Source organism: Sinohyriopsis cumingii, chromosome 18, assembly GCF_028554795.1.
Source record: "Sinohyriopsis cumingii isolate HCF-2022 chromosome 18, ASM2855479v2, whole genome shotgun sequence".
Lineage (NCBI taxonomy): Eukaryota > Metazoa > Mollusca > Bivalvia > Unionida > Unionidae > Sinohyriopsis > Sinohyriopsis cumingii.
In genome coordinates this window covers 85,146,999-85,219,087 of record NC_142978.1, presented here as the reverse complement: position 1 = coordinate 85,219,087, position 72,089 = coordinate 85,146,999, and the positions used below count along the sequence as shown (strand labels likewise).

The following is a 72,089-nucleotide window of genomic DNA, read 5'->3' as shown; positions in this document are numbered from 1 at the left end:
TCTAGGGCAACGTTCAATTTGATGACTTAGTTGCCCGCTGTCTTCGATATGTAAATAGCGTATTTTACTAATGTGTGATTTATAAGTCCTGCACTGAATATGAAGTGTCGTATTGCCTCCAGAAACTGTAACATAATGTGTGACCTATTGGAACTTCTTTGGTTTTGTTCCTTGAGTCTCCATTGACAGCTTTCTATCACCTAAGGTATTTCATATTGAACAGATGTTGTGAAAACAAAAAGAGGAAACAACTGCAACAACAGCAACAAAAACAAAACAAAACAAATAGATCACATATTAAATACTTTCATCTTCAGCCTGAATGTTGCCAGAATTATAACAAATTCACCCGGTAAATTGACCAATATTCTATGGCAACAATTATTTCAAAAGTCTGCCTAAGTGCACGACAAACGTCTATGGAAAAACATACAGAAGCGATTATCCACGTTCACATTCCTATTTTGAATGTATTTTGAATGTATTATCTCTACATTTTTGTTCAGTACAATGTTTATCAATCCAGCGAGCACTGCGTGTTCGATTTGATACATCTTGCAAAATTAGATGTTAGAGAGAGAGAGAGAGAGAGAGAGAGAGAGAGAGAGAGAGAGGAATGATATTTCTACCGTTATGTAGCGTATGAGTATTATGAGTATATAAATATATACTATGAATGGCATATGCATTAATGGCTAGGTCTATACTAAGTACACGCGATCAATAGTGAAATATAGTTATCTTATTTATTTCTAGAGATTTATTATTGTTTTTATAACTATTTGCAATTATTGAATAGTTTGAAAATGTTTTAGTGAATGTCAAACATGTCAAAATTCAAATGAGATGATTAAGTGTGAATGTTATTTGAAATGAAATTGAAGAATTGTACGAGTGATAAAGACAGGCAAGTGTTGTTGTTATAAGAAAAATAACGTGTCAAGCGAAATTATGAATTTTTGCTTACACAAAAAGAATTAGTATACGATGAAATTCATTTATAGACCAAACGGATCACTCAAAAATCCAATATATCGGATAGTGTCGTGTGGAAATATAGCTTACAGCAGAGAGAATGAAGCGTGCAAAGTGTTCGAAATTCCTTTCTTTGTAAGAGATAAAACGCATCTGAAAAGATCTATGAAATCATTAATTCGTCAAAGACGGGGCTAAAGGATCGTAAGTTTACGTGATACCAACAGGGACGTTTGCAGCAAATGTGTATCTATCATATAAAAACGGAACGACTAAAATGACTAAATGACTGGGAAAAATGCAAAGGGATGAAAAACACAAAGGATATAAAAAGTGGAAAGGTGTAATCATTAGAGTTTGAAAACATAAAAAGACACAAGATATGAAAGCTTACGCGAAAACGGGACAGATATATGAAAGATAATTTGTGTCGACTACTACAATTGCTTTATACAGATTCTAACTTTACATGAAGCTACATCATCCAACGACTGAATAAATAGCATGAACCACAACCTAATAAACTATAGAAGCTATAAACAAAAAGGTCCTTCTCGTGTCCGCAAAAAGATGTCATGGATGATTGTGCACATATATGAGAACGCAGAATAAAGAGTTTTCCTGGCATCTTACCGTGTAATATGGGTTTTTGTTTTCTGTATTTCAGCGAGCTATGCGCAACTTGTCGCCAGTAGAGGTTCTATCAGATCGTTTGCTTTTGTTTCGAAGTTTCACGGGCAAACCTGTCCACTCGGTCTAGGGGAAGTAAGTGCGATTTCAGCATCTTAACTGAGGAATGAAACACAAACATCACAGGAAGGAATGAAAGGCGGACAGGTAAAGAGCACGGCACTGACCTCCTATATATGTCGGCAAAGTTTATTGAGTACCCCTACCCCCTTGTTCTATTATTACAGGCAATATTAAAAGCAATGAATTTCAAAATGTCTTCGAGGTTTGGATCGGTTTGGTTTTGTGGGTTTAACGTAATTTTCGAGTACACGAAATGCTAGCTATTCAAGGCGGCCAGCATATTTGGTGGAGAATAACCCACGAAAGATCAATCGACTAATTGGAAGCTTCTGGCAGGCTTTATCACATGTCCACGTTGGCCAAATCGAGACTCGAACCCACGAGATACATGTTTTCAAAGTTATGCATTTTACTTAATAATGCTAGTTTATCTGTAAAATTTATATAATTTCTTCGGTTGAAATATTTTAGTGAGTCATGCGAAAGTGTGGAGGAAATTTAAAGTAGTTTTTAAAATAATCTGAGAAATGCAGCGTATAATCCATAGTAATTTTTTTTCAGATGTTATTTTTTATTGTCCGAGACAGGTATAGAGCTGCCAGGGTTGGGGTCTCGGATTCACCTATTTATGATATTTATTTAACTGTAAAGAGAGAAAATAATCGTTTCTGACAAACGTATTATTATATAAGTACATAAAGAAAAAGAAGAAAAATGTTTATTATATTTCAGAAAATGGAGGACAGTAGAAATGTTGCTAAATTGCCAAACCTCGCATAAAAAGAATATGTATGGAAGATTGTAAAAAAAAGACGAGAAAGAGGAAAATGGAATAAATAGAAAAGAAGTCGTTATTGGAAGAAAAAAAAATCACCGTCGTTTAAAGAGCCAGATTAGTAATGATAGTCAAGTATTCACTGTCCTTGTTTGAAAAATCTCACTTATTATATTTATAGGTTGAATAGAAAAAAGACCAATCTAATATCAATGGATTATCCTGAATCGATGGAACTTTTCACGCGTTTTGTGTGTAATATACAAAAGCTACAAGACGGAGTCTGTGACATTTTGTGTACTATACATAAGCTACAAGATGGAGCCTGTCGCATTTTGTGTACTATACATAAGCTACAAGACGGAGCCTGTCACATTTTGTGTACTATACATAAGCTACAAGACGGAGCCTGTCACATTTTGTTTACCATACATAAGCTACAAGACGGAGCCTGTGACATTTTGTGTACTATACATAAGCTACAAGTATTCTAAAATCGACCTTTACGCTTTTTGTCCAACTTATTGGGTCCAAAATTAGCACATGTGGAACACAGAAATCTGTAATGCGCCGGTCGACATTTATTTATATTTATGTACAACCAGTACGCCTACACATACAAATATAAAACCTGTTTTTTTCAGACCTCACGTAGATATTATAATTGAAGTTCAAATCTAATATATGTTTTTACTTTCAGGTCATTCAAGCCATACATGTTATTGCCCTCCGACAATACTCCAAATTAAAGAATATTTAAAATGGCGCGTAATTTAACAAGTTTGCATGTTAACTTTTTCTCATTATATAAAAGTTGATAGCTGATGTTGCGCTAACATTTGTATCATATAATTTATGATGAATTACTTGCTCTTGTTTCCTGGACTATGTAAATGTACATACAATTGATAAAATGATGTTTGTAGCTAGTTATCAATTTTAATATGTATCATTCAATGTACTCCAACACTCACCCCTTTTGCCAAAGAAAGTATATGGCTGACTTTACAAGTCAGTCTTCAGATATTACAACAATCTGCTTTGACATCATGTTCTACTAGTTGTTATTAAAGGTCAGGGTCATATGACGAGTAGAGGATCTCACTAAAAATGGACACGAGTTTGCTGTTTTGAAAGATCGAAATGTATAGAAAGCTAAAACTATAAACTATGGATGGTAAAACTACACCTGCCTCGTTTAAGCAATCACAGCAACCAATATATATATATATATATATATATATATATATATATATATATATATATATATATATATATATATATATATATATATATATATATATATATATATATATATATATATATATATATATATATAATGACCATACCAGGATCTTTACATCACTCTACACTATAATACTAGCTCGACGACAATTGGCTAGCGAAGATGGAGCTATGCATGTAGTGACAAAAAGTGAATGCTTTGTTCATTTATCCGCTGATACGATGAGAGAAAGGAAGAAAATTTGAATTATATCGATCACATGATCATGATTGGGTATTTATCGATGTGGAAATTGTTACCTCATCTCTCACAAAGATAACATAAAATCCTTTAGACTTTATCAACTTTGTGAGTGGTTAGATAAAATGTATACATTGGTAAATACCTAACCATGATCATTTAATCCTATTATATAATGACAAAAAAATTAGAGCGGCGTGAATAAAATTAATGGCTAGACTACGTACCTCTTCGTCAGGGGAATAAATAGTTTTTGTGAACAAACAAACACTAAACACAAAATAAACAACATAATGATTTTAAAAAAAATACAAGAACTAAGGAAGATAGAATTAATAAACTGTATTAAAATGGGTAAACTAAATTCCTATTTTATGCTGCCATCAGCGAAACATAGCTGTATAACAAAATTCAGAATGATTAGACATGCTTGAATGACAGGGAAAAAAGCTATATTGTCCGCGTGATTTAACATTTCCACTAAACTCACATATCTTTCTTAGTCGGGAAATTTCTTCTTCCTACCAAATGGATATGCACTAGAAGAAAGTGCTTACAACTGTGACGATGTAAAATTTAAAGGTCATTATTAGAATAAGTTTCAAATCTATTCAATTCCAACCTGAAGTGGGTCTTTTTTATTATCTGAAAGGAGATGCTTACAAATGTCTTCTCACTCATTACATGATAGTGGGCGTCTGCTTAATTATATATGTGGTACATCTGTACCGTACGTACTCACGAAAAATATCGATCCCATATGCAAACAACACATATCTTGATATGCGGTTGCATAATGTGTTTGCAGATCAGGGTATATGTTGATTGTTTTTCTCATTAGTCCTAACAAACTTCACAGATCCAGATCTGTCGACACATTATGCGAAAAGAGATCTGGGTATATTCAGTTTACAGATGGATCCGACTTGTATATGGGTATATACTGTATAAATGATGCTCATCCATTACTTTGATAAATACTTCGGTTTTTGGCATCATCCTAGTATAAATTTGATTTATAAATTTATGAATTCCAATTGAGCCTTATGATATATTCAGAAGAGTTTGATATAGTAAACTTATGAACAATACATCATCGTTTACCTTCTGAAGAATATGCAACCCTTCTCCATTATGAATAATTTAAAAGGCGTACACCCACACCACTATGACAGTCAATACACAGATGTTATGTATATTTTATTTAATTTATATCTGATTTAATTGCTTGTAAGCTTATAAAAAATATTTTTTAATTTCATTATATGTCACAATATTGTAGTTCTGTTTACTAGGAACTCGATACTTTTCCAGAAAATAGTTTGACCTTGACTGTTCTTTTTAGTAAACACATAAGACTGACCTGGTTCCCGACCTTAATTCAAAATTAGTAATAGCCATGTGAACAAGTTATTTTCAGTTTTATTGTTGGAATAATAAAGTTGAGATTGAGGCTATGTTGGATACGTGACCCTCGACTTGTAAATAGTTTTTGGTGAAGTAAACAACATTTATTCCCGGAGTAAAATAATTGGTTCTTATCAAGGACATGCAGGGGCTACGTGATTTTTTAAATGTAAACATGATCACGTGACCTTATCCGGGCATCTATTTTGCGTAAAACTCTAGTTTTTAACCGTTGTTTAGAGAAATAATCTTTGTTTGGCTTCTGAACACTGAGACGTAAAAGTGTTTTAATTGTTGCGTCATTTTGGGAATTACATTTTAATGTTTATTCAAATTATTTGGATTCAGAATTATTAATTCGTTTCTCTGAAAATATTTTTGAGTGCTCATACAGAATTCTTCAACAAAGACATTTCTTAAAATTTTTATTCGGATTTCGAAAACCAGAGTGATATTTCTTGTTTCTACGAAGAACTGTAGACTTCAACACAGTAGAGGACACGGCATATGTCATCGCCTTCCATCTTGGATTCTTCGTCGAGATTCACACTTGAATTCATTAGAACATTTCAATATTAGAAATACTTAAATTTTATTCGTGGATTATTCTTGGATTAGTTTTGTATTTGATTCTTAAAACCGTAAGTTCTTATTTTTTGTTCATTTTTACAGTATTTTTCCAGGGAAATAAATAATTTGTTAAATATTTTCAAAACTTGTTGTTTTCACTATTTATTGTGTTGCTTTTTATTAGAGCCTAAATACGAAACACAGAAAACATTAAAATCGTTATTTTAGCCTTAACTGTGGGAAACGTATGACCCAAAAAAGTATCGTTAGCTGAAAAACTTTAACTTTTATGTTCTTAGCTTTCTTAAAATTATTTTGAAACTTTCTCTTTCTTAGGGCATCAACCTTATTGTGTATCCATAAACTTGAAAATGTATTATTATTTTTATTATTGTTATTATTATTATTATTATTATCATTATTATTATTATTATTATTATTATTATTATTGTATCGGGGAAATTGCATAAAATTTAACATCTGAGAAGCAAAAGGACATAAATAAAATGATTGGTTGTACTGGGTCTATGCATTTTGTCAGGAGTAATCGGTCGAATTATCAATTATCTACCCTGATCTGCCGGCCCATTATACGACGGCAAATCATTGTATATAGTGTTTGCATGTTGATTTTTCATACAAGTGAATATGTACGGTATGATAGGCACTATAGATAAATAACCTGCAAAATGTTAAAGTGTATTTGTCCTAGCATTTCATTTTGCTCGTCAAGATGTAGTTAAAATTTGAAAATTTCTAATAGACCCGCCTGACAAAAGATTTAGTTAAAATTTGAAATGTCTCATAGATCTGCCTGACAGAAATTGTAGTTAAAATCTGAAATGTCTAATAGATCTGCCTGAAAAAAGATTTAGTTAAAATTTGAAAAGTCTGATAGATCTGCTGGAAAAGATTTAGTTAAAATTTGAAAATGTCTAATAAATCTGCCTGACAAAAGATTTAGTTAAAATTTGAAAATGTCTAATAGATCTGACTGACAAAGAGTTAGTTAAAATTTGAAAATGTCTCATAGATCTGCCTGACAAAAGATATAGTTAAAATTTGAAAAGTCTGATAGATCCGCTGACAAAGATTTAGTTAAAATTTGAAAAGTCTGATAGATCTGCTGACAAAGATGTAGTTCAAATTTGAAAATGTCTAATAAATCTGCCTGACAAAAGATTTAGTTAAGATTTTAAAAGTCTGATAGATCTGCTGACATAATAATGAGACGACGCAATGTTTTTGTTTTAAAGGCCGCAGGCAGTCTATGACATTTGAGTGGCTTGATAAATTTAACAGCCCTGTCGGACAAAAAACCCTGGCAAAAGTGCAAGTTATAATAAACTATTTTATTGCGATGTACCAATTTTCATGGTGTGTGTGTGTGTGTGTGTGTGTGTGTGTGTGTGTTTAAGTATTTAAAAATAAAATACAAGTGTCGTACTTCAATATTTTAGATCAGTATAAGGTCTATGGCACATATTCTAATTCCAAAATTCTACACTGTAGCACAGCAAAGTTGCATGAATAATACTTAGAAACATTATTTTCTTGTTAAATATAAACTTTTTATCTCTGAATTAATAGCCACGTTACTTTTTGGAATGCAAATATTGTAAAATTATGTCATGTTTACTCAATGATATTGTATAAGTCAATCGCTCGGGTTAAAAGAAAGAGAATTACCAGTTTGGTCAAGGTTATAAACAATATAGGTCACCTGGTTAACCACCATTTCTAAGGAACTATCTCTCTCTCTCTCTCTCTCTCTCTCATATATATATATATATATATATATATATATATATATATATATATATATATATATATATATATAGTGTGTGTGTGTGTGTGTGTGAGTGCGTGTCAATTTTAGCGCTACATTTTAAGAAATAGTGGCATGCGGACGCAAAACTATGTCATAAATGATTTATTATCGATCACAAAACGATCAAAAGTAGTTTCACTTGTGCTTTTTGTATCATTTTGACGCTTCCTGAGTTATTAATTGTACAATATTGAACAGAGTCTGTCAGACATTCAGGTCACTACCTGTCCAGTTCTGTCTATCTTAGGTGAACCAAAGAAAAGAATAGACGCTTCGTGTTTCAATAATAGAGAAATGTTTGACTTACTCTTCAAGCGTACTTCTTTATTGTCATGAAACATGTGTAACAGATACATAACTAACAGCAAAGTGTAGAAAATAGATTTGGTTTATTTTTCTGGTAATATTTGACTACTTTATTCTAGTAAATAATGCACATATTTTAGGATTCTCGTAGATATGTCATTTCTGCACGCTTTAGTATCAAAAGGTTTGTTTGACCACCGAACCTGACAAGATTGTTTACATGAACAGTGAGACTGATGCTAACAGTGCAGAAATAACCACTCAGAAGTCATTAGTGTTAATACCTTTTGATCTTATTTAGGTATGATAGCAATTAGTAGTGTTGAAACCTTAAACGAAATATCAATATGAATTTATTGGCATACATAAACAGTTATCAATATGACGCTTATTGGTATATATTAACAGTTATCAATATGATGCTTACTGGTATATATTAACAGTTATCAATATGAATTTATTGGCATACATAAACAGTTATCAATATGACGCTTATTGGTATATATTAACAGTTATCAATATGACGCTTATTGGTATATATTAACAGTTATCAATATGACGCTTATTGGTATATATTAACAGTTATCAATATGACGCTTATTGGTATATATTAACAGTTAAATATTAGATCTGACTTGTATCAGTTACTGACTTTGTGCTTTAGGGAATTACCGATACATTTTTATTCGAAGATACTCTCTACCTTTATGATGGAAAACCAGGAAGTTGCAGCGTTTCCTGATGGACAGGTTTATGTTCGAAATTCTGTCATCGTTAGACTTTTATTGGAAGTAGATGTGTCAGTCAAGCGATATCTACATTAATGATATCAACCATTTTCCAAACAGAGACAGAAGGAGAATCCATAAAGTCGCTTACGTAGTTAAAATGACTAATCGTTCATTTATATTTTCTGTAAACGATAGTAAGCATGGATACAATCTGCTTTATAGTGATGATACCTGCTTCACAATTTCACACAGAAGTTCTTTTCCTTAATAAAGTTAATACGTGTAACTCCTTTTACATTCCTTGTTATGCATTGTCTCTTTACATGTATAGTATATAATGTGCTGAACAATGGCTTAAACCCACAACAACAGCAGAACTTAGAGTGATGCATATGTCTTTGATACCTAATATTTTATTAAACAGCCTCTGATCTTTCTAGGATGCTGTTTGGCACCCTAGACTCTCATTTGGAGCTGCACATAAAATGATCCGCCGTAATCAACATTGACCGAACACGTCTGTTGACAAAGAAATTATGTACAGCAGCTTAAGACAGCAGTGTACGTATAATGCTCAAAGAAATTCTTTGCTCAAGAACAACCTGACCAGAGACTGTTTTCATTTTATGGTATCGAAAGCTTCAGAGATTGACACGAACAGTATTTTGAAGTGATTTTTAAGAGTATCTAACATAGAAATTAAATTATGGTGTGTTTCTATCCTCACAGAAAAGATTAAATCACTATTTGGCCTAAAAACATCATACCGATGTGTTAAAGAGACTCAGAAGATGTTGAATTCCTTTTGAAATTCTTCTCGGGAGTATCTTGATAAATTAATCGAATTAGGTGTCGCCTTTTAGTAAATGCTAATGAAAAATATCGATACATATGACAAGAAGCGTGTGAAGTCATTGTTTGATATTGTCCAAGAACCCTTTAAATAGCCGATGGTATTTAAGTCACCATTAGCGAAGACAGCGACGAAGACATTGAAATGACCATGAAGACAGCAAAAGTAAAATTCAATTAGAAGGATGATATTGACAATAATGTAGTAATGGTCTTCACAACAGACTTTTATGAGGTATACAAATTGTTCTCCAAAAGCATTATCTACAAATCCATATTAACAGAACACAAATATATTGTACGTTGTTTGATGGATTTTGTGAAAATCTAACCTTCATTCTAGGTCTTGACCTCTATATCCACGCTAGGAGATAAAAAGAAGGCGTATAGAAAAGGCAACCAGTTAGACAACGCTGATTGTATATAGAATATATAGAAAGTTCAGTGGCATAAGGACCCAATCAATGCAGAGGTGTATGCCTTAGGAAACACGAATTCTGCAGCAGAACATGTCATTATAAATATTGTAAATCAAATTTGCTCGCGTTATGTGTTGGTTCTGGTGCTCGACCATACCCAAGATGTGGAATCAAAGTCAAGCTGTGCTACCAGCTTTGCCGACCATGCATATTTGTCACCCAGTATAATCGCGAGTGGCAGTGAAGGCCTGCCAAAACGAATGTAGAACCTGTCGTCGAGCAGAAATCCAATGAAAATGACAATTCAATGAAATAATAACCGGGATTGAAATGATTGCGATTTCTGATCCTGGTAAAGTAAAAATTCTACAAAAACCCATTGCTGTTAGATACAGCTATGCCGACACTCCAACAATCCACGCGTTCGACAGTGAGGCAGATTTGTGAAACAGGAGCGCAGTTATATATTAAGATTCCTTCATGAAACAAAGGCTTGTATGCGAAAGAAAAAAAAAGACTATCCACTGCGGCAAGCAGCGCTTCCACGCTCTTGCAGATTGAGGTTGACCTGCTACTGTTTTGCAGCGTGGACGGTCCAAAGGCCAGGCACTATTACTCATGGATTCGAATGGTTTTCCAGCACAAACTGTTGTTCCTGACTTCCGACATGGACATCTCGTCAACATCTTTACGGCGTCATCCTACGATCGATATATTATCACTTGTTAATATGCAGTTCTACCCATGCCTTTCCTATTTAACAATGAATCTAACCGCTCGAGTAAATGAGCGACGCAAAGACGTTTGTTTAAATTGTGATGCCGCCAATTGGGGTCTTTTATGTATCACTGTCTCGCGAAGGTATTTCCACCAGTGACTACGAGTTGTATCTGCGTACGGATGTGTTGCTAGTTGTGGATTTCTTTGAGGCGTTCATCGATACCGCCATGCGCTTGTACAAGCATGATGCCATGCATTACTTCTGGTGTCCGGAAATGGTTTGTGATACGTTGATATACAAAATCAAGGTAGAGTTGGAATTGTTTACTTCATATTACTAAATATTAACAACTTGTAAGGCAGGGCGATGATGCAGGGCATATCTGTTTGTAATTTTACGATTACTACAGAAGCAGCGACCATAGATAGGTCTTTGAAATTGGCTTGGATTGGAAAACTTAGTTATGTGGTCCACGTACGCAATTTAAAGTTGTATTTGCAGTTGGGAATGCGTGTGTGTAAAGTCCACCGTGTGCTACGGTTACGCCAGCGTACCTTATTGGCGTCGTAGATACAATTGAACACCGGCATGAGAACAGTTGAAACTAACGAGTTTGATAAAGACTTTCTAAAACCCATGCAAACTCAACAGGCTGATTGCTGACCAGAGTTCGAATCCCTGAAGATATTTGACAGTGGTCTCAGCACACAGTAAAACTCCATGTTGAAATTGTGAAATTCAATTCACTGTTGTATTCGCTTTCTTGGATTTAAAGACCGAAGGAAAAATTAGTCACAAATGATTAAGAGGAATTTCACTTTTGTGCTGTGGCTTCTTCCAAAACATCGCAAAGCCATTTAATGAGTGAATTCACTTCTTTAATCTGGTAATAAACATAAGCTTTCGCATGTGTTCATTTTACTTCAACCCTTATTTTAAAGAAAAGATTTATACCGTAATCATTTTAGGTAAATGCACTCGTATCTATAATATATCGGGTAGCTTTCAACTTATCGCCCCAAACCTATATGTTGTAGCATAAGTAAGGATAGCTTGAAACGAGAAAACACATAGGATATTCAACACTGTTATTGCTGAAAATAAATGAAAGAATAATAAATGATACCAATATATGAATATATGAAAATGATGAAATATGTTAAGTTGGTTTAAGCATTGAGTCACACAAAAATCTCTTTAAAGACAAACTATATGTTAATAAACAATTGGTTTTACTATGCCCACTGAATTTCTCGTTATAGTCGATTCAGAACGAGACTCTGGTCAAACGTGACAAATATCAATATTGGCCACTCGTCGCAACGTAACTTTAGATTGACGTATATCAGAGAGAAAAAGATATCAAATCTTAAAACTCATATAGTGCTGATAGCTATGGACAAGTGAAACCATTTTAGAGCTGCATTGTCCCCCAAAACCAATTGTAAGTTAATAGAATGAGCTTGTTCTTTCATCGTATTCATTCAGATGGTATTCTCAAAAATCTGCGGAGCAGGAAACTCCAAATGAACTTGAAACCCCATAAATCAGAAAATCTATTTATTTATGCATGCTTGTTGTGCAACAAACGTTGCGAATGTTCTAGAAGTCTGGCTTTTTTCTAATCCACGTTACATAATAATTTTGAAACTCTGAACTTAAGGTAGATTAACTATCGTGTTCAAAAAAAAATCGAGAATACGGGACATATTTAGTTTATTTAAATATGTGGCCTATTCAGTTTGTAAGGGTACTGAACCTACTCGGCTTGTTAATTGTTTGGCAACATCTTTGTGCGTCAGAGTGTTAATGCTATTGACTACACTCAATGACTTTCGGATGTTATTTTTATTTTTATTTTGTTGGAAAAGTGACTATACCTCCCTACATTGTATATATTTACGTCTAGTAGTAACATAACCATCAGACAAATCCCGGTAGCAATAGTAAGGAAGTTTATTCCCGACATCAAAATGATCTTTCCCAAATTCATCTGTTTTTATATATGAGACTACTAAGAGTGAATGTTCCATCTATTCAAAGAACAAGCCATGGGGGGGGGGGGGTCAATATTCTCGAGAGAAAAAGAGGTAGATAGACCGAGATTCAGAATGTTCTTTTCGCGAAGCGCACAATACGCGCTGAAGGAACATTGGAAAGGGTGTTAAAAGGTAGACCCCACCCACAGGAGAGGACTGGGGTCCTTCAACAGGAAAATTAAAGAAAATATGACATGATGGTATCCAATCTGCAGTCGGATAAGATCATGAGGTTTTTATTTTTTTTAAAAACACAAACATTACAAATTTACAGTGATACAAGGGGCATGTTTTACAGTGATACAAGGGGCGTGTTAAACTGGCTAAATGTAAGATTGCAGCACACGTAAAATCTTCTGCTTACTGAGCTATCGCAAACATATCACAAACTATGGTTTTATACCGGACCGTCCAGTTTTCAGCGGGTCTTTTCTGTTTTTAACATGATCGTGTGTGTGTGTGTGTGTGTGTGTGTGTGTGTGTGTGTGAAAAGAAGTGTAGTCAGTGCCGATTCTTCGTAAACATCAGCTCAGTAAACGAAAAATCATTTTGATTTTAAAAACGGTATAACAATTCTAAAAAACATATGGTACAAAGACCCAACAGTTAATAACCTTCCGCACGAATCGCCGATACTGTTAAGTCTGACAAACTTTGTATTTGTCTGAAATGGAGCAAATTTCACGAAATTTCAATGTATATGAACTTCAAAAATAAGATTAGTTACTAACATAAACACAAGGGACCAGTGGAATAAAACAACGCTTTAAATGTACATCGATAAGCAGACCAAATACACATATATCTGTCACTGCACAGATTACTAATTCCTTGATATATTTGAAAGCTTTTGATCCTTGCATTAACGACCATCTCTCTTACAATATTAAAATGCGATTTCTCTGTACGGTGTGATACGTACACTACCATAAAACCATGATTTAAAATTTGAATATGCTTTAGCACGTTTTCATACAGTGATCTAAAGCTAAATATAACTTGTTGGAACCTTGTTTAAATTGTCTACTTACTTATATTTTTCATTCCCCTTAAGCGTAAATACACAAGAACAAAAAGAAAATACACCCTTAAACATACCTAAGAAAATAATTAAAAAAATTAATTAAGAACAATGCGGTTTTATTAATTCTAGAAAGAAGGAAGTAAATTATTTTCCTCTGCAGGCAATACAGGCCTGTGTAGACAAGTTCCGCAGTTTTATACCTCTGATTATAATCAAATGAGTCCTTCCCTCGCAGAGTTGACGGCCAGCTATGGTCTACAATTTTTTTAAATTAGTTTCATGAATATTGTCTTTAATATTATTTTCTTACCTGGAGTGGTATTATTTATAATATTATTTTCTAAGTTGGACGGGTACTGTCTGTAATATTATATTCTTAGTTGAACGGGTATTGTTTGTAGCATTTTTTTTTTTAGTTGGACGGGTACTGTCTGCAAAATAATTGGTTGGTATTGCCTGTAAAATTAATTTTGAGGAGGTCAAGGTTAAGCTGCGGGATTCTAAATTCTAGTGCATAAATAAAATCGATAACTGAGCATGTAGCCATAATTTTTCTTCGCTCGAAGTAATAATGACGTTGATATTTGTTTAAAGGAGGGGTGATAAGATTACGTGGTCAGGTATTTCTATAATTTTAAGTTCTTGGAGATGGTAGCGGATAAGTGGTTTCGTACGGCCAGTGAAAATTTTTTTTTCGAGCTAGGGTTAAGTGGGTGGATATGGTTTTTACATTGTACGACTTGAAAAAACATTAGCATATTATTTTATAGTACTCATCCTGTCAGAAGCAATACATTATGTTTGACATGCTCTTTGTCTGAGACTAAAAATAAAAAAGAATAACAGTCACATTTAAATTTGACAACATCTATTTACAATTTTGTTTTCTTTGTGATTGACTGATAGCATGAGAGAGAGAGAGAGAGAGAGAGAGAGAGTAAACACACAACAGACTTACTCAACAAACGAGAAAATATTTTGTTGGCATGAGAAATTGCGTAAAGTTCGTACAAAAAACACGTGGACTCCTGAAAATCGTAGGAAGGTTCAAAGTCTTTCAAAGGACTTGCATTTATATATGCTAGTAAATAAAATGAGTTGTTTTTTCTTTATTGTCTTTTTCTTTCTTTTTTTCTTTTGTTTAATCCGGAATTAGGCTCATAGTATGTTTCACCACATTCCATTTGACCATCGCGCGTTGGCATACGTGACATGTGTCAGACATCTAATTAAAGGATCATAAATATGATTAAATTCGTAATATCACCATTAATTTGTGACAGATACAACCAGTTTGAGAAAAAAAAAGATAATTTTTCGTCCAATCATTTTTTCATGAATAATGATATCAGTAGAGTCGTAAGAAGATTTACCGTGAATTTCCGTACATTCCTTTCTGACGGAAACTACTAACGTACCAGTACAGTTTAAAAATTATCGTGGTACCTACCTCGTTAAACCGGCATGTCGGTTAAACCGGGCACTTCTACAGTCTATATAGTCCGATGAGCACAAATAATATGCTCCTGTGTAGTCTATCAATGACCATAAATAACATCCTAGGTGTCCTAACGATAATGCCAGTCTATATACCTATGACTATAAATAACATCCTAGGTGTCCTAACGATGATGTCAGTCTATCAATGACCATAAATAACATCCTAGGTGTCCTAACAATAATGCCAGTCTATATACCTATGACTATAAATAACATCCTAGGTGTCCTAACGATGATGTCAGTCTATATACCTATGACTATAAATAACATCCTAGGTGTCCTAACGATGATGTCAGTCTATCAATGACCATAAATAACATCCTAGGTGTCCTAACGATGATGCCAGTCTATATACCTATGACTATAAATAACATCCTAGGTGTCCTAACGGTGATGTCAGTCTATCAATGACCATAAATAACATCCTAGGTGTCCTAACGATGATGTCAGTCTATATACCTATGACTATAAATAACATCCTAGGTGTCCTAACGATGATGTCAGTCTATCAATGACCATAAATAACATCCTAGGTGTCCTAACGATGATGCCAGTCTATATACCTATGACTATAAATAACATCCTAGGTGTCCTAACGATAATGCCAGTCTATATACCTATGACTATAAATAACATCCTAGGTGTACTAACGGTGATGTCAGTCTATCAATGACCATAAATAACATCCTAGGTGTCCTAACGATGATGTCAGTCTATATACCTATGACTATAAATAACATCCTAGGTGTCCTAAATATGATGCCAGTCTATCAATGACCATAAATAACATCTTAGGTGTCATAACGATGATGTCAGTCTATCAATAGCCATAAATAACATCCTAGTTGTCCTAACGATGATGTCAGTCTGTATACCTATGACTATAAATAACATCCTAGGTGTCCTAAATATGACGCCAGTTTATCAATGACCATAAATAACATCCTAGTTGTCCTAACGATGATGTCAGTCTATATACCTGTGACTATAAATAACATCCTAGGTGTCCTGAAGATGATGCCAGTCTATCAATGGCCATAAATAACATCTTAGGCGTCATAACGATGATATCAGTCTATCAATAGCGATAAATAGCATTCTAAGTGTCCTAACGATGATGTCAGTCTATATACCTATGACTATAAATAACATCCTAGGTGTCCTAAAGATGATGCCAGTCTATCAATGACCACAAATAACATCCTAGGTGTCCTAACGATGATGTCAGTCTATATACCTATGACTATATATAACATCCTAGGAGTCCTAAAGATGATGCCAGTCTATAAATGACCACAAATAACATCCTATGTGTCCTAACGATGATGTCCGTCTATATGTCAATGACCACAAATAACATCCTAGGTGTCCTAACGATGATGATAGTCTATATACCTATGACTGTAAATAACATCATATGTGTCCTAAAAATGATGCCAGTCTATCAATGGCCATAAATAACATCCTAGGTGTAGTAACGATGATGTCAGTCTATATACCAAGGAACAAAAATAACATCTTAGGTGTCCTAACGATGGACATAGTCCATATGGAATCAGGTCACAATTAATGGTTCCGGTTCAGTTGGTAGTTTTAGTATTTTTTAGAACATTTTTTCCTCTTTCATTTTGGTGGTGATAAAAGAGTTAGATTTATGCATTTTTGGTAGGGATTTAAAGGTAATTGTTTATTCTTGTGATTACGAGCTCAGGGTGTAGTTGTCCGTGTGTATTTCGGCTAGAGTGCACAGTGAGTAATAAGGCCTTGATGATGATCCGGAAGTGAAATCTGTGTTCTGTTTACATGCTGCTCTGTTTACAGTCCAGCCTCTCAAAACAATGCAGGTGAACTTTTGACAAGAACTTCACGGTCAAGTCATCTTTGAAGGTATTTTACATTAACATACGATTCGTATTCATTGTCACACAGTAGAAAGGTCAGTACTATAAATAACATCCTATGTGTCCTAACGATGATGTCAGTCCATATACCAATGACCATAAATAACATCAAGTTTAATCTTGTTATAGATTCTTATTTATTATTGCATTTCACACATTAAGTTCAGCAATGGTACACTTTGCATAGTGCCCAAAAGTCCATGACCTTTGAGTGAATAGTTAGCTCTTTCTCTTTGTATGTGTATGTGTATGTGGTTGTAGTTGTGTGTGTGTGTGTGTGTGTGAACATTTTCTAAGCACCAGAAGACATGTTTCAGTTTTTACGCTCAAAATAAAAATTAGATTTGGACATATGGTGCTAACATTCATAGTAATAAGTATTAATGAACGACTTTAAGTAGCTTTACGACAAAAGAAGAATTTTACCTTGCATCAAAATGATGGGAGAAATTATTATTTCTGCAAATATTTTAGTCAAATTGATAAGGTTTTGTACAAAATGATGATGATTATGATGACAATGATGATGACGATGAAGAAAGTGTTGTTAATGAGCAGGATGAGGGATGAATGTTTAAGAAGGAAGGGAAGAAGGAGGCAAAGAAGTGAACGCGACTATTAAATTTTTCTTCTATTTTTAGGTAATGATGTTTTCTTAAATATCTTCAACTCTTAATATGTGTTGTCTTAACATATCCATTATTGCATAGGCAGTATTCCGTTAGCCTATGCTGGTATGTCAAAGCGAGGTCAACATTTTAATGAACCTGTCACGATCAGAACGATAAATCTTTTTAATGAATACTATGAAAGATTAATAGCGTACTAGCTATTCAAATTTATATTGCATATGTTGATTTTAAATTGGGGAATTATGTCAAGGCAATCACTTCCTTTAACAATGCTGATCATTTTCAAATGACTAATTACTTTCGTTTTTATGAATGAAAGAAATAAAAGACTTAAATATACCAGCTCAAACAGGAAAGATGATATTATAAATGCTTATATACTCCCCTCTTTGACCCATAACAATAATATTGAGAGACCTTTTAGTGTGCAAGTATTTTGTATGGCTGTACAGTTTTGTTTTCGTACCATTTAAGACCTAACTTTCAGAAATCAGTATTGATTAACAAGGTGTAGTGAAAAGGAAAACAAAAGGAAGAACAATGCGTTTTCTTTTCTCAAAATGCTGAAGCTATATTCAAGACAACATGGACATCCACCTAGAGAAATAAAACTCTCAATGAAAACCCCATTACGATCGCACTGTACATTCGTAAAAACTAACCCTAAAATATCGCTAACCCTAATTTTCCAGCTTGCACTAAAAAAGCCCTGACCCTAACTTTCGAAATAACCCGAACATTTTCAAATCAACTTATCTGTACTAATATAACAATTGGTTGTAGTCATTATCCCAGAGTAAAAAAAAAACTAACCAAATGGAATTAAACATTAGGATGGATACTCATTTACAAGAGGCGGCAGTTTCTTTTTCTAATGTCTGTCAACCTGACATACGTTTTTATTTAAATTGCCTGTCAAGCACACGAGTGGGCTCAGTGGTCATGATTATTTTTAATCATGCCGAGACAAATATAAATCAGAACAAGGAAGTGAAAAGGTCTGCTGAATAAAAATTATCGTTTGTATGGCATAACTTACTGGAATCAATATTAACTATAATGGCTATTGGGCCAAGATTTTTCTGTTGTGGGTGGATGGGGGCGATATAAAACCGCTTAAAATGCGTGTGATATAACTGTTTCTTACTGATAAGCCAACAGTTTGTCAGAAAAATCTTTGATTCCTCAGGTTGAGGTTCTTTATAGTACTGTTGCGAACTACTGCCTATTAGGTTACAAATTTAAGAGGTTCTGTGAGTTTTAAGACACCAGTCCAATTTGTCAAATTGCAGGCTTTCTTCTGAGGTTCAGAGTAATGGTTTCGTTTTCTACTATACAAGGTTCATGCCGAGGTTCAGGACAAGGTTTTGTTTCCTACCATACAAGGTTCATACCGAGGTTCAGCGTAATGTTTTTGCTTTTTACCATGCAAGGTTCATACCGAGGTTCAAAGCAACGGTTTTCTTTTCTACCATACAAGATTCATATCGAGGTTCAAAGAATGGTGTTTCTTTTCTACCATACAAGGTTCATACCGAGGTTCAAAGCATTGGTTTTATTTTCTACCATACAAGGTTCATATCGAGGTTCAAAGAAATGATTTTCTTTTCTACCATACAAGATTCATATCGAGGTTCAAAGAAATGGTTTTCTTTTCTACCATACAAGATTCATATCGTAGTTCAAAGAAATGGTTTCGTTTCCTACCAAGTTCATACATAAACTTCGTTATCTGTTTTAACTGGTCAACTTAGCAGGTTCATGCCGAAGATTATGGGAAATCTCGTTTTCTATCCAGAAGATATGAGTAAAGAGACGAAACACGTTCCATCTCATAATCACTGTTATGTGATTTGGCACGATTTATTTCTTGTTTTAATTTTCCATCACACTGAATAAAAGACGCAAAAATATAGATATAAATATCTGCCAAATGGCAGATATTTTTGGTGTTCTTTGCACGAAATATTACGAAATGTTGGCTGAAAAAGTACATGTCTTTTATTTCATTTAGTTTCAATATTAAAATTGGTATATTATTAAAGGTAGGATGACAAATGTTGCAAGCATGTTTTGTTAACCGAATAAATCTTATAGACGAGAAGAAACAATACTTTTGAAAGGTCAAAGGTAGACTATTCCTTATATTCCTTACTTAATATTGTAAATTAATGGTCTTTTATTGAATTCAATACGTTGTTGTATTGATACATACATACATACATACATACATACATATCGTAACTAATCTTTGTTCTAAAATATAGTTCGATTACTATCATTAAAAACGGCCATTTTGCTATCAGTTTTGGTACATATTCCAGTCGGGAATTTTATCTTATTATAGATACTGGTAGACGGGTGGATTTATTTAGGAAGCAGGATAATAATGAATATGAATTGCCCGATAAAAGAATTCAGTACGAATTCACTTTTTACACAGAAACTTGAACAGTTTATATCAAAAAAGTTACATGTATTGGATCAAGCACCGTCGTCTGCTCTACTTAGTTATCCAGTTACAGCACCGTTCATCCGATTTGCAGCCAGCTGAATGAATAACAAAGTATCATGGAAAATCGATTGAAAAATGTGGATAATTTTCGAATGACCAGTATATCCTGCCAGTGCAACCACAAATCTTAATATTTGTGAGTACTTGTATACAGCAGAGAATGCTATGGATTTTTCCTCTTCGTCTTATGCACAATAAGGCATTTCATTATAACAATGTTCCTGTTTTACGCCGGATATGGTTATGGGATTCGTGTCATGAAGTTATGTATCATGTATTTGATTATAAGACGGTCTCTGTTTAAAGCAGTCTATTCAATGACTCCCTTGGACAGAGTTAATAAAACAAAGTTTTCTATAAAATAATATAATACAATATAATATAATATACATGAATATAATATAATATAATATAATATAATATAATATAATATAATATAATACAATCCATACATATTTTGTGAAGAAAGTGTAAAATATTGTTACTGAACATGTTAAGGCCATGCTACGTTACGCACGCATGTCCTGTTGTAAAGATATTCAGGTTTGACATTGTACAAATCACACTCGAAGTAAATCAAATTTTAAAATTAGCATATCATACTATGAAGCTTGTACGTTCGCTGTTTGTCACAATTACACTAGTCAGCAAAAACGACACTCGAATCACTAAGCGCCCACCCCAACCCAAATCACAAATATTTATATTTGCTATTAAACAAGACGAATCCTTTAAACCATTTCCAACAGCATAATGCAAGCAGTCCATAGTCTTGTTTCTTTAATGTCAGTTGTAACTCTTTTTTCAACTCACGAAAACTATTTTTATGTCTGCCATTAACAAAATCTTTGAAAGATATGTACTTATCTCTTTGCAAGTTGGCTCTGAATCAGTGTCACCCAAGTGTTCTTATAGACGTTTACCACATTCCCAATATACTAGTGAGTGTTCGCATGGACATTTACCGCATTTCTTATGCACCCTTGTGATGTGCATTAATATAAAATTGATAAATTAATGTAAAATAAAATAAGGGGAAGTAGTTTTATTACTTAAGTGAACGTTTTAATAACAATAATAATATCGAAGGTATGCTTTACAAAATGAACAGTTTCACACATATTGGTAGCTTACCGTAACACATCTAAACACAGTCTTAGCTCAAAGGATATATCTTACACCGAATAAAAGGTAAAACGTCTTGAACGAATTAAACTAAACTCTAGAATCTCAGTAAATGACTCAATAACATATCGTTGTCATGCATAAAACATAACCGATACAAATACTACTTGTTCTTTTTTTCTTCCCAAAATTTAATTAATTAGAGATTAAACCTAGAGAAAGTACTTATCAAGAATTTGTATATCTATTCTGGAAATGGTATATTGTAAAACAAAATAATGAAATAGTAATGCAGAGATAAATAGAGATATACAATCCAGTTGAAATCAGCAAAGACGTGTTAATCGATAGCAAAAGGAGTGTTCGTTCGTAAGATTCGCTCTTCATATTAACACTTTCTTTCCATCCACACAAATAACAGAATAAACAATAGCATGTTGCCTATATATGAATTCAAACTATTCAAAACAATATTGCGTTATAAAAAGGAGATTTTACAAGCTTTGGAGAATTAAAATAATAACAAAGTTATTGAATACGCAAGTAAAATTTGATGTCATATCATCATCTTACAAAAAAAAAGAATTATGTTTCTATTTGCTGTACAAATTGTACTATATTTATGACCGGAAGTATTGAAATGTCTCGATTATTCTTCGAAAGGGGAAGAAAAGCCATTACATTTAGGTCATTTTCCCACATTCAATTGGTCTTATAAGACTTGACGTTGGTTTCATCTTCTAACGTCTCAATGAAGCAAACTTAACGCCAACACGTATTCATTTTCCCATTTCAGTGTTGCAAGGCTGGCAGTTTTATTATCATTATTATTATTTTATTATCATCATCATTATCATTTTATTATCATCATCATTATTATTATTATATTGTTATTATTATTATTATTATTATTATTATTATTATTATTATTTGTAGTAATATCATGAGTAGCAGTTGTAGCAATAATAGTAGTAGTAATAGTAGTAGTAGTAGTAGTAGTAGTAGTAGTAGTAGTAGTGGCAATAGAATGATTCGTAGTATTTATAGCAGTAGTAATAGCAATATTTGTGGTATTAGTAGTAGTAGTATAAATTTAAGAATGTATCGATAAACTTTTTCGTGAAGCATACAGTACAGGCGACATATTGAAGTAATTTCCTATAAAAAGGCAATATTAAATAGCCAGTAATATGACAGATAATAATTACAACCAAAAAAGTGGAATTATGACGTTTTCGGGGATATATATATCAGGTAGCTGACGTCACATTTCTTCATACTACTCCGCGCGAGGGTGTGTGTGTGTGTGTGTGTGTGAGTGTGTGTGTGTGTGTGTTCAAGTTTCCAAACAATTGTTTCTTTCCTAGAAAAAGCTTCACGAGTAATAACCAGCATACCTGCACATTGCATCTCATACAATGTGAGAATACCAGCACACTGCATTTCATACTATGTGAGAACACCAGCACATTAAAATCTGAACTTGTGTCTTCCAAATCTATCCCACGTAAGCCATTAAATACATAACTGTGATCCAGATTCTTAATATGGATTTCTGTTTGGTTCCTGTTTCAGTTGCATTAGTACGCGGAGACGTGATATTCCAAGCCCCAGTACCCAGAAACGTCTTCAACACTTTTACTCGTGACACGAGGATCAATCATCTCATTCTAGTACTGACTGGAATATGGAAATCATGTTGTGTGGGAGACAGTCCTCGTATACGTAAATCTGCAGATAAAAGATATATTACGTTTCAGTCCTGAAGACAAGATGCAGGTGGACAATTGATCTTAGCCAAGATGTTAATGGATTATCGTTAAAGCTCAGATGGATGAATAAAATTGCAAATGTGTTCCCTAATTGTTGTTTTTGCATTGCATCTTCGTAATATACTGCCATCTTATTTGTCGTCTGTCTTGCAATAACTATATGGCATTTATAAACTTAAAATGAAAATAAAGATATACGTTTATTCAGATAAAATTGGTCATAGATGTTAAATTCAATACAGTTCTGATAAATGTGGATACAAAACTATTGGAATATGGCAAGAAAAGGATGTTTACCTCATCCATCTCTCCTCTAAAACTGTCTGCTTCGTGGCAGCCCCCGATTGTCAATGGCGATGGCCTTGTTTCTATTCCTCCTAAAATAGAAAATGTAAAATAAAACTTTCAGTTAACAGACACATTGCTAATCTGGACTTTGTGTAAATGTATTTTCATAGCATTCAGAAGACAAGTCTTTTAAAATACTCAGAAGACATGTATATTTGATAATACTCAGAAGACATGTATATTTGATAATACTCACAATACATGTATATTTGATAATACTCAGAAAACAGGTGAATTTAATAATATTCAGAAGACATGTGTAGTTGAAAATACTCAAAAGACTTTTATTTAATAATGCTTAGAAGACGTGTATTTTAGAACACTCAGAAGATGTTTGTTTTATTACACTCGGAAAATAAGTGTATTTAATAATACTCAGACGACATGTGTATTTGATAATACTAAGAAGATATTTGTATTTAATAATACTCGGAAGACGTGTATTTTAGAACACTCAGATTACATGTATTTAAACAAAACTCCCACTCCGCATTATAACATCTACAAAAGAGTTTAGGGTGCATTTTAACAGTACTTAACGATATAATATGTAAAAAGAATATTGGATAGAATATGACATTAGAGTAACGTGATTTGTTTGTAAATACAGGAGTTCCTTAAAAGCATACAGTAAGTATTTTACATAGATTTAAATCATTTATTTGCAGCATCTTATATGGAAACCAAGCTACGATTCATTATTTTTTTTCTTTCATTAATTTTTTTTGAATCCTGTATGACTGAAACTAATTTCTTCAAGTATCTGAAATGCATAGAACGTGAACTTGGCACATGGAGCGTGGGATAAATGCATGCCAAAGACTAGCAACAGACGAAGTCACCCAAAACACACACATGCTAGAAATACCTTCCAAAAGTAAACTCCGTGCCCTTCGATTTACAGCACCGACAGCACGCTCACCATCGTATATGAAAGTCACAGTATTCCATGTACCAGCCTGGTGTGAAAGTAAAACTTTAGAGCTTATCTGAATATATTACAAATTTATATATATATATATATATATATATATATATATATATATATATATATATATATATATATATATATATATATATATATATAAGGATTCAATAACCATGATTGAATATTGATTAATGTGCATAAATTGGTATTTATTGACTTGTTCACTTTTACCTAGTGATTCACAAAGTAACTATAGTCCTAATAACATTGAACTAAGTTTGCGTGTAATTAGGTAACAATTTACACTTCGATAAATGCCAAGCATGATCACTCAATCCTTATAATTCCGATTCTCCTCCGGCACCTGCGATTTTAGCATTCGCTGTTTTTTCATGTTTTCTACGCATTTCTATCATTCAAAACTGGACCCAAATCATACCCACTTTTAATGAGATCTGGTGATTTGACATTATATGACCACCACCTTCAACTACAGCTGGTGGAATATATTGTCAAAGTAATAATGCAGTAATTTATGAATGTAGAATGACTAGTAAAGTCAGCTATGTGCTTTGTTTGGTTGAAGAGTGCTGGAATGCAGGAATGACTGTACAGTTACATTAATTGAACTTCCATTCAGAGTGCAGGAAGGACAGTACAGTTATATATTTTAAGCATTTAATCAGAGCGCAGGAATGACTCTGTACAGTTACGTTTTCTGAACTTCTACATTACATTGTTTGAATTTCTAACTGGCGATTTTATCCCGGGCTGCAAAAATTTCGATCTCAAGTCACTAGGGTGGGCGGCATGCTGTTGTTAGTATTGTAGTGTAAGGAGTTGGTATAGACAAGCTCAATCTAATGTATATTGATAACTGTTTGAGAACCGAATGTAGACCCCAGAATGTACTGATGCACAATGCGCTAGATGAATACGGTCTGTTACGGTTGCAGTTGGACCAAACATGTTCATATATATGGCAACTTGATAAAAACTTTATCATGTAAACCAACATAGATTACTTTATGGATACTAAGGTTTGACGACTACACAATTATATGAATACTGTTCATTACAGGAGTACTGTTCCTATATTTTGAACATTTTTTGACCTTAAACAAATTTTAGCGGCGAGCATTATACAACATGAGAACATTGCTGACAAGAAAACATGGTAAATATTATATGCGAAATGAGAACAAAACAAACAGAAGAACACGGTAAACATTATATACAACATGACAAAAATGCTGGCACGAGACAATGGTGAACATTCTACACAACACAAAACCATAGCTGACAAAATACCATGGCAAACCTTATACACAACGTGAGAACAAAGCTGGAAAGAGACCATGATATACCTATTACACAATATAAGAACACATCTGGAAAGAGACCATGGGGAACTACACAATATGACAACAATACTGGCAAGAGACCATGGTGAATTATACAACGACAGATCAAAGCTGGCAGGAGATCATAGTGAACTAAACAAAATAAGATTAAAACTGGAAATAGACCACGGGGAACTACACAATATGACAAGGCTGGCAAGAGATCATGGGGAACTATAAAACGACAGATCAAAGCTGGAAAGAAACCATGGTGAACTACACAATATGAGAATAAAGCTGGAAAGAAACAGTGGTGAACTACACACTATGACAACAAAGCTGGCACGAGACCATGGGGAATTACACATTGACATATCAGAGCTGGAAAGAGACCATGGTGAACTACATAATATGAGAATAAAGCTGGAAAGAGACAGTGGGAAACTGCACAATATTGCAACAAGGCTGGCAAGAGACCAGTGTGAACTGATGTTATGCTCTTCTCTGCTAAATCTTGACATATTTCATACTTTAAATAGTTTCACTTTTTGATAGCTGTAAACTGATTCACAGCGTACCATATAATGCAGTTTCATCCTTTGTTGGCGTGCCTGGTACGTGTCCACTTCAAATATGACCTCATGGTACAGGGTATCAACACGAATTTCGATTGAAGGATTCCCGTCTTTGTTATTTGGATTGCAGTTCGTCAGGAGTATCTGGTATCTGGGCTCATTTTGTTTGTTTAAAAAGTCAAGCCTGTGAAAATAATTAAATCATTTTTATAAAATAACAAAATTATGTACATTATTTTTTATGAAATAGCAAAATAAAATGTAGTTATTTTGATGACGTAAGAATATCATGTATCATTAAAGAAAATATATGTATGAAGCATTTAATTTAAGGCCCCATCCATATATCATTCGATTTTAATGAATTTATTAATATTATTTTATTATGTATGACATCTGGACCTTTTGTTGATAATATATGTTCTCTGTAATCATTCAGTATTGACGAGAATAAAGGTATTGCATTTTGCCAGATTTTCTATTTTAATATAGTTTTGGTTTGGTTTGATATTTTGCGACACATGTCACAAGCAGATTGCCGATTCAATTGGAGTGGAATGCTTTGCCCAGGGACACACCAATGTAACCACTCAGGATGATCCGACAGTTGGTTTCGAACCTGCATCCATTCAGTCACAAGTCCGGCGAGCTAATTACTGAACCACCGCATCTCCTGCCGCCATTAGTAGGCCCTTACGACATGCTAGGTGGCGCATTGGGCATATTTCACATCCCTGAACCAGCAGGGAGTAAATTAAAAAAGGAATTTCCATGACAAAGAAATTTAATAATAACCCTTGACAAGAACGAATTATTTTCTTCACATTAGTCTTCTGATACTTGGATACTTTATTTATATAGATACATTTTAACTAACCCCCTTCATTGTAATCTACGATATTAGAGCACTTTAATTATATCGATACATTTTAACTAACCCCCTTCATTGTAATCTACGATATTATAGCACTTTAATTATATCGATACATTTTAACTAACCCCCTTCATTGTAATCTACGATATTAGAGCACTTTAATTATATCGATACATTTTAACTAACACCCTTCATTGTAATCTACGATGTTATAGCACTTTAATTATATCGATACATTTTAACTAACACCCTTCATTGTAATCTACGATATTATAGCACTTTAATTATATCGATACATTTTAACTAACCCCATTCATTGTAATCTACGATATTATAGCACTTTAATTAATATCCAATTATTTTTATCCTCCAAAAAAAAAGAATAAAAGCTGATAATCAGTTGCAATAAAATAATCTGTTATAATAATCATTTAGAAGATATTGTCTGATATAGCAAATGGTTCATATATGTAGGTTATATCATGCATATGTCCCACATGACATGGGGAATTACGTGAAATCATTATACCATTAAATCATATGGGAAATCATTGCACCATCAAATCATTAGCGAAATGATTCCACCATCAAAACATAAGGGAAATCATTTCACCATCAAAACATATGGGAAATGATTTCACCATCAAATCATATGGAAAATCATTCCACCATGAAATCATACGGGAAATCATTCAACTATCAAAACATTTGGAAAATCATTCCACCATCAAAACATAATAGAAATCATTTCACCATCAAATCATATGGGAAATGATTCCACCATGAAATCATATGGGAAATCATTCCACCATCAAAACATATGGGAAATGATTCCACCATCAAATCATATGGGAAATCATTCCACCATCAAATCAAATGGGAAATCATTCCACCATCAAATCATATGAGAAATCATTCCACCATCAAATCATATGGGAAATCATTCCACTATCAAATCATATGGGAAATCATTCCACCATCAAATCATATGGGAAATCATTCCACCATCAAATCATATGGGAACTCAATGCACCATAAGAACTTACTGTATTGCTAGGATAGATCCGAACATCAGGTGTGCAAATCTCCAAAGGGTAAGTTTACCGGTACCATAGAATAAAGCTGTCCCATTCTTAGAAATCGCAACATTCTGGACTCCAACACTTTGTTTGTTCTTGGAATTGTCTGCTATACTATCACTGTTCGGATCCGGAAAAGTCATCTTGAGATTGGCAGAACACGGTCCTGCAAACGGTTGTGATTACTTTGTTAACAAGTGACTAGGCGTTTCTGCGAAGCATATTAATCAGAGACTACTGTTGTCCAGATAAGAACGCAACTCTTTAATATCAATGATCTGATTGCTTTCATAATTCCGTGTAAAAATGTAGTGCGCATGCTTTAAAAAATAAAAAGATGATGTGAGGCTAATTTTGCTGAGAGACTTTGTGCACTTTAAAAGCTTTGTTGAAACCGTTTATGCATGTATGATTCTCTATATGAAGTCCATGATAACTTTTGTCGGTAATACCTATTTGTTTATGACGGTTTATCTCAATGTTTGTATTAAGCGCATGAATATTTAGAGAGATACAATTTTAAACCCACAGTGTCCGAATACCGATATTGTCATTCATGTTAACAACATTTAGCAAGGGTCTGGAACATTTTTCGTTCGTTGCAACACATAGCTTACTAAAGCATACCAATGGTTTCAAAATTACAAAACAAAATACAATTTGCTTACAGCCCTTACAACAGCGAATATTTTTTACCATTCCTGGCTAGTTATTAGCGAGTCTTTGGAAACGTGTACCTCATCGATGAGTCCCAAAATACGTTGAATGTTTCGAAATTACCATATTTGTTATCTGGAGCATTTTTGTGTGAAATGTACAAGGATGGAATCTTATTGTTAAGTGTTGACAATGCCTTATGGGTACAAACTATTAAACACCTATGAACCAGCAAAAGTAATAAGTACTTTCATTGCAGAAGCGATTTGTTAAGAACATGCATAAGTTAAATATACATAGATATGCATCCATGCACACAAGCAATTCACTTAAGTTGTATATGGCTAGGCAGGCAGCGGTTATTTATTATAGAAGAATCTACGCAAGGCCAAGACAAAGTATTTTGTTTTTGACAGATACAAAAGAAGAGTAACGAAATCGCAAGTAAAACATTACAAAGAAAACCATAAACTAAGGGAAATGTATTTCATGTAGTCATGTCATTCCAGTTAACATTAACAAAATGGAATTTTTGTGCAGGTTGAAGCGCTAATGTAAAGATAATTAAATGTGATATACATAGTGATTACCTTCACCTGTCTTATTCGTGTCTCTCTCACTTGTCGCATTTTGCACACATGTGCATTTGGACTCTACGAAAATCGTCCCTAGTGCACAGGGACGAACCAGGTTGGCTTGCGTATCTAAGTATGTACTAGGGGAGTCGGTCTTCACCAGATTGCAGCCTGGGGAGTTAAAACAGGAGATTAATTACTTTATGTTTGTGAGAGGCGCCCCATGTACTTTGTGACCCACATAATGAAGTTCTCAAACTTCATACATTTTTGACATGGACTTCATGAAACTTAAATAAACCGGATTGCTTGGCCGCATGAAATGTTGAAAAGTTTTGAAGAGATTATGCAGGAATAAAATTCAAGCGCTGTCAGAGATATACAAACGTTTTGTTATCGCTTGCAACAAAATACAAAGCAAATGCAGATAGGCAAAGAAAGACACCCGAGTGATATTTCAATCTGAACACGTTACAATAAATACTGAATGCATATCCAGATAAGCACATTTAATGAAGGTGCATATATTTCGAACGTAAATGTATATTGTGTACTCTTTGTCCGGTTCAGCCCAATACTAGTATTAAGAAACAAAATGGTTTCATCTAATATGATGATATGAATTTTTTAAGGAAAACACCTTTTATAGAGTCATCTCTTAAAAACAAGTGAGATAAATGATTGTTACATAAAGGCTTATTTATGTGATTTTGTCGTTTGACGGTTCAGTCTTATAATTGAAATGATAAATGCATTATGTAATTAGACTAATTATGTGTTCACCTGCAGCTTTATTTAATTTGTTCTCATCGTGTTCTTACATTTTCGGCAAACATGTTAGTAGGCTATAATGTTGTTTTGCAATATATATGCATGTACATTATATATTCCCATTCGCAAAAGCATAGAAACATGCTTTTTGATAATGGTTGTACATACTAACTAAAGACACTGGTACGCATTTTACAAGTATGAAAATAACATACGCATGACTTGTGTTATAAGCGGCTTTCTTAAGAAAAAAATGAACAGGTCCATTTGAGAAAAAAACTAGTTCATGTAGAATTGACCATCCGCAGGGTTATTGAAATAAGACAACTTAGTGTGAAATTTAACCTTAAGCGGAGTACCTGTTACCGAGTGCTTATAAATCGAATTATGTATTCTGCGAAATAAAGAGAACAAACACCGTATGAACGATGACCTAAGAGAGACTTAGACCACAGAACAATGGAATTTGGCGAACGGATAATAGAAATATCATGCAAAAATTTATTACTGAGCTTTAAGGCTCAAAAGATGATATTCAGAGCAATGCGAATAAAAGTCACATAAAATAATTATGTATGAAACGTTTACTGCTAATGATCAAATTGCACTTACAAGCGATCATTCTTAATACACCATACATATAACATGTATTAGAAAGTGTCACGCAACTAAGGATGAGAGGGGAGATTAATTTATAATTAATTTAATCTAACGCCCACGGAAGCTAAATTCGCTGCAAGATCTAGCCGTTTTTAAATGGATTTCAACAACAGACTTAGCAACAACATCCAAATTTATCGGTGTTAAATGAAAACTTCTGACTGTTTTCTTCAACCATTCTTGGATACTTTTACTTGGACATCGCACAAAATGTAACTTAATTAAACTAATTATTTCGTTGATTTAGATCACAACTGAGGATAATTTGTCCTCGATACGCATTCCTTTTGTGCGATAATATTCCTTACCAGCATGCACTACTTCCAAATTACCTTGTAACTTCGTATTGCTCGCATTAGTCACGGAATCGACAGAACAAGACTCTTTACAATTAGAATCTTCAATGCACCCTTCTCCCTCCTTGAAGGCACCATTGTTGGGGCAGCAACGAATTTCCGGGTAGCTTCCCTCTGCCGAAGAGCGACAGGACCAGTGATAGGTACAGTGTCCTTCCAAAGCATATTCTCTCACATCTGCCTGGCGGCACCGATCTGAAAAACATTGTTAAGACTACATACATACATACATACATACATACATACATACATACATACATACATACATACATACATACATACATACATACATACGTACGTACATACATACATACATACATACATACATACAGTGTATGAAGAGAACAGTTTTGGATTTTCATTACTAATTAGGTCGCAAGTTTCTAGCTACCCCACGCACCATTGGCTTTGTCTTTGTCTTCATATGAAGTGCACGTGCCCACGCATGACCGTTATCCACAAGTATCTCTGCAAGAGGAAAGTTATGGGGGGCTGGGTAGAAGATTTCAGCGTGGATCAGTAATCAATTGTAATATTGCGGCGAATGGTAATAATCGTTTTATAATCAGTCAATATGATACCACTAACCCTAAAAGCTGATAGCTAGAAGTACGGTAACGATTGGAACAAGTTTGCTGAAACTCATTTTCGACCTCATCGAGACCCTTCATCCATCGTTGTCTCGCGACGGCATTTCCGCCAGCGACTGTGAACATGAAAACGAAGTATTGTCCGCGTATGGTAGTCAATACCTTGGTGACTAACACGATGTGTTTTGCGTTCTGATGTGCTGCTGCTCGCGGATGCCACTGACAAGTTTCGTGATGCAGCCATGCGTGTGTACAAGCTCGATTTTGCTCACTACTTTTCGTCACTGGGAATAACTTAGGATCCGCTACTGTCAAAGATTAAAGTAGAACTGGAATTTCTCAGCGGCTTAAATCAGCACCTGTTTATTGATATTTGAGACAGTGTCTGTAAGGCAAATCACCGTTCTACTGGGACCAACAAACCAAACTTGGACGGATATGACTCCGCAATTTCAAAAAGTTACATCATGTATCTTTCATCCAACAACTTGTATGATTGAGCGATGGGTCAGACTGGAGAGCACGACAGTAACATTAATATTGGATTCTTGTATGAAGTTGATACTGGATGCAAGTATACAGGCTGTACTATGCTAGTACCAAACCTGAAAACCAAAAAACAAACTTGGAGTTCTCATTTGTAATTTCCTATTATCTCTACGACTGGCTATTTGTACGTCACGGATCCATGGCACTGAACACATGGAACTGATCCGTAAAGCTATCTCCGGCCACAACAGTGTCAAACATGCATCACTGTCAGGACGGAGTGCACCGAAAGAGGGCTTTTTGAACAAACGTTTGCGCTGCTAATTAAACCCATGCGTTAAACCGCAGAACAAGTGAAGAAAGAAGTGAAAACCACCGCGTTGATGGTGGGTCCGGTTTTTTGGAGATGCCAAGTCACTGCGCCCCCTGTGGTCCATGAAGAGAATGCTGTGATCTAAGAAGATGACATTATTGACAGAAGAACTATGATAGATCCACAATGTTACAGACGCGAGAAAAGCTAGATGAAATAGTCAAGATAACCGTGCTACTCGTAAAATACAAACGCGAGTGTTTAGTCGTAGATGCTATTTCGCAATTGCCGCAGCTGCCACATTTGGCCATGGTGTTGCTGGAATCATGACAACATTAACTATTATAGACACACCGAACGAAGCATTTTTAGGTTACTCTAAACAAGAAATCGAAGAGGAACTAACGGGATAATCCATCATTTTAGCGATTATGTTGTACCCTATCGATTTGCTTGTCCTAGTCGTGAACCGATTCGTGTACCATGTGGTCCTTGTGGACCGTGTACGTAGTTGTATGAAAATAGAGGGTTTTTCTTCTGATCAAGGCTGAAGTCTTCTAAGCCATCTGACTTTACTTTTACAGGAGCACCTGTGGGTAGTGTTTACTAGTGGGCATGTGTGCGTATTATTAGAACACAGTCATAGAGTGGAGAAGGCTGTGACATAAACCAGTAATGAAAATCCAAATCTCCTATTAAAATAATACCTACAGATATGTGTCAAAAAAATACATACATGAATACAAACTCACATGCTTTCATACAAACATACGTCAAAAAAATAAATCCATACAGACATAAACACATATAAACAGTCATACGACAGTAAATAAATGCAGACATTTAGACATACATGTAACTCCAGTTAAATAAGCATCAGACGTTTTCAAATACTCCAACTGAGGAAGTTTATATAGCTTATGTTTATTGAACCATTTGTTCTCTCTGTTCTTAATGGGGGATTTTAATTATATCCCCTCCACCAGTAGGAAAAGAATATCATCATAGAGTGAATTAGAAAATAGGTTCAAGTCTTCTGTTCCACAGCTATGACCTATTTGTCACTTGCGTTTTGGCCAAAAATGTCCGCCTTTTATCAACCTGTCATTCTTGAAAAGTGTCCAAAAATAGTACATTCGTATTTGATAAAAGTAAATTTAAATCTAAATTAAATCTATTCTTATTCAGATTAATAAGACCTTTACGACTAAGGATTGGTAAAATATATTTTCCATCTTCACTGAATATAATGCAGCAAAAATTTGGTAGTATCAGTTGTTAATTCTACGTTTACATGTATATAAATTAAAATTTCAGCAAAGTTTCTTTTGTTTTTGGATTTATTTGATTACAATGAAAATGCACATGGCAACAAGAACATTTTTACAGTGCCTAGAAAGACTTTACTATAAAATACCTGTAGAACAATCGGTCATGTCTGGATGACCACATAGAAAGTTTGTGCGGTTGAAGAAAAGTCCAACAGCACACTCCCTTTTATATATCTGGACCGCTCCTCCCTGACTTACGCATTCGTAATATTGGTTACAGTGAACATCATGAGGGACAAAACATACTTCGTTGACGAATACACACGAGTCGCATATTCCTTTAAACCAAAAAGAAGAAAAAAAGGAAAACAATAAGGTTACGTAAAATTGCTCAAGCACAAATTGCAAGTTTGTAAGTCTGATATTTCCAAGTATGCAGATGTACAGTAAATTGAGCGACTCTTTATCCTATATACAGTAAGTATTGTTTAACGTATCAGTATCATTCCATGGAGAAAGTCAGTAATATTTATTTGAGGACTCCGATGCGTCAGCGATTGTCGGGAAAGTTTCTTTTCTATAAAGCACAAACTATTGCAATAACGATCGTTTTATTAGAAGATTTAACATTTCGGAGATAATTTAATACTTCTATTAAGCTTTCTACTGATATGAAAAATGAAGAATTTTAATCACAAGGAAAACAATTTCACTAGATAATTAGTACAGGCCTCGTCAATGGCAGACATATAATTCACAAAGAATATTTGCAAATGTGTGCAATCAGTTGCTATTTACTTCATGGCATCACCACATCAATTGATAAAGTATAATTTATAGAACACAAACGTAAGAAACAACCTTATTTTTGTTAAAGATTAAATCAGCATAATCTTCGTCATCATAATAAAAAAAAACTGCTAACTTTTTATATATATATCTAAAAATTAAATTAAAAGGTTATATACAAAACTGGACAAGAAATTAATTTTTTCTTTTCAGTAAATGGCAATTAAGATGCAATGAAATGTGTAAAGTAATATAAAAATTATCGAACATATGCCAGAAAAATGGTTTTAGAAATTAAATGAAAAATCTTTGTACTAGGTATTATTTTTTGGGCTATTTTGCAACACCTCATACTATTTTGCTGTAATTAATGTTGTATTAACTGGAGAATGTAATCGATGCATTGTGAAAAATGTGATGTTGCTTTTTATTGGAGGATGTGATTGATGAGTTGTGAAAAAGATGATGTTGCTTTTTATTGGATGATGTAATTGATGAATTGTGAAAAATGTGATGTCGCTTTTTATTGGATGATGTAATTGATGAGTTGTGAAAAATGTGATGTTGCTTTGTATTGGAGGATGTAATTGATGAGTTGTGAAAAATGTGATGCTGCTTTTTATTGGAGGATATTATTGATGAATTGTGAAAATGATGATGTTGCTTTGTATTGGAGGATGTAATTGATGACTTGTGAAAAAGGTTAGACTGGTTTTTATCAAAGGATGTAATTAATAGTTAGCGAGAAAGGTAAGGTTGCTTTTGAGAATAACGTGCTAAGTCAGTTTGGATTGAAACCATTATTATACTGCTTAGGTTAAAGATTTTCACACTGTTCAACCTCATTTGCAACTGATATAGGAAAAACTCGTCCTTCTTCACAGCGCATTTAAACAATTTAAGTATGCTGCCTTATGATCTAAGCACTGCAACACGCTCCCCTGATTATTTCTATAGTTGAATGTTAGATTCCTTATTCAAATTTAAATGACATTAACTAAATTCCTGATTAACAAATCATTTCTTTTTCTTTGTCTGTATTCATACTATCGGACTAAAAACATTTCCATTTTGTGAGACGAGATGAAGAATTTTTGTCTTCATTTCTCTTCGTAGAAACCAATTAAATCGTGGAGGAAACAACCATTACCCCAGATAGTAACCTTTGGAAAAGAACTAAACCAATCGTCACGAAAATGATTGCAGATATTGTGCAAAAGATACTCACCTCCTTTACCATTATGAGACTCGTCTCCATGTCTAGACGGCGAAGAGGTGACTAGAGGATGACCTTTTGTTTTCGGCTTTAGTGTTGTAGGAACTCTTGTTAAGTATGGGAATATAGGAGGCGGCTCCAAAGGAGAAGAAGTTTTTGGCTTCAGATCTTGGATAGTATTTTGCAAGGAAAACACATCTTTATCCATTGGATTGACTATTTCGTCAATAGGTCTATCCTTTGGCCGTGTGAATATATTGGCCCCTACATTCTTTAATGGATTTACAACCATTGATGATTCTGCCACATTGGATTTGCTGACTATCCCAGCTGGCATGAAATTGATGTTCCAATCTATTGGCTTAATGTTTCTAATTATATTACGTGAGTTCCTTGTGGTCAGTGCTTGATCAGGCATGGGAACACTTGCTCCCTGAACGCTATCTTGATTTTCATAAAGTACGGGAACATTTTCCAAAGAATGGGATTTAGTGTTATCAGAGAAAGATGAAGAGAGTTGCAATGGTTTAAATTCGGGCATTGATGCAAGTTTTGACTTCTGTATTCCAGTAGATTTTGTAGTGTCAGTATCTCTTCCACTTTGCGATTTCAGACCTTGTCCAGTATTTTGCAGCCCTCGAATGTTCATAAAATTCCACACTCCAACAGGTAATATTTCACTGTCCACCTGTCCATTTGTGGCCCTAAAAACATCAGAACCAGGAGGTGACATATTTAAATGGCTTCCTTGATCATGTATGACGTTGATTTGTGGTGGCGGCAGTGGAATTGGTCCAGAAAGGGCAATGCCTACTAGGATTGGCTTATCTGGGGAATTTTTGTCCAACTTTGAGCGTCTTACGGCAGGTACATTCCAATCTACTCCTAAATTTGGAATATTCCATTTGAGTGATGCGGATACATTTTCTGTATGTTGCATTTCACTACTCATTGACGCGTTTTTCTTTATTGTTATTCCTTTCTGCTCACTTTCTGTAACTGGGATATTTACTTTAAAACCTACAGGACTAAAATCCCGTCTCCCTATTGCTGGTGCGCTATCCGAATCGATGCCTCTCTGCAACTGGGTCCCTACTGAAGGTACTGGTGCCTGAGAATTTATTGGTGTATTCGTAATTTTGCCTTTAGAACCATTTATGTTACTGAAGATGGTTTGCTTCTCTTTCAGTGATAGTTTAGGTACTTCTTTCGATATTGACATTGGTGTAATGTTGAGACTGAAATTTAGGGATGATATATCCCAGGGCATAAAATGTGACTGAGCATTGTTTCTTACGGCATGCTTTTCTTCTGCTGGAAATTTCGAACCAAACTCTACAGGAGACGTCCCAGAAATGGTGTCTGTATTTAGTTTCAATTTACGTTTGTCTCCAAAGCTTTTGTTGGATTGATCTAAATTTAATCCCAATGACGCTATATCCGAGTCGCCTATTTTAAATGTATTGGTTACATCAGCCGCTGTACGAATATTTCCTAAAGGTTGCTCATTGATGGGATTTGATCTGAAGATGTCTGGTTTTGGTTTGAAGAACACTTGTAGAAACGAAGTTAAATTAACCAAACTCCCCATGTCGAGCCTCTTATCGAGGGGTTGAAGATCTAAAAATGACTTTCTCGGTGTTGGATGATGCATATGCGTATCCTTTATTAAATTCTTTGGTTTGAAAAACTGTATGCCCATAAAGTCTTGATCACTAAAATCTGACACATATGTCTGTCGTTTGCCTGTTTCTCCTGGCCTAGCTATGCTGCTAGTCTGTGTCGAGGAAGGAGCTGTTATGGTCGTCACGTGTTTTAATTTCTCAACAGTAGAGGATTTTAGGGTATCTATTTGCATATCTATTCTTTCCAATTCTCTTAGAGATGGAAATCGGGATTGAGGATCAAATGGATCAGGTTTGGGTGTTTGTGACCTGTGCAAAGGATGTGTTGGTGTTCTGTGAATAGTTGCTTTTGCCTGTGGTGGAATAATTATTGGCGGTGGAGGGGGTGGGGAAAGTGTGGTTGGTTTTGCTGGTGGTAATTTTCGTGCCGTCAATCGAGGTTCCGGTGCAAACGATATGTGAGGCACAATAATAGGTGGAGGATTTTCTGGTGTTTTCTGTTCAAATATTCGGGATACGATTGCAGGAGGTGAGGGCTGTTTAACAGGTGGAGCTGCCGATGAGTCGAATGAACGCGTTGATACATTAGAAGTTGTCTTTCTTGCTACAGTTGCCGAAGAAACGTCTTCCTCTGTATAGGTAGTATGCCGGAGATATGGTGTTGAACTTGTCTCAAACCTTATTGCTGTGGAAACGTAATAAAATTTAATTGCCTCACTGGTCTTGTTATCTATGAGACTGTAACCTTGTGTTGTAACATCTGTTGCATGGCTGATTGGCGCAATGGTTGATTCAGTTGTATTGACTACTGTCTGATCCATGCCATATACATTGTTCAGTGTTTCATTTGGGACAGAAGTAAAGCCGTCGACCACTGGAATTGTTTCATTAGTGAGACCGATGTCATCGAACACCTTTGTATTGTACAATGTCTCGTTCACGTTAGAAACGTTAGCTACTGTCACCGTTTCCAAGACTGAATCGTTTGAACTAGCAGGAAATGTGGTCAATCCTATGATTGTCCTATGATATTTTGAAGTATTCAAAGAATCGTCGTCAGTGGTTTTATTGAAAACGCTAATGTTTTCAGGCATTCCCTTGTCCTCTGTTGTTTTATTAATTTCTATAATATTGGAAACATTTGTTGACGTTATCGTATTAAAATTCTTGGTTGCAGAATCATTCGAAAGTATGTCAATGTTTTCTGGTGAGACAGATGTTAGCAAGAACGAGTCAATAATGCTGATTGTACTAGATTCGTTGAAGTTTGGAGTTTTTGTTGTAGAGGAAACTGTTGTTACATAACCAGGAGTCTTCGTATTAAACTTCTCGATAGCTGAAGAATTAGTGGTAGAGTCCTCGATCACTGAAGTATTAGAGGTAGAGTCTTTGATGACTGAAGACTTAGTGATAGAGTCCTCGATGACTGAAGAATTAGTGATAGAGTCCTCAGTGACTGAAGACTTAGTGATTGAGTCCTCAGTGACTGAAGAATTAGTGATAGAGTCCTCGATGACTGAAGAATTAGTAATATAGTTCTCGATCACTGAAGTATTAGTGGTAGAGTCCTTGATGACAGAAGATTTAGTGAAAAAGTTCTCAGTGGCTGAAGAATTGTTGGTAGAGTCATCGATGACTGAAGAATTAGTAACGAAGTCCTCTACAACTGAAGAATTAGTGGTAGAGTCCGTGATAGGTGAAATATTAGTGGCAGAGTCCTTGATAGTTGACGAATTATTGATCGAGTCCTCGATAAATGAAGAATTAGTTATAGAATCATTGACGACTGATGAAGTACTAACAGAATCCTCGATAACTGAAGAGTTAGTGATAGAGTTTTCGATAAATGAAGAATTAATGATAGAGTCTGTGACATTTTCTATTGGAAACGTGTTACTGGAATTTACATCTTTCGTGTACGTGCTACTAGTCATATTATCATACGCCGGTGTCCTATTCGATGTTATTTGCTGACCTGTAAAAAGATTGTACCTCTGGATAATGTGTTTGTATAATTCCGAGTGTTATACTTTACACTCTGATAATTTCAAATATACATCTTGAGTTAATGCAATTGAATTTTGAAGAACCATTTTGTTCAATATCTTTTTTTAATAAAACAACATTCAATTTTGCAAAATCAATTCAAAAAGCTAATATATATAATAAATAATTTCGCCTGTAAAACTTTTTTTACTAACGTTAGTAATGTCTCGTGATTGAATTATAACCATTTAAATGTCTGTTGTTCGTGTCTGTTCAATATACACTACGTAGTGCTCTCTCCCAGACTTCATACTGAATAGGTTGTTTGACACCTAAACTGCATAGGTTTCATCATAGCACGCGTAAACTGCATAGGTTTCATCATACTAAACGTTAACTGCATAGGTTTCTTCATGTTAAACGTTAACTGCATAGGTTTCATCATACTACACCTTAACTCAATATGTTTCATCATACTAAACGTTAACTGCATAGGTTTCATTATACTAAACGTCAACTGCATAGGTTTCATCATAGTACACCTTAACTGCATAGGAAAACTGCATATGTTTCACCATTAGATTATGTAGAGACATTTCTTTCATAATTTACATTCTTAGTTTGAAAATATTATGATGTCATTTGGTTCCGCTTTAAAACGGTTAATAAAAACTTAAATATGTCTTTGAAGGACACAGAGGCCGAGGATCACATATCTAACTGGAAAGTCTGTACTGTATGTACTCGCTTATCAATCTAGTCGTAACTGTATCAACCCAGATCTGCAGTCGCATAATGCGTAGGCAGAATTGGGTCTGTGCTGATTGTTAGGAATACTCATTAGAACCAACACCATAGACCCTGCTCTATCGCAACATTCTGCGACGGCAGTCATATGCTCTTTCGTTTGCATTTGGGCCCAGTATAAAAGCTAGTATAGACAATATCTGACATTTTGTAAGTTTCCAGTCACTTCTGACACCTCCCTAATGCATCAAATCTTCAGGTACCAGAGATCTGTCAGAGAAATATACTTCACTATAGTCTACATTATAAAACGTATAGTATCATTGTTAATAAATCGAGTACAACTGCAAGCAACATAGATCCCGATCGCACAATGCTCCAACAGATCAGGTCTTTGTTGTTTGTTTTAATTAATCCTAACAAAACTGATTCAGATCTGCCAGGATAGTATTCGATGGCATGTATGCGTATCTTCAGTTTGCAGTTTGTTTTATTAGAGAGCATATAAGTACTTATTTCTTTCTTTGTGACCCTTCTTGCACTAATCTATTCAATACATATCCTTAGGATCCCTGTTTTCTTTTGTACAGTGTACATTTATTTTTTGCAAAGTAGGCACTGTATTTCTTTGCATATTCAATCGTTTTGTCGAAATATATGAATGATTTCTGCTAATATAAACCTTAGATATTGTACTCAACTTAATGAATGTATAGAGCCTAGTTACAATAGTCGACGATTTAATGAAAGAATTGTATAGTTACAGTAGTTCGGAGACTGCCCCTCAAATCTAGACATAGCAAATCATTTGAAAAGAATATAAAACACTATTTTTATGAATAGGCGACGTTTATTGAAGACGACAAGAAATGTAAGGAAAAGATACTAAAACTAAAAGGAAGAAGTAAATAAAATCAAAAAGTTTATAAAATTAAAACGTGTCCCCCCCCCCCCTTGTCGGCCCTGGCAGCATCTGATAAGTCAGGCTGCACTGAGTGTTGTTCAAGAATGCAACAAAATTGCTACAAGGTTAGACATTTATATCAGTTACTCTGAGTACTACAAGGTTAGACATTTATATCAGTTACGCTAAGTACTACAAGGTTAGACCACAGGAGTCTGACGTTTTATCAATAAAGTACGGCGAAATCTCTGACAATATGAAATCCCCTTATCAGCTAGACAGAAGTTGCACATTCTACCAGTTTCTACCCTGCAGTAAATATGCTGAATAATATGATGAAAGTAATTTCACAAGATAAATGTTTATCTTGCTTTGTATTTCAGATTGTATCCTTTTATAATTTTATTTAAATTTCCAGAACAGAAATATGTAGTCAAAGTTTTGATAGTAGAAATAACGGTTGATGACGTCATCAACCTTCATAAATTTCCCTAATATTCAAAGATAACACAGATCCTGCGCCGTGTTCGGTACAATTACACTGGACAACAAATTTTTACAAAAGTCATGTTACTGAAATAAAATTAGTCAATTCTTATCAATTTTTATGTGCTGAACACGAATATGACAGTCAAATTGCAAAATTGGCTCTAGTTTTTTTGTAATCTGCAAGAAATTAATGTTTACATAACGAAATGCATTCCAATAGTAAAAGGTCAACTGTAATAGCCTACCTATAAAAAATCAAGTCATTGACTACATCTTAGATTTCTTCGCCTGTCTCTTGTACAGCTGTTCGGGAGCATCTCTGAGGAGTGTCCAGCAGTAGTCAGCCAGCATTGTAGTGGACCATTTTCCCTGGTATCTTTGTTCCATTGTTGCGATATCTTGATGAAAACGTTCGCCGTGTTCATCACTAACAATACCACGGTTGCTAGGAAAGAAATCCAAATGGGAATGAAGGAAGTGAATCTTTAGAGACATATTGCAGCCAAGTTTCTTATACTTCATCAACATGTCTTCTACTAGTTCCTTATAGTTTTCTGCCCTAACATTTCCGAGGAAGTTTGTAGAAACTAGGCGAAAAGCATTCCATGCTTGTTTCGCGTCACCTTCCAGCAAGTTGTTGAACCGGTCATCTTTGAAAAGCTCTCGAATCTGAGGACCCACAAAAACTCCCTCTTTAATCTTTGCTTCGCTGAGTCGAGGGAATTTTTCATGCAGGTATCGGAATGCTGGCAAAGTCCGGTCAATGGCTTTCACGAAGTTCTTCATCAAACCTAGTTTGATGTGAAGGGGTGGTAGCAAGATTTTCTGAGCCTCAACCAGAGCTGGGTGTTGGATATTCTTCTCTCCAATGGCTACATTCTGCCTGTGAGTCCATTCCTTCCTCATGTAGTGCATTTCCCTTGCTCGGCTATCCCACTCGCATAAGAAACACATGTATTTTGTATATCCTTGCTGCAGTCCCATTAAAAGGGCAACTACCTTCAAATCACCACAGAGGTGCCAGCTGTACTTGTTATACTCAATGGAATTCAGTAGCTGCCTTAAGTTATCGTATGTCTCTTTCATGTGGACAGCATACGCTACTGGAATAGATGGAAGAATGTTTCCATTGTGCAAAAGCACAGCCTTGAGACTCAGTTTCGAAGAGTCCACAAATAGTCTCCATTCTTGTGGGTCATGAGTGATTTTTAAAGCATTCATGAGGCCCTCAATATCGGAACAGAATATCAGATTACTTTCCTTTCTGAAGAAAGGCTCCAATTGCTGGTGGCGCTTTCGATATGCAGTAATTGTGACATCTTCTTCTAGAAGATTCCATTGTTGGAGTCTTGATCCTAGCAATTCTGCCTTGTTCTTTGATAAGTCCAAATCACGAATCAGGTCATTTAGTTCTTCCTGTGTTATTCTGTGTGGGGTTGATGATGCACCACAGTGAAAATCTGGATCACTGCATGCTGATGGACCAGGAGAAGAACAGGTCGACTCACCTTTGTCTTCGTCAGATGAATCAAGAGAATATTCTGCTGGAGGTTATGGAATAGGAAGTCCCTCACGATGTGGAACTGGTCTCAATGCAGACGGAATGTTTGGGTAGACTATTCTCGACTTCTTTCGCTTCGTTATTCCGCCGGAAAGAGGAGGAACCAAGTAGAAGTAACAGTCATTTAGGTGGTTGCTTGGCTCTCTCCACACCATTGGGACTGCAAACGGCATTGATGACCTTTTGCAATTCAACCACTGTGAAAGCTGTGTTGTACATGTAGCACAGCATATATGCGGAGCCCAAGGCTTGTCTTGGTCACCAACCTTGCATCCGAAGTAAAGATGATATGCCTTCTTCACTTGAGAATTGATACTTTTCTTCTGGTTGGCAAATGTCACTTCCCCACAAATATAGCAAAAATTGTCCGCGGTATTAACACACTTTCGAGGCATTACTGTTCTTTATTGTACGTAAATGGATAAAATAATAAGTTTTATGTAACAGTAGCTTGAACTGTCTCGCACAACGTCTAAAATATTTTAAATGCTGAACCTATCTGATTGGGCTTTATATAGTACACTGCTTACGTCAGCTTCAGCAGCCGCCTGGCATTAGTATAATAGGCCTACACATGTATAGTACACTGCTGACGTCAACTTACTTCAGCAGCCGCATGGCATTAGTATTGCATTGCATCAGAAAATGATGCAATCAACTGTGGATGATGTGAGCATGATGGTATTATGCAATGTTACATCATTATTCCGGATGTTGCTGCAGTCCTACTGGAGAAATTTACACAGTGAAACATAGAAAATGAGGTATATGAATATCTTCAAAACGAGAGCCAATACAAATTTTTCACGGTTATATTCGTGTTCGGCACACCAAAATACTACAGATTAGGGCCTTTTCAAGTCAGTAATGATTTCACTGTTGACCAGTGTTATTAGACCCTAACGCATATTTACTGCAGGGTAGAAACTGGTAGAATGTGCAACTTCTGTCTAGCCGATTTTGCTAGAAAGGGATTTTGATCGTAGTGGTGAAAATAAAGGTTAATTCGCCGGATTGGATTCAGGCCATGGTCATTTAAGAGATATGCATTGGTACGTTACTGTCTTTTGAATGTATATGTGTAGTTTTTCAGTCTTCTTGCGATTCTGAAGCGATAAAAAACGCGTGAGAAAAAGTCGAATCGAGCGAAGGGTTGTGGTCACGCTTGCACTCCTTGTGTTTATTTATATTACCGATAAGGGGATTTCATATTGTCAGAGATTTCGCCGTACTTTATTGATAAAACGTCAGACTCCTGTGGTAAGACATTTATATCAGCTACGCTAAGTACTACAAGGTTAGACATGTATATCAGCTACGCTAAGTACTACAAGGTTACATATTTATATCAGTTATGCTAAGTACATCAAATGTTTCTTGTCTTAACTTCGTGCAATGCCACTTTTGATTGGCTTTAAATGAAATCTCCATCTCAGACTCAAAACTCAGTTGCATAATATGCAGGACTCGAAAGATTTAATTTAGTTTACATAGGTAGCCTTCAGTCGTGTTTGTTGTACCCAATGGAGATGCGCCCATTCAATGTACAACATTCACTGAGCGTCATTCGAGTGTAATACATATCTATAAAACAATATTAAAATCACCCTGGACAGACCCCTGGACCAATTATACCACTGTCGTTCCTCTGAAAGCTAAAGTTTGTGAGGGGGTTCATATTTAGAAAAAATATAATGTTCCACTTTCTTTAGCTTATCTCCACTCGGGTTGCCCAGAAACCATATTATCAATTTAATCAAAACAATGATTGTTGATTGTCTACAACGGGTTTAGGAGTTGTGGGTTGTTTTATCCAAACAGGTGGAATCGACATATAGGCGTGAAATTTCTCATTACGTTTTTGTTGACATCTGTGCAAAATGAATGTGCCTCTTTGACATCCAGTAAACACCACACACTATGCGTACACATTGTTTTTTTTCGCCTTAATTTATTTAAGTTACGTGACTTTTCATATTACTATCCATTTTCTAAATTACCCCCTCCACCAAAAGACGTTCTCGTAACACTTAGCTGTAAAATTATGTATCCACCTAACTTCATGCTTTGTACACAAAATATAGACAAGTTTTTGAGAAGTACGAACAAACAATTAATTTTCCAACCTGGTCGTCATGTCTGGCAGGGAGTGGCAAAGACATAATTACGGTCTGTTAATGAGTCTCAACCAAATGTCAATGCTTTATAGGATGTATATAGCACTACGTATGTAAAGTTTCGATGTTCTTGTTCACACATGTTCAGAAAGTTGGAGAAAATAAATTATTGTCTTTAAAACACAAATAAATAAATTGCTTTTGATATCATCAGTAAATTGAAAGTCAATTTGCCGTGAAATATGTCTGACACTAGTTGCAAATTAAGACTGCTACTGTTGAGAGAATGCATATTAGAAACAAGATTATACACATATATGTCAATGTCTTAACGTTATACATATACATATCAATGTATTAACATCCTGTACATACATGTCAATGTAATAAAAAATTGACATTAAACATATTCCTGTCATTTTACTAACAATGTAGACGTACATGTCATTATGTCCGTTTATCTCCGACACTATTCCGCTTTATACCGTGAATCAAGAACAGAAGGGGAGAAATTTCAAATGGAAAATGATCTGAATAAAGACTAGAAAATAAAACACGGATTTACACTTACTGGTAGCTGATGACTGTGTTTCACATGGAATAATGAGTACCGCAATTAACACCTTGAAAGACAGAACTGTCATCTTCCTTTGAATCATGGCTTGCATAAATAGGACCTCTTATCTGTGCAGTAAATTATTAATGGCAATGTTAACGACTTTGTATACGACGGACCAAGAGGTCTGCCTGGGGAAAAAAAACGATATGCCGTAAAACGAAACCTCATAAAATCATTCTTACATGTTGAAAGGACGATATGTCGTAGAACGAAACCTCATAAAATCATTCTTACATGTTGAAAGGACGATATGCTGTAAACAGAAACTTCATAAAATAATTTTTGCATGTTTAAGTGTGAAAATGTCATTTTTCTCCATTAACAGCGGTTTCGGTTCGATGCATAAGATATATACAAATAATATTATATATGCAATAGGTTGTAATGAAATTCTAACGATCATTAACAATCATTAACTATACAACGTTTAAATTTTTTACACCGCAAACTTGTCTCAGACTATTCTCTTTGAAACCTCTATAAGGGATATACAAGAAAGTAATAAAAAGAAAAAAATGACTTTCTTAAGATATTTCAGATATTAACTTAGTTGCGAATTAAAAAAGTATAAAGCTGGTTCTAAAGGCAGCGTTATACACTCATTGAAGTTTTGTAAAGGTAACCAATGATAATTATTTATATATAGACTTGAAATTAATATTTGGAATATCACATTGAAACCTCGGGACAAAAATACAGGCTTCCAAAATAAAAATACTTCATTTTTATTCAAAGTTCATCTTAAACAAACATATAAAATATTGATATCCAACCAGATGATTATACTAGCATCGTGTACAAATAAGAGTTACATAAAGAAAACAATTATAAATACATCTTTTAATGTAGCCAACAGCAAATAAAACGAGCTAATGAAAAACGTACCTTACTAACTCCAGAAGAAAAAGATAGCCATGCTAAAGCTCAGGTAGATATATCCTTTACAAAACACACTGTCACGAAGTCAAAGAATTCCTGATGAAGCTTCACTGAACTGGATGAAATTTAGTCATGTTACCTCCTATTTAGGTCATGTAGTTTGAAAAGAAGAAATGATTATACGCTTGACAACCACAAAGAACTCAAAGCCCTCTGTAGATTTCTATAAATATTCATATTTACAGGACAAGACAGGGCATGAATAAAACAGATCGCTTGAGGTCAGGAGCGTCCATTAAACTGAATTTATAAGAACAATCCCCTGGAACGAAAATATGTACAGCATTGTAGTCGACTGTTCTAGACCTGCAGTATTTGTGTGTATAAATATATAAGATGGTTTTAAACAGTAGGCTTTGGTACAGAATAATAGTGGGTCTCTTTGTTTATTGTCCTCCGAATTACATAAATCGTCAAGCCAGTTCATATTGGAAAATAGCACGATAGTAAAGAAACAGGACGGTAGAAAGAGTACGAGCTGCCTTCACATTTAGTTCACATTACTTTAAAATTGTTTACAGTTAAGCTCTTAATAAAAAAAAGTAAAAAAATGACGAAATAAATAAGTAAATGAATGACGAAATAAATAAGTAAATAAATGACAAAATAAATAAGTAAATGAATAAAATATATAGAAAGCTAGAGATTTCAAAGTTGCAACCTTACATTAACGTGGTATTGAAATATGGTTTTCTACGGAATGTAACATGCTTTTAAGCATAATCCTGGGATAACACACGTTGAAATTAAAAGTTCTCAAAATTGGGTCAGTTTCGGAAGAAAAATGTAACATGCTTTGCTGAATCAGTGATAGTAATTCTTCCTAAAATGCTTTATTATGCCCAAGCTTAAGATTTAGACAATTCTTCCTACTTCAAATATTTACTGACTTTACCATAGCTGTTTTCCTTCAAAGTCAAATTAATTCAATTTGATCTGTGTGGTATGGAAAACAGATAGTTTCGTTTATTATTGCTTTGGTTACCATACCAACGGTGTGCATGCGCACAACTTCTGGAAGACTGACTTAAGGATCACTTTTTATAAGAATTGTCATTGACATTTATTTTGAAAAATATTTCTACAAATTTTACATTTTACTACAGTGTTGTTTTGGCAACGACTTCGTTCCTGATTTTCGATTAGTTCTTTTTATGCTTGTGAAATTCATTGTCATCGTGTTTTAATTTTCAGTGGGCTTTGAATTCTTTTACTTTTACTTTCCACATTTGTATGTGCATTTGTAATTGCGACCATCTCTCAAAGACATACGCCTTTAATGAAGTCAAACCATAGCAGTGGACATTCGTCATTGGTTATATTGTGTGATGACCATTATGACCATTACGATAATTTGCTCTCAGGACAAAACATCTCTTTGATCTATTTCTGTTATGACATTGGTAACCATGAACAGCTATTGTTTGAAACTCTGCAACATGTTTTCAAACTCGCACCTAAACACCATGGTTAATTGATTCCTTGTACAGAAGCTGCTGTTTAGTTTATTTGTATTTTAGTCGCAGATTAGAGCGAAGAACTGACCACCCTGAGAAATCAGCTAAAGAGAAAAGGCTTATGGATATTGTTTATAGTAATAGACAAATTTCGCAATTAATAACTGCGTAAAATTGGCCTTATCCTTTACTGAGTGACCTCCATATGCACCTTTAATATATTCCCAATAACATTTATAACATAGCGTAACATGAAGACTATCAATACATCCATATTTTATGGTAACATGAAGAGCATCAGCACATTACATGTTATCGTAACATAAATACTATCAACACATCCATATATTAGCATAACATGCAGACTATCAACACATCATATGTTATCGTAACATGAAGAATATCAACACATCATATGTTATCGTAACATGAAGAACATCAACACATCATATTTTATCGTAACATGAAGAATATCAACACATCATATTTTATCGTAACATGAAGAATATCAACACATCATATTTTATCGTAACATGAAGAGTATCAACACATCATATTTTATCGTAACATGAAGAGTATCAACACATTATATTTTATCGTAACATGAAGAGTATCAACACATTATATGTTATCGTAGCATGAAGACTATCACTAAATCCATATGTTATTTTGCATGCAATATAAAAACATCCGTTAAGTGTGTTGTATTTCTACGGAAGTGTTCATGGAAAATTTAATCAGTGGTTCAATTAAGGAACTGTCATTTATTAGATTAGGCTAATATTTACTAATTATTATATGCTCAGTTTTTTCTCTGTTAACTTTATATTGTCAGAATCGTTCCGTATTTTACTATATTGCACTCACGTACAGTTCATATTTCACTCACGCTTGCCCTGTAGCGTATTAGGAACTAATTTTTAAACAAATCTGGTACACTCACGTAGTAGGCGCTTTACGTTCTGGTTGATTAAATTTAATTCTGAATGAACTAAAGCAGATGTTTCGTGGACTACCACATACCAGCTGCTTTGCCACAATCCGCATTAATTTCCTTGATACAATGTTTCGGATTTAGGCAAGTTAGACGCCAGATTTCATAAAATTGCTGGGTCCCTATAAATAACATGCAATGACAAGGCATAAACTGTCTCCCTTAGCTGGTAATAACAATTGCTAAAAATACACTTAGTTTTACATACTGAACTTCCGCAAATGTACTTTCTGTGTTCTGCAAATCCGAATTACATGAGCCATGTCATGGGTTCTCAAGCTTGATTACACATTTCGAAATTGTTCTGTAATTTTGACTATATTCCAGTTGCAAATAAATCCTCTTTACTGCACTCAAAATGAAATAAACATTATATTCCACAGTGTCTTTTTAATATTTTTCCCACATTATGATTTTAAACATTTAATGACATAAGAGAACACACTTGCAGATGTCAACACACTGCTGAAATTCAATGCATTTCATGTAGAATTGCACAGATAAATATGGTCCATAATCACGAAATTTCGTAGAATCGACATAAAGTACCAGAATTTATTCATTCAAGATAATAATAATAATAATAATAATAATAATAATAATGAGGACTTTGTTTTTGCATGATGCCAGTGCACTCATAGTATATTCCATAATCATTACTCCAATGATTTTGCAATCGAGTCATCGTGTACTATTATAATAGTAGTTTTCTTGATTCCTAGTCTAGGTTGAAGTCTTCGACCCCACATGCAAGGACGCCTGTTGGTGCCTCCACGTGTAGGCATGTGAGTGTAATACGAGGACAAAGTTGGGGGTGGCGGAGAGTGAAAACGCTTTGACTTATATCAGTCAAACAACGAAAAATCTTTAGTATCATAGTACTAGTGCATGTATTTTTGTGATCTTTGAAACGTATTCACATCTTATTTTCAACACATGTCATTCATTATGTGGATGTATTCTTTGGGCATCTAGCCAAAAACTCGTTGTTCAAAACCTTAACAATTTTGCAAGGATCACTAAGATTACCCACAATACTCTTTATCTCACTGGAAAAAAGCCGCTCCTGACATTGCATCCCAGAAAGATGGCAAGAGCCAAGGTTCAAAATAAGAGATGTCCACATTAACATTCCCCCTCGCTATCCTTGGCATTAGATGGGCTGGACCCCAGCCATCGGTCACGAAAGTGGATGGTAATCCTCAGGGATAACCTCGAGGGCAAAAATAAACATGCATTTACCTACATCACCCACCCCCCACCCCCCATTCCGTCTCCACTTTTAGTGAAAAGTATGCATTTGTTATGTACCAGTCCAGCTGGATCCTGCCCCTGAAAAGTTACTAGTCTACTTTGCCTTAATATTAATGGACCAACGTACGAAAGACACCAAGAAAAAACAGCCCTCATGATAGAAAAATCACCGATAAAAATTTGTAACCTTCACATTGGCTAACATATCAAATGCTACCTTGTCGTGTTTTTACGCATCAAGTGTAAAAGAAGTACCCAGACTGAATGATATATACATCTTAACGTATCTTTAATCTTTGAATAAATATTTATGGGTTACTGCATTTGTATGGGAAAATATTCTACCTAAGGCTTAAAGATATAAACAAAAATACACTACAAGAAATAAAATAACTGAATGTGTGCCGTATTCCAAACAAAATACACAAGCGCAGATTCATCGTTGCACAACAACATTAATAATGCGCACATAACTCCGCCCAGATAAATTTGAACTTAGTCGCGCTGTAGACATACGTTTCGAAAGAAAATGGCGTTTTGGTCGACTAAAATTTGAAATTTGGAGTCATGTAGTGAATGAATGCGCATTGTAACAGCTTTTCCATTTGATCTTACAAAATACAAAATTTGTTCTCTGTGCTATGTTTCCCTGACGGAATCCAGTCCAACATACCTATCTGACCTCACCCATGTGTACACACCAGCAAGATACTTACGCTCCTCTTCTCACAATCGTATACTCATTATTCCCACTAAGAAAACAAAGTCATATGGACAGCGTTCTTTTGCATACCAGGGCCCAGCAACGTGGAATGAATTGCCCACTGAACTTGGACACAAAGACACAGTGATCACATTCAAGAGGGTTCTCAAAACTCACTTATTTCGACTGCAAGAACAAACTTAAAGACCTAATAATGTTTCCTACCTTAAATATTCTCAGCAGGTTTTTTTAATGTTTTAATTTCATGGTGTTTGTTTTTGTAATCATATCATTATATGTTTATATCTTATAGGTGTTGTCTAATGATGTAAAGCGCTTAGAGCTTCTAAAGATTAGGCGCTATACAAAGTCCTCATTATTATTATTATTATTATTATTAGGTGGCAGCCCGTACTACGTTTTGAAATATCTTGATTTCTTCCTCTGACAATATTGGGTACGTATTGTCCATATAAAGTGTCCCTCCCTGAACTATGCCTGGCATCAAGTATGAGATGGGCACGAGAAACGAATACATGTACGTTAACACGGTACCTGCCATTATAAACGACAACAAACCTGATTATGTGGTCAGTGAAGTAATAACCGCAGGCATCCACAATGTTAATGCTGAAAACGCAGAATGTCAGTATCGGCGATTCCATCGCTTCAAATTGCGTTTCATATGTGTGTGTGTGTGTGTGTGTGTGTGTGTGTGTGTGTGTGACTGAGATGAATCGGACTCTAAAACATATATGAGTTTCCATCAAGTTGGTGTCGACGCTGTAAAAGCTTACAAGTGTAAAAGTGTTGCTGGTGCTAATTACAGCAGGCTTTCACGCAACTCCTGCAGCGTTTTCTGATGTTTCCAACTTACTGGCTTACAGGGTTTGTAGCTATAAAATATCATAGCAGGGCCAGCAGATCTCGCATAATTTGGCTAATCCAATAATCGCCGTGGCACCATCAACCTTGCCAAGAATTTCCTTTCCATTATCGAAATAAAGTACGCTGTCAACTAAAAATGCCATGATGACATTTTTAACAAAAACACGGTTTTCAGCGATAACCTAATCATTATCGTCGTCCTGTATCAGTTCTTTTTCGACTTCCAAGAAGGCCTCACACTGAAGAAAATACTGAGACGTGTCCTGCATTTCCACTTGTAATTCTATTTCTAATGGCCCTGGTCGCAGGAAGGATGTGAATCGTTGGTAGTACTGTTTACCATTAGAGGTGTACCCATGTCCAAAAGTGGGTTTGGTTGAATCTTAAAATTCACCCGGATATGTGCTTGTCACGTCAACAGGCAATCTCAGACACGCGTACTTGGTAGCATGTTAATAGCGGTTTTGTTGAATACTGTTCTAGGTTGATGTCTTCTACTACACATGACTTTACTCTAGCAGGGCGCCTGGTGGTAACATTCACATGTGGGCATGTCAGCGTCATGGGACAACAAAAATATGGGGGTATCATACTGCTGTATATTTAGTTTCTATTGTTTTTCCTGTACCATTTCATTTAGAAACTCAATGAAACCATTCTGTTTCTTAGCCTCAAACTATACATTACGTTGCTATCAGTAATGGCATATAATCTTATGTGCTGACATCAATAGTTGTATTATTGCGTAATATCATTCACAGGCTTAACAATTGCTACTTTTTACACGTGTTTTCGATGGCGATGGTGGGGTGTGATTGACATGCGATGAATATGGACAAGGACGTTCAGATTGGTTCTTGTACGTCAGCTCCGATTTTCGGGTTGACACTGTGATAGGCCAGGATAGGTCAGGATACCATTTTGACAGGTGGTCAGTATATTCTTTGGGTGTTGACCATTGTAACACTGCCCTTTGTTACTTCTCGTGGTACGGATTTCAGAAGAATATCTCTGTTAAATAAACATGTGTTGAGTGACACTTGAGTGTCTCACCTTGTCTTCTATTTTTATGATCCCTAAAATTAGACAGGCTATAAAGATTCTCTTTATGACGGATACATTTCATTACATACTATCGTGTCTAGACAGGAACGACAAGAGAATATTCATGTAAAAACGGTTCGAAGTTATTTTTCCCCTACATATTCTCTTCCAATACAGTTTTATTGATTCAAATCTTTGTTTATTGTCATTTGATTTTAAATCGGATAGCCACGATGATTGTAGCAGATGTCAGAAGAAGTGGGATGATCTAACCCAAAACTCGATACATTTGACCGGAGTCGATTGAACTTGAAGCAAAACACAAATATGCAGAGAGAGATATTAATTCTAAACTCAAAGTATGTAATCGATCCGTATATATATATATATATATATATATATATATATATATATATATATATATATATATATATATATAGAGAGAGAGAGAGAGAGAGAGAGAGAGAGAGAGAGAGAGAGAGAGAGAAAGTCACTCTTGGTAATAGCGCCTTGTTAGGTTGATGTTCCTCTTTTGTAACGCCCACAGACGGTGTGGAAGAAAAGTTCATACCACATAGAGTAGATTCAATGCCTTTGATTGAGATGCCAAGACTGTAGGTCTTAACATGTTTAACAGAAAGGAAACGAAACCAACAATGTTATTATAATCAACATAAATATTTTCCCCTAGAATACAAGGTGAAAAATTAAAATGCTCTCTTGGCCATATGATCTTTCTGGCAATTTTATCAAAGTGAGGAAAGTATTTTTCTACGTCTTTTTCTTGAAACGGGTGTACTAATCTAATATTTATGGTAACATCAAAACCCTTACCTGTGCGTAAAGGGGGAAGGTGCTTCGCTTGCCAAACCTAATTCTTTCAATCTATGTAGCATTGCCCTTTCTTTTTCTATCTCATACTCTCTCCATTTGCCTCTCTTCTCTCTGAATCTGTATTTGTATTTTCCTTTATTGGGTTTGTTTCCGCCACTGTTAAGTTCTTTTTTTATCTCTCTGCATTTGTCTCTCCTGTTCCTCTTTCTGACTTTGCATTTCCATCATTCTTTCTGAAGCTACAGCTTTGTTAATTCCATCTGGTATTTAAAATGCAATTTTTAAAAAAATTAATTTCAGCATCACAGACTTACTAATAAAACTCAAAGCGCTAGAATGCAAAATTTATTTTCCCAGCTGATACTGAACCAAACTAATTGTTATATATTGATTTGGTAAAACTACTTTTACTGTAGAAAGGTCTTAATGTCTGGTGAGTTCAAGCTATTTGTCCTTTTTCCAATACTCTACGTCTTAAAACATGTATCAGAAAGAAAAATCAACACATGTTGTTCTTCCCTGACTACAAAGTGAAAATTCAACAGATTTACATATTACAGTATTGTGAATTAAATCCCAAATAATTATTAAAGTCTCATCACGAGTCCAAAAGTAAAGAATGTTTAGAATGAATTCCATTAAACTTAAATGTCTTGATTTATCACAATTACATAATCCATAATTTCTTTGAATGAGTTATAAATACTCCCAAAGTAGTGTACGAGTCGAAAAACTAATGACCACTGTCTAATTCCAATGAATTATTTAAATAAATAACTCCTCTTAAATTATATCTGAACACAAATACACATGATTCCAACATAAAATTAGGACTGAATAATTGTTTACCAAACCTATTTATATACAAACCCCACTTGACCTGAAACTTGATAGATTTCCTTCGGGAAACCCAAAACCTTGTACAGAGGGTTGCTTATCTTGTTTAACACTAAGTAACATGACAAAAATCAGGTAGGCACAACCCTTAATCAGGGACAAAAAATGAAGCATACGTTATAGGCATACATAACAAAGATTAGATCTGCACATATCAATGTTAAACGAAGACAAAGAGATCTTGGTAATGATTTGTTGCATACTGAAAGTTAATGGACATGGAAGCAGAGACACACTCCATCTGAAAGTTAATGGACATGGAAGCAGAGACACCCTCCATCTGAAAGTGGGATCATGTCAACATCTGACTATGAAAACATGAATGGACACCCATATGGGATAATGGACCATTGTCCCATCAAAGTATGATGCACACTTCTTTAGGGATATTCGACTGCCCACGAACGTGCGCAGTGTTATGGCCCAACAAAGAGCAACTAGCATCCCGTCACTTTATAACTATGAAGTCCAAAGTCTTTAGTTGTGATAATGGTTAGGGATGAATTCATCAAACATTTTGAACACTGCCACTCGAGAATGATGGAACACAACTGAAAATAGCTTTTTTCTGGCAACGGAGGTTACGGGGGAGGCCCATAGCTTTTATGTATGCATGTCGTCACCAGAGAAGCGTTTATACAAAGAGATTGTCTCCAGCTCTGAACACAGATTCGGTAATTCAGATCAGCAAAGTAGATTGTCTGCAGAACATAACATCCAGAGACTCGATTGCTGCCTTAAGGGACGATTTATGGCAAAAGTTGCACAAATAATACTCAGATATTTTGTTGAACCAGTTGATCACACATGGGATGACATGAATGTCCTTGCCAAAAGTAATGAAAAGAAGAAATCTACTGACATCGGCTCATGACACTAGAAGGAAGTAGTTTCCTCGCTTGGGGATTCTCAAGAGCGAAATAAGCAGCCGGGAAAAGATTGTCTGCCCGTTTTGTAGCCCAGAAACTGACAATGGATCTATAAGCCAGACGCCCATAACATGTTTAGTTGACACTAAATCTGCTGCAACACTTGTCTAAAAGCCGTGATGATGAGAGAGTCCCAAAACAAATTACGGGTCACCTGCAAGATATGTGGAAAAGCAGCACTTTAGCCTCACTATAACCGACGTTGACAGGAATAATGCAGTAAAGGACTGATTAGTACAATGAAACGCATATGAAGCAATGAGCTTCTTTGGTTTCTGCTTTTACTAAAACATTCACATTCATTTTCATTGCTCCCTGCACAAAAGCTGTGAGAAATATTGCACATAAAGTAAATTTGAGCAGCTAAAACTTGCAGTGGTCTCAGCTCTAATGTTGTCATGTCCAAAACTACGACTGAGCTGATTCCTTGACGCTGACAAGTCACTAGGAACAGATTGTTGCAAGAGCAAGCTGGTGCCGAAAAACCTACTGCTTATATGGACACATTCATGTCTAAAAGAGTGGGCATTTATACTGTATTCCTGCAGCAAGAAAGAAACCTTCAGACGTTGTATTTACCTTGAAAACCTTTCATTCGTACCTCTTCAGATATGAAGTGTTGTTGAGAATGGCCACTGCTGTAGTCAGTGGGTACAAACTTTAAATAACCGAAGGGTCAAATTGCTCGTTGGTAGCAAGAAATGGGGTGTGAATGACACCATGTGTTGCTAATAACATCGGTGTTGAACTAAAGCGTAAATACTGATGGAGACACTGACCAGTATGAATATGTTTGTTGACAAACGAGATTTCAGTACCTAAGAGAGGTGAAGCGTTAATATTTTTTGAGGAACTATGGTAAGAACTTAAATTCTGCACCAGAATCATCAGCTGCGAGTATATATGAGATGGAAATATACAAATGTCCTTTGTCTTCTGATTTATTGACAGAGAGAATCCCAACTGAGATGAAGTCACCTTTGCATGGTTATCATGTTTTCGTCCTTTTCGGCCATAAGAAAGACATCCCAGAAGAAAACAACAAACAGACATATCGAGACTGAATAATATGTATTTTTCTGATAATATGGTTGATTTCTGAGAGTGCCATTGCATCTTTCAGGCGGCATCCACAGGGCAGTGTTGCATGTGCCCATCATTATTCAGGTACAGACATGACGAAAATAACGTCTGACATCAACTCTTCTGCGTGTGGTACAACAGGAGAGGAAATATATTTACTAGAATGTTTGAGATGAAAGTTTTTGCAATGTCCCACTATCCTGAACAGATATGCGATCTACCTGAAGATTACTTCAATGCGCTGAAAGAATACTGGATAGCTCTCCACCAAGAAGATTATGTCAGAGTAGTCTTCCCATCTCCCAGAAGCTTCTGTTCAGCTGAAACTGCACGTAGAAGCTTCCTTGAAATGTCGTTAGGAGTCAGAAATGCAAGCAGGAGGAGTCAAAAGACCCTGGCCGAAGTGGAAGCGAACTATGCGAAGAAGATGGTATCCGTCTTCCTGGTTATTTCATAATTACTACAATACAAATACATATTTAGAAAGCAGAGTATAACTTATTTTGACAACGTACAACAGATCAACCAGGCAGAAAAGAGAAAACTCATACTAGATGCGCAGACTAGATACAATTACCAGGGGCGACGTGGGAATGTTATAATAAGTAATTTAATCTCTCCACGAGAACGATGGTTTTGGCGGCTGATGCAGCTAGTCATGAGGTCAGCCAATGCTAAAGGAAATCACGATTTCATAAAGCATATTGACGCAGCAAACAGCAAAGCTTTAAATAATATTCAGGTTTGCTTTTTTCATACATTAATGATCAATGAGAACCTTCAATCAGAATAATTAAAGTTATGTAAATTTGGTATTGATGAGCAATTTGATCCTCGAGTTCATTACATTGAAGGTGGGTACAAATGTAAGATTAGTTTTATGAATTCAGGTTGTTCAAACATATATTTTATGTTTTACTATCGACTACTTTTGCTGCGATTATAGACTGAGTGTTGTATGAGTGGGATTCTGTTGTATGAATTGCTGTTTATTGTGCTAAACAAAGATTGGTAATGTTAGTCAAAAAACGGGCAAGGGTAGTGGAACTTGCATAAAAGAATCGCCATCAAAAGCTTAAATTCTGAAGAAGAAGATCCCTTTCTGAGCCGTATCGTACCTGTGTATGAAATAGAATTTTCTCTGTCAGTAGTGAATGGGGACACCCTAGGGACAATGGGACTTACCATTAAAAAACACCTTGGGACACTCTGGGGACAATGGAAATTTAACATGGGAAAAATTGCTGGGACACTCTAGGGACAAGGGGAATTGAACATGGGAATAGAGTGTGGGTCAGTCTAGGCACAAGGGAAATTTAACATGGGAGAAAAAAGCAAGTCTAGGGACAAGGGGAATTGAACATGGGATTTTTTTTGTTTTTTTTAAAAATAAAAACAATAAATAAAATAAAATAAAATAAAAATAAAAAAGGGGGTAGGCAATTGAAAGTCTATCTCTTTTCGAGAGATGTGGGTGGCCCTGAAAAGGGCCTTTGGGTTTATATATGCCCTTAACATAAAGGGCATCTGTGACTTCTTCTTGTCCTTAGGCTTCGTCTCACTGTAGGACCGTAAATCAGGACTCTTTTGAGGCATCCTTGCCTCTCCACGTAAATCCTACGTATCCATAGGTTGCTGGCGGTCCTATGGACAACTGTCCATTCGGATCGGACATACATCGGTATGTCCGTCCTGAACATCATCGAAGACACAAGGGTTGATGATTCGACTGTGGTCCACATCATGAGGCGCCGAGAACAGGTGAATCAATGCAGTGAACTGCGCTTATTTATAGGTACAGGAAGGATTGAAACGGATTGAGTTCATTGACCAATCCAAACACGCGTTACAAAATTCAGTCAGCCCGCATCCAATCCGAAGAGAACAGTCTGTGACGTCACGTGGTCTATACAGATTCGCTAGCGCCTGTGTGCAGTCAATCTATGCGACAGTCATTCAACATGACGGAAACTGAGAAAACGATCCATTGGGGTGCACCAGCAGTGGAGACCACCCAAGGGAACCCGGACTTACTTTCAGAAGAGGTAAATTGGGATTTTGTGGATTTTCTTACCTCGCAAGAATTTGTTCCGGAACCTTCGTCACCTTCTTCATTACCGCACGTGGAGAATTTTAGACAGAGACTGAAAGAAGAATTGGAGAAATTTACACAACGACAAAAGGAAGCGGAACAAGCTTTTCTTTTACAGCAACAACAGCAAGAAGAGGTAAGAAAAAAACAAGAAGAAGAAGCAGCAAAGAAACAAGTGGGTGAAAATCAAACGGTCACGGTACTGTTAGACATTTTAGCGGAGTTAAGAAGTCTGAAACAAATGTATCAGACTTCTTTATCACGACCGAAGAGAATACTACCTTCCCGAGCTAAACACTCCAACCCTGTGACTAAGCCTACCGTACCACCCTTAGTTATTTCAACCAAATCATCATCATCATCAGAAGTAGGCCTCGGCCGTGGCAAAGGCTTAAGGCAGTTAAAGTTGATTGCTTAAACTCACCCCTACACCAAAAAACAAAGGCCCTTTTCAGGGCCACCCACTTCTCTCGAAAAGAGATAGACTTTCAATTGCCAATAACTCAAAAAAAAAACAAACAAAAAAATCCCCCCATTTTACCCATATAGTACGTGTATATGAGTGCGTGAGTGTAGCTTCTTATTTAAAATCAAAACTCAAAAACACTTACCTTTTTATACCTAATTTATTCTTTTATTAATAGTTACCATCCAATTCACAATTCACAACAGAGCACTTTAAAAAGTTCATAGATTTCTTCTGTTTCTTTGTTTACTCTCTCTGGTTTTTCAATTTCTTCACCGTCACAGTCTTTTCCTCCTCTTCCTCCTCACTTTCTTCCCTTCTTCTTTTCTTCTCCTGTTTCTTTTTCTTTGCCTCTTGTAAATAGAATTGTCTACTTTCTTCCTCTTCTTCTTTCTCTCCAGAATCCCTCCCTTCTTGCTCCTCTTGTTTCTTAGGGCAATCTGGAGACCAATGTCCTTTTTCTTGACAATAATAACAGGTATCTTGACTTTTGTGTTTTCTAACCCCTTTTTTCTATTTTGACGGTCTGGACACTCAGAAGACCAATGCCCTTTCTTCTGACAGATATAGCAAGTATCTTGACTTTTATCTCGAAAGGAAGGAGAGTAGTCCGTCGGCTGGTCTGAAGAGAATTTTCTAATGACCCCTCGCAAAGCTCTGATGAAACGTTCCATCTGGGCAGTCTCTTCCATCGTTGTGCTCGGTTTGAGAGTGAAATGAATAGTGAAAGGACAAGACAAACACCCTTTTATATATGCTGGTCTGCCATGACTATAAATTAATCCATGGTGTTTAAACTTGAGTCATTTGACGTTTTTCACTCAAGATGAAACGATCCAATTCATTTGAGAAGAAAGAAGAAGAAAGTAAGAGGCAGAAAAGTGATCTATCGCCTCATACCAGAGCTGAAGTCTTGGCACATATTCATGCCAGTGATTTTGAAGAGGACATGAGTGAACCAGAATCCAAACCCTCTAAACAAAGTTCACCACCCTTAGTTAACCCTGAAAAATACTATTCCATTCGAGAGACCGAAAAGCGCTCCTCTAGAAAATTTAGAACCACGGCTTACAAATACACGGTGAAGTTTAAAGATTTCAAGTCCGAAGTACCGTTGGAGAAAGCAGAAGGGTGTGGTATTCTTTACTCACCACACTCAAGCGACAATGTCAACCCAAAGAAGACGATCGCTTGAGACTTTCCATACAACACGACGGCTTGAAATCCCCTGTTTGGATCGAGTTTAGCAGCCCTGCAGAATTGACCGCTTCCAAAGTCATGGACAAAATTCAACACGTACAACAATCCAATGACCAGTTTGACATCACCGATGGAAAAGCCACACTGGACATGACCCACGTCTCTCCTCCTCAAGGGACTGGACGCAAAAAGATGTTATTGGTGGACGAGCTTCGCAGCACCAAAACAAGTCTCGTCCGAATTCACAACCCTAAAGACCAGATGTGTTTAGCCAGGGCTATCGTGGTGGGACGAACCTATGCCAACAAAAACGACACGGTAGAATGGAAAAGAGCCTGAGAGAATATTCGAAAATCGGACCGAGCCAAACAACGAAGTGAAGCAGAACTCCTGTTGAAACAAGCCGACTTGCCCAAAGACACATCCTGCGGCATTCCTGAAATGCAAAAATTGCAAGATGTCCTAGCTCCACGATACACCTTGAAAGTGCACCCTCAAGAAATGCGTGGGCCTCTGTTGTTTCGAGGGAAAGACTTTAAGGATGGAAAATACATTCACCTCTATCATCACGATGACCATTTTGATACCATTGCCAGTATCACCGGATTCCTGGGATACGGTTATTATTGTGAGAAATGTGACTATGGCTATAAAAATCGAGAGCAACACAAGCATTGCGGATCGAAATGCTCAGGATGTTTGGCCTCTCCACCCTGTCTGAGCGAAGGGCAAAAACCAGTGCATTGTCCAGCTTGTCAGCGCACGTTTGTCAGTCCTACCTGTTACCAACAACATCTGAAGACGCAAGGTTCACAGCAGAAATGTGCTTGTCAACTCCTGAGATTGTGCCCTACGTGTGGACAAGGTCTACGTACCAATAGTACCGAGGCACACGTATGTTCAGGAAAGAAAAAATGTCACATTTGTCACAACATCGTGGACTTGGAACACCAATGCTACGTGCAAAAATACCAACCCCAACCAGAGAAAGAGGATCGACACAAGAAGAAAGGCAATTTCATCTTTTTCGATTTCGAATGCATGCAAGAGACCGGCATTCACATTCCTAATTTCTGCGTGGCTCATCGAGCGTGCGAGAAGTGCATTCAAGAACCTATCTTCAGTCATTGCCCTCTCTGCAGCAAGATTCCCGGAGGGCGTGAAAAAATCTTTCGGGGACCGAACACGCTAGCCGATTTTGCCCAATGGGTCTTAGACCCCATCGACAAGACGTGGAGCCAAGAGGACATCGAACGTTACGGAGATTGTCATCGTCATGCCACGGTGATGGCTCACAATTTCTCCGGATACGATGGACAGTTCCTTTTGAGATACTATACGGAACAAGGCACCGAACGTCCTAAAGTCACTTTGAACGGAGCCAAAATCATTTTCATGCAAGTGGGATAAGTGCACTTTAAAGATTCGATGAGTTACTTAGCCATGCCTTTGAGTCGAATGCCTAAAACATTTGGAATGACAGAAATAGCTAAAGGGTACTTTCCACACTTTTTAAATACGGAAGCCAATCAACACGCCGTTCTACCCCATTTGCCTGAGGCTCACTATTACGACCCTGACAACATGCGTATCGAACAACGAGAAGCTTTCTACGCTTGGTACCAGGCTCACGCCTCCGACCCTTTCGACTTTCAGGAAGAAATGCTAAAGTATTGTCGTTTCGACGTGGACATTTTACGACGTTGCTGTGGAAAATTTCGAGAACTGTTCATGGAACACGGAGGGGTCGATCCTTTGAAAGAAGCTTGCACCATTGCCAAAGCCTGTTCCTTAGTGTACCGGCAACGATTCATGCCTGAAAACACCGTAGCTGTCATCAGTCCTCAAACGACCAACTATGTCAAACGTCAATACTCGGTCAAAGCCCTACGCTGGTTACATTACTTGTGCGACAAGGAAGACAAATGGATTCAGCATGCCCGCAACGGAGGAGGCGAAAAGACCATCTGAACGCATTCGGTCGATGGCTGGGACTTAGAAAACCCCAAGATCGTGTACGAGTTTGACGGTTGCTTATTTCACGGATGTCCCGTCTGTTACCCTGACCGTGGCACTAAAAATCAGTTTTTACAACGAACCATGGAAGACTTGTACCAGGCCACTTGTCAGCGACGCCTAAAGTTAGAACATGAAGGATACCAAGTGGTGGAAATGTGGGAACACGAATACGATCACCGTTTGAAAACTGATCCCGAATTTAAACGCCTTGTGGAAAGTTACCAGTTCATGGACCCCCTGAACCCGAGGGATAGTTTGTACGGAGGAAGGACCAATGCCACCTGTTTGCTGTACCAAGCCGACGAAGAGAAAGGAGAAGAAATGAAATACTTGGACGTGTGTTCGCTGTATCCCTACGTGTGCAAATATTGTCGCTTTCCTGCAGGGCACCCACAATTGTTGACGGAACACATCGACCTGAAAAACATTCGACAATACGAAGGCTTGATCAAGTGCAAAGTTTTGCCTCCCAAGGACTTGTACCATCCCGTCTTACCTCACCATTGCCAAGGCAAACTGATGTTTCCTTTGTGCCGTACTTGTGCCGAAACTTGCAACCAAGACCAACATTGTCAGCACACCCAGGAAGAACGGGCTTTGACGGGAACCTGGATCAGCGTAGAATTGTTCAAAGCTCTGGACATGGGATACCAACTGTTAGAAGTGTACGAAATTTGTCACTTTCCCAAGACACAACAATATCACAAGGGTGACCCCACTCAGAAAGGCATTTTCACCGACTACGTGGATGCCTTTTTGAAACTGAAGAAAGAAGCCAGCGGCTATCCTTCCTGGTGTCACACTCCCGAAGATCAAATAAAATTCAAAGAGAAATACTGGGCACAAGAAGGCATTACTTTAGATCACATCGAGAAAAACAAAGGCAGACGATCGTTTGCCAAAGTGATGTTAAATTGCTTCTGGGGTAAAATCGCACAACGACCGTGTTTACCCAAGACGGAATATTTGACAGAACCTTCCCGCTACTTTCAGATGATTCACGACAAAACCAAATACATGAAACACGTGGACGTCGTTCGTGAGGATTTGATCTTGGTCAATTACGAAGAAGATCTGGACTTTGTACAAGACGACCCTTTTGGAAATGTCATCATTGCGGCTTACGTGACAGCCCATGCTCGCTTAAAATTGTACGAAGCTTTACAAATGAAAGGTGAACGCGTCCTGTACTTTGACACGGACAGTTGCATTTACATCCATCACCCGAGTCAACAGCACCCTGACATCGAAGGAGACCGTTTAGGAGCCTGGACAGACGAGCATCCCGACGACAAGATTCTAAGTTTTGTCAGTGGCGGTCCAAAAAATTACGGCTACGAATACCGGGACAAACAAGGAGAAGTGCACACGAAGTGTAAAGTGAAAGGATTGACTCTGAATTATCGTACCAGTCGAATGGTGAACTTTGGGGTATTGAAAGAAGCCTTGCAATCTGGAGAGGATGAACACTTTAAAGTGACCACCTATCAACCCAACAAGATTGTACGTTTACCCACTCACCACATCGTCAGTCGACCCTTGGAAAAAGTCTATCAAATCGTGTACCAGAAGCGAGTGCGACTTCCCAATCATTTCACCTTACCGTATGGACACGTCGGTATTGGTCTGTATATAAAAAGGAACCCTAGGCAAGATCGACAGTTCATTGTGACTACCAAGACCAAGCGAACAAGATGAATACTTTCAGAGAAACACAAAACAAGTTTAGAAAGGCACAATTCAAGTTTGGGGCTTCTGAAGTGGAATGCGATTGTGAGCCTTGCGATAGGAACGATGCTGTACGCTGTGACCTTAGCGATGCCGTAAAGCATCAAGGGAACTTTGTTCTCACTACCCCTATCATGGAAAGTGATGCTGTGCGTGTCAAACGTGAGGGATGCGAAAGCGATGCCACTCGTCCTCTTGGACATTTTACTGGGTTTCGTTTTAAAAGTGGATGTTCACCTTCACGTCTACCCCCCTACGGATGTCATCCAGCCCTGAGCAAACTCCTGTCCATGTCACCCAACCCTCATCGAAACGAACCTGTGAAAGACGAATATTCGTTTCCTGTGCGTGTGTCGGAATACTGCGACTTTGAAAATCGTCTTCAATCGTTCAAAGGAAAATGGCCTAAGTATCTGGGAGGACCGACCCCCGAAGAATTAGCCAGAGCCGGATTGTTCTACTTGGGCGAAGGAGATAAAGTCAAGTGCTTCAGTTGCGGTGTGTCACTTCACCACTGGGAACCACAAGATTCGGCCTACGTAGAACATGCTCGATGGTCACCGAATTGTCATTACTTACCCTTAGTGGGACCGAGTCATTGAAGTAACTTACCATAATCTGTTTATGGATACTTTACAAGAGAACATTCGCGTTTTGCCTGTGGAGTTGAGAGAAAGGATTTACCGAGAGCTGGTCAAAATACAAGTGAAACGTAAAGAACAATTGTATCCGTTACGTCACCGGTGTTTGAACCACTGGTACCTGAATGCTATACAAGGACTGATTCAGTTGAAAGTGTTCCATTGGACAGACATTGATCAACGATCCCCTAGTTTTAAAAAGGATTGGTTTGCTATTGATGATTCTATCTACTACATTGTAAACTTAATGTATCGAATTCCAGAGGAAGAGTTAACGAATTACCAACATCTTGTACACAATGTCAAATTAGTGAAAGAGGAAACCTCTGAACGAATTGTAATGTGTAAATTAGTAACTAAACGATTTAAATTCGACACTGAAGTAAAACCATGTCTGTGCAAACGGTACATTTCTTGTGTCAGACAAAAGAGGATTTAGTATGACCTATTCATGGATACTTTACAAGAGAACATTCGTGCTTTGCCTGTGGAGTTGAGAGAACGCATTTACCAAGAGCTGGTCAAATTACAAGTCAAACGTAAATAACAGTTGCATCCGTTACGTCACCAGATCTTTAACCACTGGTACCTGAATGGTATAAGAGGACTGATTCGTCAGAAATTGTTTCAGTGGTCAGACCTTGTTGAACACTTTCAGTTAGTGAATGAACTAAACGTTCGTAATTTTGGTTACTTCGAGATTCACCTAGTGCAACGTATTGAGGAAGACGAGTTAAAGGATTACCAACATATTTTACGTGGAATCTGCTTAGCGGAAGACGAAACATCTAGACAAACTCTGACGTTTCGATTACAGTATGCAAGATTTAGATTCCCTACTGGAGAACGAAGATGTCTAGTTAGAAAGTACCTTTATTGCTTCCGAAACAAAGAGACTATAAAATCAGGAATCCATGCCACGGCTAATGTCACATGTAATTGAACAGATTCCGTGGCAGGAACTCAATGAACATATTCAAACCGTGGATCATTACCATCGATTATTACAAGAACTGTATCCATTCAATTTGGGTCGACAAGTGGTGTGTGCCTTAGTGACTTGTTTTCTGGGATTTCGTTTACCAGCCGATTCCTTGTGGACTCTTTACGAACAGTACTTACCACCCCAATGGCCTTAAATGGTCACGAAAGACTCCTTTTGCTCAAAGCCTTGCGTTTTCATCTGGATACTTCTCGACCTCTACGGGAAAAAAAGATTCGTCAACTTTTAGCTACCGAAGACGTGTATGACGATGTGTGTGTAGCTTGTGACTTACACCCCCATTGGACAGATGTCCGTGACTGGAAAAAGGGGGTTTTGAGGCTTGGACCCAAGAAGTGGCCCAGTATGCACGAGAGTTGTTCAAGGAAAAAAGTTACTTTTCAACCTGTCTTAGTGACAGTGCCAGAAGAACCCGTCATCCAGGACAGGACTGTCGTGGACATGCCTGAAAAACCCTTTCGGGAGGACACTTGTGTGACCTTACCCCCTATAGAACTGGTCAGAACATTCCCCAAAACATGTTGTACAGACACTTGTGTTTATTCCACGTTGATGGTTATCATGTGCCTTTTATCGTTGTACTTAATAAGCCTTTGGCTTTTATGCATTTTTGTCTTTCTTGTTCATGTTTAAAACATTCAATAAACGTGTCCTGAAAAATAGTATATAAACTCTTGTCTTGTCTGTTTTCGTGTCACAAGTGACATTCTTAACACTATGGCTACCTCTGCTGTCTCTGCTCCCTCTTCCGCTACTGTCAAAGTCATCGACGAACACTTAGATCGTGCCAGTTGGGAGGCTTTATATCTTCGCCATCCCTTTAACATGCTCATTGCTAGCGGTTCAGGCAAAACCGAATTCGTCAAACGCTTGATCGAACATAAACATCATTTGATCGATCGACCACCTCAGCGCATCGTGTGGTGTTACAAAGAGTGGCAATCGGCGTACAGCCTCTTGCGAGAAAGTCAAGGCGATTCCATCGTGTTTGTGGAAGGCATTCCTAAAGAAGACGATGGCATCGTCTCTGACTCCCGTCAAACCCATTTGGTCATTTTCTACGACATGTTAGGAGAAGACGAAGAAGAAATTAAACTGTGGTTCACGCGCAAAGGGCATCTTCGTAGTGCCAGTGTCGTTTACATCACTCAAAATTTGTTTCAACAAAGTAAAGCCCATCGCACCATCAGTCTCAATGCGCATTACGTGGTCTTGTTTAATAGCCCTCGAGATAAATCGCAAGTGCAAGTCTTAGCCAAACAGTTAGGGACGCCTTGGCTGACTCGGGCGTACGACGATGCCACTCAAACTCCACACGCCTATTTACTCGTCGATTTGAAACCTACGACTGCCGATGATTTGCGATTTCGTACCCACTTGTTTCACCATTGGTGCCAAGACGGAGGGCCTGTCCTGTACACATCTCCGTCCTCGATTTAACTTCATTCCGCAAAAAAATCTATAAAAACCTCAGACCCTTTTCGTCTGTCTCACACAACGTCAACATGACGTCCCTTCAGTCGCATCTTTCCGTCAAATTGATTCTGCCTTGTATGGCATCAGTCGAGAAAAAAATCCACAAATACGAGCTCGTGTCTTAGAAGCTAGTCTCAAAGAAGTCTTACGATGGTTCACGGTGACGGCACGTCAATTACTCCAATGGATCATTCAGATTCCTCATCAAACCAAACGCTTTTTTGATCGAAACAAAGTCGCTTTGACCCAACTGGCCGATCCCCGCATCGACACTCAAACCAAAAAACAAATCATTTTGAAACCTGGAGGGAGCGGTACTCTAGGAGGGGTCATCATTCGCTCTCTCTTAAGATGGGATCCTAATGCCCCCAAAGTTCTCCCCAAGAAAAAAGTCAAACGAAGCTCCAAGAAAAAGAAAAAGACCAGGTCCCCAAGGAGAACTTCTCCAGTGGCGGGACCCTCCTCTTACCAGACACCACTCCGGAAAAAGAAAAGAAGCCCTCAGAAAAAGAAACAGAGAAAAAGTCCCCAGAAAAAGAAAAGTCCACAGAAGAAAACTAGTCGCAAGAGAGGCACTTCGGCCAGGACGCAACCTTACACTCACAAAGCACGACCTGCCACGGCGGTGACCGCGTCTTCGGCAGCCTCAAGTTCATCCACTTCTCCGTTGATGACACCAAGAACTGAAGAGTACTTGGAGACGTTGATCACACCAAGAACTTCTCCGTTGATGACCCCAAGAACTTCCCCAGTGGCAGGACCCTCCAATTTAGTGGCAGCGGCTGCTGCTCACAAAGTACCTTCTCCCAAAATCAAAGTCCAAGAAAGATCGGGCATGTTACAAAGTTTACTGGATTTGTCCAAGCAAGAACTGGCTCGATTTAGTCCGTTACGCACCCCTGCACGACGTGTCCTGAAGTTGATACGAGGTAAAGACAATCAGTGGCGACGCGTTCCAGTATAAAAAAGGTGTGTGACCAAGTCGGGGTATCAGTGTTTTGGTGCTCCTGAAGATTCAAAGATGTCACCTTCCAAAAAACATCCCTCTTCTAAACAACCCCAAGGAAAGAAAAGGAAAGGACTGCCACCACGTTTAGTCAAACATGGGGACATGTTATCTGTCCTGTCCAAAGCTTCTCCACCCCTACGAAAAAAACTCATTCAATCAGATTCCAAAGAGGTCATCGATACCGTGTGCGAATGTTGTTTCAACGTCTTGAAAGGCACGATCCCTTTGTCCAAACACCAGAAACAATGCTTAGGCAAACATCGTCACGTTCTTCGCCAAATGGTTCAAAAGAAAATCCCCCTTCGTCAAAAGAAGAAGATGTTGGTCCAACGTGGACGCATTTTACCCCTCTTGCTAGGCCCATTGCTGAAAGGAGTCTTGGGAACCATGTTGGGAGGACTGGTGGGAGCGAGATAAAAAGGCCCTCTGAAGTCCCAAGATCTCAGAATCGACCCCTGACAACCCCATGGAAGGACGAAAACTAGCTTTAGTGCCTTACAAACGATGGATGGAATACAATCGTTGGCAAGAATAACGCACCCCGCATTTACCTCCCAATCCCCATTTGAGCGAGATGTCCCAGTTACAACACGAATTGCAGTCCTTGATGGATCGCCAAGATTTGTCCGAAACAGAAAAATCGCAAAAGTACGGTCAACTCTTGCAACGACTGCAACTCTTTCACCAGAAAGCTTTAGACGAAACAGCTCTACCCACTCTGAAAGATTTTAAGACCTTGATGAAAAGTACAGCACCATCACCAGTACCACCACCACTACTACCATCCCCAGGGGTCACCAGAGATGCTACCCCACGAAGACCTGAGGAAGAAGAGATGCGAGAAGTGTTTCAAACACCGTCAGCAGCTCCCCTTTCAAGTAGGATTGCAGCATCCTTGTTGACCCCGTCCCCAACACCCCAACGAGAAGAAATGAAAGCTTGGGTTAAAAAGATGATGTCACTCCTCCTTCGACAGAAGTGAAAAAGAAAGAAGGGAAACCAGAAGTGAAAAAAGAAAAGAAGACCAAAGCCATTCCATTGCCACCTCCACCACCACTACCTTCGACTTCTACTCCCGTAGCCCATCGGACACGTAAATCCGTTTCTAAACCACCCTTTCGTCCCACCCAAAGTAGCATCACCGAAGAGTGGGTGACTTATTAAAACACCAAAAAAATGGAGAAGGTGTTAGCCAGCATTTACTACGATCCATCCCATCCTGCAGGTTACGCAGGAGTTCAAAAATTGTATCGTGCTGCCAAAATTCGACTGAAAAGTCTCCGTTTACCTCAAGTGCAACGATGGTTACAAGAACAAGCTACCTACACTTTACACAAACCCATTCGACGCAAGTTTGCCAGAAGTCGCACCCGAGTGGAAGGCATCGATCATCAATGGCAAGCCGATTTAGCCAATGTCTCTCATTTGGCCAGCTACAATCGTGGCTACAAATATTTGTTTTGTGTCATCAACGTCTTTTCCAAATTTGCCTGGGTCGTGCTCTTGACTTCCAAATTGAGCAGCGAGTTAGTGCGAGCCCTGCAACGGGTGTTGAAACAAAGCGGTCGTCACCCTCTTCGATGACAAACGGACAAAGGCACCGAATTTCTGAACCAAGCTTTCCAAAAAGAATTAAAGAAACGTGACATTCATTTTTTTACCACCGAGAATCCCGAAACCAAAGCCAGCATCGTGGAACGTTTTCAACGCACTTTGAAAGAACGGATGTGGAAATATTTTACGCATCACCACACTCTGAAGTACATCGACATCTTACCGCACCTGGTGCAAGCGTACAACCAATCTTACCATCGAAGCATTGGACGTGCCCCGCAAGAAGTGACTCCCGAAAACGAAGTGTTTCTGTTTGAGCGCCTGTTTGGTACGTCCCCGACGAGGGCTGTCCCCAACAAAAGTGGTGTGTTGGCCGTTGGAGATTGGGTGTGCATTGGCAAAACCAAACGCACTTTCGACAAAGGTTACTTACCTAACTGGACGACCGAATTGTTTCATGTCACTGGACGAGTGCATGGCCGTCATCCTGCCGTCTATAAATTGGAAGACATGAACGGAGAAGTGCTCAAAGGAACGTTTTACTTACCCGAGTTACAACGTGTCACCAAAAAAGAAGACGACGTGTACGACATCGAAAGCATTCTCGAACACAGAACCCGTAAAGTGGGTAAACGACGTGTCAAAGAAGTCAAAGTACGTTGGAAAGGATATCCACCCAGTTTTGATTCTTGGATCGACGCTTCGCAAGTCATCGACTATAAAAAGAAGTGACCATCATGCCCTTTCACACAGACGCAGCTACGTCGACCACTCCTTCACCTAGTTCTTCTCTGCAAGATTTACAAAAACAACCTTTGTGGGTGTGGTGTGGAGAACATGTGTCTAAAACGCAAATCGTCTTTTGCTGCCAAATCTTCGAGGTGTATTGTGTCATCGGGGCAGCCATTGCCAATTTGAGTTTGCAACAAGGAGACAAACAACTGTGGACCATTTTATTAAGCAGTTGCATCGGTTACCTGCTTCCCAATCCCTCCCTGAAATTCTCCTCGAACGGGAACAACGGGAACCTTGTGTCCAGTGCCAGTGACAGTCACCACTCCAATAACAACAACAACAACCCCATTTTAGGTGGAGACACATCTCTGACGTCCAGTAACCCCTCGGACAGCCACAGAACTCTGGAATTATGAGTCACCAAAACCAATTTTACTTAACCTTACCCAGTGACAGTTCCATGGAGGTGTTTCCCAAGAACACGTTGTGCTGTTACACGGCCAAATTACCTCAGGCCATCCCATTAGATCACGAAGCCCATTGGGAAGTGGCTTTAGTAGAAATCATTCACCCAACCCAAGTCCTCAATGTCCTTCCCAATCAAAATTTTTTTGATGTGGAAGTTCATGACGAGCAAATGCAACAGTACTTGGATACCCATGTCAAATATGATAAGAAAACTCCTGGCACAAAAACTCAAATATACACCACCTATCACTTGTTCATTCCCCCAGGCTATTATTTTAGTGGTCAACATTTGGTCAGCACCATAGCCTCCAGGTTTAATGTCGTGTTTCTGAAAGCTTTGGAAAGTGCCAAAAAAAAGTGTCACCATGGAATACCACAAAGCAGCTCGTCGCTTCTTGATGAAATTTGACTGGGGTAAAATCATGTCTTTCTTACTTTGTCCTGAATTGTTTGGCATGTT

The 72,089-nt window shown here is 36.9% G+C and overlaps 1 protein-coding gene across 2 annotated transcripts; it reads right to left on the bottom strand.

Moving 5' to 3' along the window:
* Positions 1-19,905: 19,905 nt before the first annotated feature.
* Positions 19,906-47,425, bottom strand: LOC149777204 (uncharacterized). Of its 2 annotated transcripts, XM_089941913.1 has the most exons (11): positions 47,102-47,425; positions 46,169-46,281; positions 36,181-39,768; positions 34,310-34,501; positions 31,477-31,695; positions 29,729-29,884; positions 28,449-28,647; positions 26,532-26,712; positions 24,551-24,641; positions 23,632-23,711; positions 19,906-23,293 (listed from the first exon to the last, which is right to left on the bottom strand). In XM_089941913.1, exons 2-11 carry the CDS (start codon positions 46,263-46,265, stop codon positions 23,228-23,230), a joined length of 4,869 nt encoding a protein of 1,622 aa, XP_089798039.1. In that variant the 5' UTR covers positions 46,266-46,281; positions 47,102-47,425; the 3' UTR covers positions 19,906-23,227. The 2 variants fall into 2 exon arrangements, with proteins under 2 accessions (XP_089798039.1, XP_089798040.1); XM_089941914.1 differs by lacking the exon at positions 29,729-29,884 and having other exon boundaries at positions 47,102-47,421.
* Between the last annotated feature and the right edge of the window lie 24,664 nt (positions 47,426-72,089).

What these genes read in the sequence shown, in the direction of transcription:
- LOC149777204 (XM_089941913.1), bottom strand. Translation starts at nt 46,265, where the DNA reads ATGCAAGCCATGATTCAAAGGAAGATGACAGTTCTGTCTTTCAAGGTG. An exon ending in CATGACCGATTGTTCTACAG is followed by an intron (nt 31,696 to 34,309) that starts GTATTTTATAGT and finishes AATGTTTTTCAG; the next exon opens with ATCGGTGCCGCCAGGCAGAT. An exon ending in ACGGAGTTTACTTTTGGAAG is followed by an intron (nt 23,712 to 24,550) that starts GTATTTCTAGCA and finishes TTTCTATTTTAG; the next exon opens with GAGGAATAGAAACAAGGCCA.